General features: G+C 31.6%; 9 protein-coding genes across 9 annotated transcripts; all 9 read left to right on the top strand.

The window, feature by feature from the left end:
* Window positions 1-19,541: 19,541 nt before the first annotated feature.
* Window positions 19,542-21,687, top strand: TRIADDRAFT_15248 (uncharacterized protein; the record flags this gene model as incomplete). Its single annotated transcript, XM_002112186.1, has 7 exons — window positions 19,542-19,755; window positions 20,182-20,259; window positions 20,407-20,599; window positions 20,880-20,991; window positions 21,228-21,330; window positions 21,420-21,478; window positions 21,649-21,687. Coding segments are annotated over 7 exons (798 nt in total), but the record flags the coding sequence as incomplete, so codon positions are not given.
* Window positions 21,688-24,427: 2,740 nt separating this feature from the next.
* TRIADDRAFT_56027 (uncharacterized protein) lies at window positions 24,428-27,345 on the top strand (the record flags this gene model as incomplete). The annotated part of the gene is made up of 7 exons (XM_002112185.1): window positions 24,428-24,761; window positions 24,992-25,069; window positions 25,225-25,423; window positions 25,680-25,800; window positions 26,598-26,628; window positions 26,882-26,940; window positions 27,301-27,345. 7 exons carry the CDS (start codon window positions 24,428-24,430, stop codon window positions 27,343-27,345), a joined length of 867 nt encoding a protein of 288 aa, XP_002112221.1.
* A 2,177-nt stretch (window positions 27,346-29,522) lies between these two features.
* On the top strand, window positions 29,523-31,163 carry TRIADDRAFT_56026 (uncharacterized protein; the record flags this gene model as incomplete). The annotated part of the gene is made up of 2 exons (XM_002112184.1): window positions 29,523-29,558; window positions 29,910-31,163. 2 exons carry the CDS (start codon window positions 29,523-29,525, stop codon window positions 31,161-31,163), a joined length of 1,290 nt encoding a protein of 429 aa, XP_002112220.1.
* Window positions 31,164-35,662: 4,499 nt separating this feature from the next.
* On the top strand, window positions 35,663-38,312 carry TRIADDRAFT_63917 (uncharacterized protein; the record flags this gene model as incomplete). The annotated part of the gene is made up of 6 exons (XM_002112183.1): window positions 35,663-35,905; window positions 36,148-36,207; window positions 36,388-36,478; window positions 36,521-36,588; window positions 37,027-37,078; window positions 37,609-38,312. 6 exons carry the CDS (start codon window positions 35,663-35,665, stop codon window positions 37,845-37,847), a joined length of 753 nt encoding a protein of 250 aa, XP_002112219.1. The 3' UTR covers window positions 37,848-38,312.
* A 1,349-nt stretch (window positions 38,313-39,661) lies between these two features.
* TRIADDRAFT_56024 (uncharacterized protein) lies at window positions 39,662-41,457 on the top strand (the record flags this gene model as incomplete). Its single annotated transcript, XM_002112182.1, has 5 exons — window positions 39,662-39,916; window positions 40,220-40,279; window positions 40,473-40,676; window positions 41,048-41,096; window positions 41,225-41,457. The coding sequence occupies 5 exons, from the start codon at window positions 39,662-39,664 to the stop codon at window positions 41,455-41,457; spliced, it is 801 nt and encodes a 266-aa protein (XP_002112218.1).
* A 5,203-nt stretch (window positions 41,458-46,660) lies between these two features.
* TRIADDRAFT_56023 (uncharacterized protein) lies at window positions 46,661-48,498 on the top strand (the record flags this gene model as incomplete). The annotated part of the gene is made up of 4 exons (XM_002112181.1): window positions 46,661-46,915; window positions 47,212-47,271; window positions 47,533-47,642; window positions 48,150-48,498. 4 exons carry the CDS (start codon window positions 46,661-46,663, stop codon window positions 48,496-48,498), a joined length of 774 nt encoding a protein of 257 aa, XP_002112217.1.
* A 3,679-nt stretch (window positions 48,499-52,177) lies between these two features.
* TRIADDRAFT_56022 (uncharacterized protein) lies at window positions 52,178-55,791 on the top strand (the record flags this gene model as incomplete). The annotated part of the gene is made up of 5 exons (XM_002112180.1): window positions 52,178-52,417; window positions 54,447-54,506; window positions 54,616-54,807; window positions 55,213-55,261; window positions 55,634-55,791. 5 exons carry the CDS (start codon window positions 52,178-52,180, stop codon window positions 55,789-55,791), a joined length of 699 nt encoding a protein of 232 aa, XP_002112216.1.
* A 6,548-nt stretch (window positions 55,792-62,339) lies between these two features.
* Window positions 62,340-65,012, top strand: TRIADDRAFT_56021 (uncharacterized protein; the record flags this gene model as incomplete). The annotated part of the gene is made up of 3 exons (XM_002112179.1): window positions 62,340-62,603; window positions 64,431-64,482; window positions 64,807-65,012. The coding sequence occupies 3 exons, from the start codon at window positions 62,340-62,342 to the stop codon at window positions 65,010-65,012; spliced, it is 522 nt and encodes a 173-aa protein (XP_002112215.1).
* A 2,332-nt stretch (window positions 65,013-67,344) lies between these two features.
* Window positions 67,345-70,132, top strand: TRIADDRAFT_56020 (uncharacterized protein; the record flags this gene model as incomplete). Its single annotated transcript, XM_002112178.1, has 6 exons — window positions 67,345-67,623; window positions 68,725-68,784; window positions 68,940-69,140; window positions 69,351-69,411; window positions 69,774-69,919; window positions 70,103-70,132. 6 exons carry the CDS (start codon window positions 67,345-67,347, stop codon window positions 70,130-70,132), a joined length of 777 nt encoding a protein of 258 aa, XP_002112214.1.
* Window positions 70,133-72,089: the final 1,957 nt, after the last annotated feature.

Here is a 72,089-nt window from a genome sequence, read left to right as displayed (position 1 = left end):
AAAATACTACTATGTAAAAATTTTAAGAGCCAGTAAACAAATTTAACTAGGTCAATTATTAAAAACTTAAAAATTTACTTGAGCAAAGGCAACAAATCGAATGTCTCGCTATAGAAGCTAATACTACGAGTCTACTGTCTGATTTGTCTTTCCGACATCTAGCTATAATACCACTCTAACTGTGGATGATCACCTATCGGCAAGGAGAGCAGTTGTTGAAATTTGGTTTACTAATCGTCTGCCGTTGGGAATTATTGGTACTCCTATTATATTAGAGCGGCAGTTCACGATACATTATTAATCAACGTGCGATGATGCTCAAACATTAAAATTACCTATATTTTACTAATGGGTATTCAGACGTTATTCGACTGCATACTTATGATCAGTGCTATTTCCAATCCTACAGTATCTAGTCACACAAGGGAATTTTAGCCCTTAACGTATGCTACTCCTTATTCTAGTTGATTTTTAATATGGTTCTTGCGAATGCAAGACCCCAAGCTACGTATGATCGTCATCCATTACCTTGGGCCAATCATAGGTGATTTACTGAAACGTGCTGGTGCTGCTTATCGAGGCACCATGCAGTCCCACTTAACTGTACGACTAACATCCCTAGCACTATCCACTAATAATCTGCTCGGCTTATAACACCTAATAGAGTGCCTCTAACTCCGCCAATCTACTATCTTATTTACCCGGGGCTTAACGTAATCTAGTTTTCCTACAACACTATATATATCTTCGGATATAATCAGTGATTTAAATTGCAGCCTGATGACTGACTAAGACAAGCTCTTCCTTACTCGAGAATTAGATTGAATGAAAACCTCCATAACGTCAGTTGTTACAGAATATATATGCATTGACCATGCGTATAATATATAACCAATATCAACATATTAGCATTATTTAGCACAATAGCATTTCAGTTTTATAAGCCAGAGCCAATTTAAGACGTACCGTAGATAGTACACGAGTTACAGAATATCTAAGGTACTAGTATGCCAGTACAATATATAACAACGCATAACAAAATCACGACTACCATAATACTACTAGTCTCTCACAGATAAAACTGAGCCCTAATTTTATTGAAAAATGAGTTCCTTCTTAGAAAATCCATATAAATATTAGTTACTGATAACTACAGCACTACATTAAGTTCACATTTTCTGGAGTAATGTCGTTAATTAGTAAATGAAAAGGGAAATATGAAAGTCCCAAAAACTTCCCGCTCTGTAAACTAGAGATTCTATTATTAACCACAATTACATGAATGCTTTATATCCTGAACATGATTGCAAAGTAACGACGTTATCTCGTTATATTTTGCTAACCATGAATATTAAGATATAGCAAAACAGAACAGCTTTTATGGCTTATTTCTATGTTTACATGCAAATTTCCTCAGTAACGTATTTGAAATAAAGACTTTCTTGAGTCAGCAATATTCGTTTTCAGAATGAAGGAATGCATGTAAATAGATAGCTAATTAAAGGCTGACATAAAGAGCTATAGTCATCAAATAATTTAAATAAGCCCCATCTGCTAATGCTTTTTACTTTCAGGTCTCATGTTGAATCAAATTACATTAGTACAGTATTACTAAATTTCACTAAATATCAACTACCAAGAGCAAAATTCACTAGATATAAATAGAAAGAGCATCTAGAATATCTAAATTCAGATTTACTTTCTGTAACTGAACTTTGTTGTTCGCTTCTCTTTCATTTAAAGGTGCCGCAAAAAGTCTGTAGAAAACTTTAGACAAACTATGCCTTTAGCAAGTGTTTGATCAAGACTAGTAAATTTATCTTAAACAAAATGTATTGGCAACTAATAATAATGATATCATCATTTAAGATCACGAAACGGAAGTACAGAATTAAATAACTATATTAATGAATTGATTTGAATTAAAATTTCCAAGCAGTACTACTAGCTAATATCTATAGTACTTTTTCTACGCCCTTAGGATAGGTAATCGTAATAGGTAAACTGTAATCTAGATCAAAGCTCTTAAAAATGCTGATATCTGTAATACTGAATTTTATTCGATCTATTACCGTAGCATATAGCATTCCGATCACATAGAGCATAATATGCTTAATCTATGTTAATTTAAACTTCAGTCCATTCACCTACACAATCTTTTTGACAAAAAAATTTATCCCGATTACAATGAATACATTCAACCAATATCCAATTCCTGAATAATCATGACTTGTCTTAATTTTAAATAAGAAGTATTTTATAGAATTAAAAAATACTAGAATTACTTAAATATCTAAATGCAATAAAACATAAAAATACCGTTAATTTCATGAATATCAGATATGGTAGAAATGTTATTTTTATAATATTAAAGATATGGACCATTTACTCCCAATAAATATAATCTATGAGATTACAATGCCTAAGGACTTTTAATTATTACTGTCGTGACATTAATTGATTTCACTCCACTGAACAATATTTGAATAAAAAATATCCTATTACTTCAACATAGCTTATGCTGTATAATAAATATCATATCGATAGCAGTTAATTATTTTTAATTTTTTCAAATTTAAAGCATCATAATGTCATTAAATTTGATATTGTGATACCTATAATTAAATTTAAAAATGGCAGGTGTTCTAAGTGTAAACAATCTCAATTAAGTTATTATGGCGGTAATTGGCTTCAAATCTTTAACTTAAACTCTAGTTGTATTTAAAAACGTTGCAAGAGAACGAGAACATAATTTAAATGCATATAATGTTTCGTGTACCGTAGCATTTTTAATTGCAAACTGCATTAAAGTAAGCACCCAAAAATAAACTCAAACTTGGAATATTTTCACAAATTGCAGAATGGCGGATAAAAATTTAGTGCAAGTTAACAACACTGCTACAAGGCTCCCTTTAAATCTAACGCAATTAATCACTGGATCGGTAGTTACTCCCGCTATTTTAGGCTCGATTCATATATTTGGAATTATCATCAATATTCAATTGATTATTCCTATCTATAGAACAAAGAAGTTTCATACACCGTCGTATATTTTATCGGTAAATATGGCAATCTCAGATATCATGATCTTAATTTTCGCATTTATTTACACCATATTTAATGCGATTCAATTAAGAAATGCTAGTTTTAATTTATCTAGCTTCCAAATTATTTGTCAAGGAAATTTATACGGCTTTGTAGCATCACTTACAATATCCTCTTTATCATTTAGGACCATAAGTATTGATAGACATTTGACAATTACTGGAAAGAAAAGTTCGGGCTCGCCATTTCAAAAAGTAAAAATATTATCTGCGACTATAGCTGTCTTTTGGATCATTGGACTTTGCTTTAGTATTCCTGTTATTTCTATGATTCAATCTAGTAAAGAAATTTACTTCTTATGCAGTTTCTAAAATATTAATAATGTTTCTCAAGCAGCTGCAATTGCTCTATATATTCATAACATAATATCATTTCCTATTCCATTAGTAATTGCAATATATTGTTACTATCATGTCATTAAACGAATAAATTCTTCAACGATGCTTCAGCATACTAATGCACAAGGCGAGTCAAATCATCATCCTCAAATCCGAGCTACCAAAATGATGATCCTGGCTACCATAATATACATGTTATGTACGCTACCATTTTATATTCTATCTTTATTGCTTGGCACATCAAATATACCAATCCTGGAGGTAGCCTCTAGAAATTCACTTGTTATAGCCTTCCTTATGACAATAAATATACTCGTAACATCGACATCTTTCCAAAACCCTCTTCTATTTTTCGTTTACAATCGTAGCTTTCGTCAACATTTCTTACGGATTTGCAAGAGACCTTAATACTGATTTGTGATTTATTTTTCACAAATTTCTTGATTGTTTAAATGCAATATGATAGTATTATATTACGTTAGTAGATAGGAAAATGCACGTTTTGGTATGTATTAAAGCATCCTATTAGATAGCCAGACAAATACTCTAGCAAATACAGATCGTTGAATACATCCGTAATCAAGAAATGAGAAGATATTCCTCTTCTTAAATTTTTCTAAGAGATCATCTTAATCTTGTAATCCTCAAACGCGAATTATAGTTTATTAGAAAATTTATTCGATATTAACTGATCCATTAGTAAAGAAAAGCAGGGTTTGTCACACGCTAAAGATACGTGCTACCACTGTGTATAATAAACGTTAGCTAAGGTATCACAAGTTTTCCATTGAGACAATAATACGTTAGCTAATGGAATATTGAATTAAACATAAATTACAATTTATAAGCTGGAATACATCCCATTGAGTAAGGTGGTATAATAAATGATGTATAGCGTAAAATTATACTCGTATAATATTTTTACCCAAAGAAATATTCATAGTGCTAAAATCAATTCTCGACTGAATGTGAACTTATTCTAAATAACTTTTATTGAGATAAACGGTATGTAATTACTAGCTGCTAAAACGCTAACCTCATAAATGTTCATTATGGGCTGCCGTCAATAACTGAGAAACAAATAAAATTGATGTCAAGAAATTTTTTATTAATAAAATATTAGCATATGCTATACTTAAATTTATGAATTAGATACTTCGCTGTAAAATATGTAAACGTGCTTAAAGGAACACTCATACCCAACGCAGATTTATTTACCGCATAATAATTATCATGTAAGTCTGATAATATCTTGTATGATTGTAAATTTAAGTTTCAGTTTGATGAAATGTAGATATGTACACGAAAATGTATAATAAATATGAGTACCATATGTAGAAAATTAAATTGCCAATAGCGAAGGAAATTAGGCTTAATTACTTAATAGAAAACTTCGACAGTTGCCCAAATATCACGTAAACTAAATTCTTTTATGCTCCTAATTAATTTCAGAATCTTAATTAATGAAACGATTTCAATTCTTCATATCTTGAATAAACTTGACAATGCTCTGCTTGTGATTAACTTCCTGGGAAATGTTGGCAGTTATTTGTTTGAAATTATAGCTATAACAGTTGTTATAAGTCAATGAGTTGATTCTCTTGTTATCTTTATTGGTAAAATTTTCACCAATCAAACAAGAATATTTAAACAACCATTATAAAAGGCTCAAAAAGATTTAGGAATTATAGTTCGAGAATTGCTACCCAAAGACTCACATAGTCATTAAATCGGTAAATAGATTGAGATGAAGCCCAGCTATTACATGCGTAGAAGTGAACTGGAAGCTGCCTTCGACCCTATTAATAATATAACCAGGAATGGTAGACACTTTGCGTCCTGAATATTGTAAATAATTCCTAAAAGCTTTGCAGTTAAATGTGCATAGTTTATTCGATATGAATCAAAGCAGATCACCAAATTTTTCGTCGACATATTTAGGAAATATTGCTATCATCCCGATATCTTTAGCAGGAATATTTGCTAATTGTGTTCTTTTAGCGACCATATACAACACTAAGAATTTTCATACACCTTCATATATCTTATCTGCTAATATGGCTGTTTCTGATATCTTAGGACAGTTATTTACTGCTTTTTACAGCATGTTTAACGTTTTACAACTGCAGATGTCATTACTTACTGAATCGGATTATACAATTTTATGTCAATGGAACTATTACGGATATAATTGCTCCTCTTTAATTTCAGCACTTTCATTTACAGTAATCAGTATCGACCGCTACATTACTATTATGGCTGAACATAACAAGAAATCATCATTGCAGAAACCTACATTTCTAATTATGGTTATTATTGCTATTTGGATTGTTAGCTGTACGTCAGCGATTCCTGTGATTTTCTTGATAAAGGCTAATCTAAGCTATAACTACGCTTGTGATTTAATATTATTCCGTAATACGGATACCACACTCCTAATTTTTCGCTACTTCGCAGTGATATTAACATATCCGCTGCCCTTAATTACAGTCACATACTTATATTATCACGTTATTCGGAAGATTAGGCTAATAGCAAAATCACAGGCCACGAATTTAAATCGTTCATCACATACTAATCGTCAAATTCATGCAACCAAAATGATGATCATAGCTACTCTAATCTTTATGATCAATAATACCATAATGACTACTAACCTGCTAATCTTTGGCAGTTTAAAAATCCATTTAACAGAACTACTTATTAAAAATCCGGCCATTGCTGTCTGGATAACTATGAGTGCAATCATTCTCAATCTATCATTGATTCAAAATCCGATAATATACATGCTATACAATAAAACTTTTCGAGCGGCCGCGATATCTTTATTTAAACACCAGCAAATCATACCTGATTGAAAGCATTCCTTTAAAAATTAGTCAACAAAGAAGCGAGACTGAAGATTTTATGACTTAATAGATTCTTGGATAATATTAGGAATTGATCAATTTGTTATATTTTTTAGATGGTAAAGATTTTTGTTATAATATAGAGTAGGGTATAACTGTAATAGCTAAATTTTAGTGTTTAATGTTCCTTAAGGTACTAGCTTTTCTATAGTTGAATAGATCAGAATAACAAGCATTCTTAACAGTGGTTTTATTAGTTTTAGATCCTTTTTTTGAGAAACATTTAGAGCATTAGTGGCATAAGTTTGTAAATACTGTTGTTCCGATAATAAGATCGCTGGAATAAATTTAACAGATGATCAGTAATTAATGTAATTACTGTTGGTTCCACCAGCTCTACGAAGCTTATAAAATGATATTTCGTAAAATATTGATATTTTTAGATTAGTCAGGTTTTAATTAGTTACTTTATTTATACAGTAAGGCTGTGAGATAAGTTATTGTTATCAAAATTTGTGCTGGAGTAAATTAGATATAGCTCAAAAATAATAAGAAATCCATGTTGATTTCATCCTGTTTGAAGGTTACGCTAATCCGAGATTCTTTTTCGTATACTGTATCTAGTAAGTTCAACTGACGTAAACTTAAGAATCGTGTTCACGATCTTTGTGTAGTAAGAATTTTAGATTTAGTTCTTAGTTCTCGATTTTTAAGATCTGACGTTATTGTTATAAGAAATTGTACCTTTCTACCAGAACCTTGTATGCTATTACCGTGCGCGGTATCTCAAATTGATGAAAAATTAGTAATAAATTCTGTTGCCACAATGTTTTTGTTCAATTCAATCAAAAAGAGTTTACAAGACAGGTTTGTTACAATTCGAATTCCAATATCTTTCCAGTAGGTCTACTAGACAGAAGGTTATCCGATCATAAGACATTCAACGGTAGTCAAGTAACACTAGATAGAGCCAGATGTTGGAGACAATTACTGCAAATTTCTAATAGGAAAAGTCCCTGATTATTAAATGAAAATTGAATTTTCTCCGATTCCCATTTTCGCTAATTTCTATAGAAATTACTAACAAACGCGTATGCTAATCTTATAATATATCATTGGTTAATGATAAATATATTCATAATCGCCCAAAACGATCAATAATAGAATGAACTAAATTGTTTACAACGATGTTAGGTAGTATGGTAGCATTATACGTCGTATATATCGTTTAAAAGTTTTTATTTTTCAAATAAAGTTGTATTGTTGAATTATGATAGCTTTTGAATTCCTTGCAAGAACGATAAATCATGACATTTCCTATACTTGTAACACTGAATACTGTGAGCATCAACATCTCTAAAAACAGACCATAACTTTTTTAGGATCTTAGTTCTTGAGCTTTATATGATAAATAAAATGCTCCAGCTATTTTGTGCTAACATATTTTGAAGATAGTAGAAATTTAATGCTATTTTAATAGTAATCTATTCTTATCGTGTTATTAAAATACTAAAAATAACGATACTGACTGCACGTCAAAATCAGCTACAGTATTAACTTAAGTGGGAATATCGCTATAAAGACTATGATATTGACTTGCTTAGTAAAAATCGTTAAAATAATATGTTATATTATCAGATTGTACAAGTTTCTATTCATAGACGGGACCGATGAGTATAATAAGTATAGTAGTATTTCTATAACGATGTACATGCGGCATTCTTAATAAAACTTGATATATTAATAGATTACATTAAGTTACTCAATATTGCGAAAAAATGATTGTAATACTTCAAATGAAAGCGTTAGTTATTAATAGTTAGTACAATAGTAAATTTAGATATGACAGTGCGGCCTGATTGGAATAATAATACATCTAAATCAATTTGTAGCATTTACTGCTTGAGTTGCAGATTTTGCTCTAATAAATTTGACATTAGGCTAAAGATAGACAGTTCTTTGCAGCTGTAAGGTTGATCAATCAAGAATCTTCAAGACTTTCGAAAATTAAGACTTATTGAACAAAATCTCGTTTACAATAGTACTACGTAATCGATCAGCTGAGGACCTCTAACGAGAAATAACTATGTTACCATACTAAACTACTCGCTTATATACTTTTCCGCGTTAACAATCTTAGTACCTTACTTACTACACACTTCAGTATTAACATCTCAAATACATGATAGTTTATACCTTAGATGTGAAGTTCTAGTGTGAGCACTGTAGCACTCTTCTTCAAAATTCAGTTACTAAGCTAGCTATATTTAATACTTAAGCAACTAATAGAATATCTATCACACGTTGAACACAATAACTACAGTAGATATTACTAAATATATCATCAACTTAGAATACAGTATTACACTGTCTTACAGCAGCCTAGTAGATATTCCAACTTATTTAATACAGTGAAACTTACTGGAAAATTACAGTTCATTTTGCACTTTGATGCACTTTAAAATACAACCATAATATTGTGTATTTATTTATGATTAAATTAGCTGGATCGTAATGCGCACGACATTTCATTTTGAACAAAATTACTCTTTTTAATTCAACATGTATTTATTTCAACTAATATAATTCTTTTTTAATACAATCTAAATAGCTTAAATTCTAGTTTTGCTTCTGATTATGTTAAAAATTTAGCGATATTATTAGAAGACAGTTTACTAGGGAATTTATGCAGATACGTTACTCTGTCTTTTCTTCTCGCAATTAATTTAGACATTTAACATATTTAAATTTCCGTACCTACCTTTATATACCGTTTCTATACTTCGAGTGAACAATTATAACTGTGCACTTTCGCAAACTCTGGGGTCTTACTAGACTAAACTCATAATCTAGAGTCCTAACCAAGATCTCCCCTTTATACATGGTTCATAATCCTGTAATACTATCGATATACAGTATTGTACGATATGCATAATCGTATATCATATATCGGTGCAACATAGTGCAAACAAACAAGTCTAACTTTAACTTGCGAAATGAAATAATACTATGTTATATAGACTGTACGAGTATTACTAATACTATACTTTATGAGTGTACAGTACTGTTCAGTAAGCTCATAACAGGTAATTCTGTAAACTCATTATTAAATATAACAGGCTGTTATAATTGTAGCCCTTGATGTATATCTATGTAAATGTGACTTGACGTCGAGGTACTCCGGTAAAGACTCAGGGATGAAGTAATACTTGTGTAATCTTCACAAGTTACGTTTATTAACTTCTATCCAAATAGAATTAGAACTACTTTTAGCAATGTATGAGGTTATATACCACTAATGCACTCCACAATCGAAATCTCGCGAACTTCGCTACATAGAGAGTCTCTCATCACTAGAAACCTTGGAGAGCTTCTTTGCATAATAAGCACAGTTATAGATATGTAGTCTTTCGGCTATTGGTTGAATACAGATAAACCAGATCACCTTACTGGATATAGTTCTCTTATGATAACAAGTACCAATACGGTTATCCTATCTTATGTTGCACAGCAGGATGATATCCGTACGTATTCGTAACAGAACTAAGTTAAAGTATACTGCATATACAGTAGTTAATACCAAATTACAACCGAGGCACCAAACGCTTGAAATAAAGTAAACCTTGGTATTACTTAATAACTTTAACTTTAGTTTTAGGTAAAATTAAATATTGATAACGTGGCGAGTATTATCAAGCAACGGAGGACAACGCCCTCATATTTTGATTGAAGATTTAAAATTTTTATTAAAATAATTTAATACGGCATAAACATTTAGATTAAAATTAAAAATTATAAGTTTGTATATTAACAGTTCAAGAGAACCTTCGATTGTAAGATTTTCATAAATTCTTTTATTTGCGATGCTTACGCTATGGTTTTGTAGCTTTTAATAGCAACGAAAATATTAAGACCTTGAGATGCTAATCGATATTACTTTATAGTTTGGTATAATGAAGAATTTTTTGTCATACTGTCATTAGAAGTGATGATTATATTATAAATCAATCATGCGTTGGTAATTTTAGCTTATTCTTACAATACATTGATGAGATGTGATAGTATTACTAAAAATAAGCTTTTAACTACGTTATATCTAAATCTTAGGTAGATGATTGAAAGGAGATAGTCCTGTCATTTTTTACTGAATTAATAAGATATCATGTCAGATGTTTTACATATTCAGATCGCTAGCATTTAAATCAGCTACAAGCTTCGCTGCAATAATAGTCTCAATTTTCGCAGGCGATATAAGTAAAAGTGAAAATCAAAGCACTGAATGGCGAATTATGACACGTATTCCGGATGCAAATATGGCAGGTATTAATATAGCATTCCAGATTCCGAGAGTAGTACCCTTGAGTATTAAATCATCGCTGAAAATCTCATCATTTAATGAAGCATTGTTCAGACGTATGTGCTAGCTAAATTTGTATATGGTATCACCAGCACTTACAATCTCTTCCTCATCTTTCGTGGCAATCATTATAGAACGATATTTCACCATAGTTGGCGCTCCTGGAACTAAATCTATTTTTAATCAATAATTGGCCTTGATGATAACTATAATAGTAATTAGATTGGCTTGTAGATCCTTAAATATCTACATGATTTATATGATTCACAAATACAAATACAAAATTTCCTCTCTTTTGCGATTTGCGACTATATAATGACAATGTTAATTATGCTGTATTTTTCATGCACATATTTATGTTTATGATGAGCTATTCAATAATTTTATTTATTGTATTTTCCAAGTATTATATGGTTATCAAAAAGATAAATATAACCTCACAAAATAGTATCAGTCGCAGCATCAGAAGAGTCAAATGTATTTGATTAAAACAATTATAATTGCGACAGTTGCTTATGTAGTGGTATCTACACCAATATTTTTCGCCTGAATCGTTAGGGTATCTTCAAGAATATCACTGATTCAGCTAATATTATTACCTCAAAGTCATAGCATTTTCGTCATCTTTTCAATTATATTACTTTTAAGTTCAATACAGTCTAAGTAAAATCTTATACTGTTTATAATATTTCATAAAAGCTTACACCACGGAATTTTACATAATTTTAGAAAGAAAGCACCAATTACGATATCAGTCAGCATAATGAAATAAATCAATTATTAGGCTAGAATAGAACAGAAAATATCCTTCTAAATGTTTGCGAGTATTATAACATTTATGCGTTCATAGTATGCTTCTAAATACGTTATAACTTCGATTGATAAACTTAAATCAGATTAATGAAATTTATAAATAAGTTCAAATTTAATAAAATTAATCAAGTTTACTAGTTGTACTATTCTGTGATTGAATTATATCGTATACTTGTAATATAATTACAAAAGCGATGACAAAGAAATGAAAAGTTTAGTATTTCCAAAGAGATATTTTATAAGAATTTGTTTGATATTAGCTCAGATTGAACTTACTTCTAAAAATTAGACCACCGAATTAAATTTAAATTCATAATAGTGTGATCCTCGAAGCGTTTACTTGTAATAGAGCATCGCTTTTATTTTCAAGGGATCAAGTACGTACTGTCTCCCAATTTATTGCCACAATAATCTACACACTGAAATAAATAATGCTTCTGATCACCATAAATAAATTATATCATATATAATACCAGATAATAGCAGTCATATATCAAATTATATTAATTATCCGATTGACGTAACTCAAGTAAAAATTCAAAGATGCTAAGTTACCGGCGCTCTTTATTTAAAATTTATTGATCGAGATCTAACTTACAGTTTGCAATAGATAACAATGTAAGGAGACGAAAATTCTACAACCCTATCATAGTTTATGCCTTCTGGATTGAATTGACATCTACGCGGTATCATTGTTGTGACTCAGCCTGAAATTCTTATTGAAGCGTGCTGAATCTCGCTGAGCCTCCAACAGATAATCTTTAATGCTTCTTAAGGTGGTCAAAAATAATAATCCTTTATTTAATTTTTCCTCCTCCTTATATACTCTACCATTGGTATGAGTACGTGTATCTTATCTAACATTGTGATAACATTCTTGAGATGCCCTTCTGCAGTGTAACGTAGTTAGCTGATAACACGTCTGTACCATACAATATAAATCTATCAAATACCGGAGCAACGTTACGAGATAGTTGTCCCAAATTATGAATAGCTGTAGATATTAATACTTAAGAATAATATTATCTAGCGATGCTAGTCTAGCAGTCGCGACAATCATCGTCATTGCAGGTAAACATTTTAGTTCTACTCTGCGAATCAAGACGAATAATTTATACCACGAATTTTTTCTCAAAATTTCATATATCTGTAACTAAATTAATACCAAAATTTACTTTACAGTAACTTATCGTCCAGGCTTACTATGTTTCAAATGTAGTCTTTAATATGGTCATATGTGCACATCAAAGCAGTAATTATTATACTCATAGTTGCTTCTTTATATGGCTTTTTGACCTTATTGCGTGTCATTACAAAGCCATAAGAAACTAATAAACAAATAAAAATGCTCCTAATTTCAATTTGAATACTGCTTATGAAATAAGAGAGGATGAGTTTCCATAAGAGTTATACCTGTATTCATTTATAAATAATTTTAGTTACATAACATTGTTCTAGAATTGATGACAGTAAAGCAAAGTAACAGAGTTATACATTGCAATTGAACAAATATATACTCAATAGTATTGTGTACCTATACTAAAATTAAACTTTACTAAGTAGAATCAACAGCTACCATCATGATTTTCTCGAAAGTAATGATGCAATTAAACAGAAGTCAAACGAATTGCTTTTTTACTTCCATTCAGTTTAAGAAATAATCTTAGTTCGATACTTTCACTATTAAAAAGTTTATTTCAATTTAGATTTTAATTGATTTATATTTATCTACTATAAAATTATAGTATTGGAAGAATACCACACACAGAATATGATAATTTGTTAAATAGAAATTTTTGTAGGATATTGAATGATGTACTATTTTAATTTTTGATAATAATTAGTCCCTTCCGAAACCTATCCGATACCAATTATCGCTACCAGCCAGCAAATTACTAATAATATAATTAAATACAATAGACTTTAAAGCATTTACCGGTACCGGCACTTAATAATGCGCAATAAAGCGATAGTTTCAAATTTAAAATTGATGTGGCCGAAAAAAGTTCAGCAGCCACTGAAGATTATTAATAAAATGTTTGAATTACAATGATGAATAATCTTATGTAAAAGAAGGACCAATTTACATCTTAACAAGCCTGGCTGTTTTACTTCTATAAATAGGCCTTAGAATAACTCAAGCCAACTTCAGACGCAAAATATATTATCTAATGACTAGTATTAAAAATTTATTAAAACCACTACAAACCGTAAATAATTAGTTCCTATGCTATTAAATATATTTGAATACGGGATACAAAGCATTAAAAAATATATTAATAGAAAGGTATAGCCTAAATCTTTACTTTTCTTATTTACATCTGTAAAGGAACTTACAGGAAATAGTAATACTAATACACTTAAAAATAGAAACGATATAAAAGGTTAGGCCTGGCGAGAACTTCTAGCGAGGAAATTTTTCCATGCATTTTCAGGATTAATTCTTAGAATACGTATCTAGAAGATTTACGATTACATCATGTTCAAAGAAATACAAAACTTCAACTCAATTAGAATCTTCCATAACCAATCAAACAAGAGCATCCGAATGGAAGGCATATACCCTTCTCTTTACGCTTATGGAGCAGTTTTACTTTTATATCTATTCGGGCTTATTGCTAATATAACTCTCATCTATACTATTTATGTCAACAAAAAATTTCACACTCCCTCTTATATTTTATCTGTCAGTATGGCAATATCAGATATGATGTTAATGATATCATCCGGTTTATTTACTATCCTTTCTATTATCCAGAATACAGGATCACCTATTGATAGCCTGAGTTACTTCGTAATTTGCCAATGTAATAGTTTAAGTTTCGTTTCTTCTTATACCGTTTCTGCCCTTTCATTCATGACCATTAGTATCGATCGATACTTCACTATTAACCTCCAGCCCAATTCTAAATCACTATTAATCAAACCTTTCATTCTTTATACAGTAATAATTTCTATATGGTTAATCGGTATATCTACCTCGATTCCAGTCGTTTTAATGGTTAAGCCAATTCAAAATAGTAATAATATTTGTTCTCTTGAAAACTTTCGGGATACTAATTTGGCACTACTACTGGCACATATTTTCAATATCATTATAACATTCCCTATACCGCTTACAACAATCTGCGTGCTTTATTATCGTATAACTCAAAAACTTAAATCTCTACCAGTTCCACTCAATCATTGCAGCAATGGTATTGGGAGCAGTAATCGTCGTCGAATTCAAGCTACCAAGATGATGATGATTGCAACAATCTCTTTCATGATTAATACTTCGATTTTATATACAGTATCCATTGTCTTAGGTTCATTAGATCCGTTTGCCGTTGCCACCTTATTCCAGAGCCCAACCGGCATACTATCTGCTCTTACTATTACTTCTTTACTGACTGCTTCAGAAACGATTCAAAACCCAATCTTATTTTACTGTTATAATAAAACATTCCGTCAAGCTGTATTGTCGATACGATGTTGTCGGAAAATATAATAAGATCTAAATATTTCCAAACCAACACATAACAAAATTTTAAATACACGTACCTGTGCTGTTGCTTAAAACCTATTAATAATCATATTTCTATTTGTTTCCCTATGTTAATAAAATATAGACCTAATTTTTCATTATCAATAGGACGTATTAGCAATGATTTAGATCTTTAAAGAATGAATTAAATCGACTTAGTTTCAGCTGCGAGAATATAGTTGTACTTTTAAGACCTATCAGATTGAAAGCATGACTTAATAAGGTCGACTAAATGTTTTCATAATTATTTCTTCCATGTTGTAGATATGATATTGGTTTAGCAATCCAGGTTATGATATCTTAATTCAATCAAATATTAAATCATAAAGGAAGTCATATAACACCTTATACCTATTACCAGTTGGAAAATTGAAGAATAAATCATTTATTCCTGATAAGGACGCTATAATTTATTGATTTAAAATAAAATCTTAAAGTTCATTTGTATCAGGCTACCATACTTTAAACAAGATATCCGTAGGAGAATCTCACCAATCGGCGAGAAGATAGTTAAAATAGTGGCATCGGAAATTAAGCGTATTTTTTGAAATTCTAGTTAATAACACATAAATAAAAATATCTCAGATAATTCTCAAAATTTATTAGAGGCCATTAAAATCACCATCACGTATAATTGCATTAATGCAAGTTTAAATGAATTTAATGTTTTACTTAGCAAGAGCTTTTAAGTAAGAAAATAATTTAAACATACTACTCCTGAAAAATTTAAGAAACAGTTCAAGTTAAGCTTTCATTTCCATTTTAATACCTTGTCATACATAATATTCACAAATATGACCGTATTAGGTATTATGTTGTTGTTTTCTGCAATTTTATTAATCGATGCAGAATCGTCGTTAGATTATTTTTCGCTTAATCCATCTGCATTGAAGTTTACTTGCCAGGTTAGCTTTTTTACTATTACAGTATCTTAACCAATGTTCTCCGTTCGTTTACTGCTCAAAGTATAAAGTGCTATCTCGCAATAAATCATTCGGCGAGAATAGAATCCGTTTTAGCAAACACAAATGTAAGCTATCACTATCACGACTATTAGACTAACTGGAGTTTGTCTTAATATATCTATCACTGATACAGCTCAAATAATCTAAAATACCCTTATATATGCGATATTAAATCATTCAATGCATACAATAGCTTCGTATGACCCATAATACAAATCCCTGGCAAGATAATATCTAATCCTCTACTTACAGTTATGTCATCATGCTTTTGAAATCAAAAGGAAAATCAGATCATCACCTCTCCCAAAATCTGATATTGGCAATTCTCGTACCATTATTCACCAAGTTATTGCAATTAAAATGATTAAAATTGTAACTATGACCTTTACAGTTTCATCATAGCAAATTTTTTTGTCTTGGATTTTCATTATTTCATCTAATATTTCTAAACCCGATTTACTACTGCTAAATAATAACCTGACATAATGCATTGCTTTTACTTTCTTGTCAGTATTGGAAGCTAATACTTCTGTGTAGAATCCTGTCTTGTTCATAATTTACTATAGTAGTATTCGTCAAGTAATGCTGAAAAGCATTAGCTGGAATACCCCGAATTGATCATACCACTTGAGTAAAACTCCACATATAGATTTTAGTACTTCATACACGGAATAATTAATAAATTATCATTGTACTCGTTCAACTTTCTATAACCTGTACTTCCATATCGAACTAATTAATCATTAATGTAGCAAAATAGGTACAATATATGGATCAATTACCGGATAATTGCCATTTAGTAAATTAGCTTTCTCAGAGAGTTAGTTGTTTAATAGAACGTAATTATCCATTTATGGCTCAGATGTTTTTCAGGCGCTATTGCTAATTTGAGTTATGAAAATAATAAATACTGAAGTAGTTAACTGGCTTGTATTCTAGCTTGAATACTCTCGCTTGAATACAAGCGGTTCACATAATAACTAAAATACAATAAAATAAATTTATGATATTTGACCTAAGAAAATAATCAATTTCCAAAAGTCGCTCATCAATATGGACTTGATTAAAAGAATTTACTGAGTTCACCCTATTAGCGTGATTTAATGTACAGAGTATATAAAAAATTTCGCAAAGTTGCTCATATTTTTAATATCATAACAGCCTTTCCACTATCATTGCTAATAGCTTCAATTTCATATTTTCATATAATTAAAAAAATCAACAATATGCTCATGACTGGAAAGAATAGCATAAGAACGATGAACAATCATCACCAGATTAAAGCTTCTAAAATGATATTTACCGCAACCTTGGTATTTATGACTGTTACCATACCATTATACTGTAGCGTTATTCTGATCGGAACCTTCCATATAATATAGTTATGGCAGTAGCAAACAGCAATGCACTAAAAGCTTGGATAACTTTCTTTTCTCTTTTATCACTTATTAAATTGGTGCAAAATCCATTCTTGTTCGTTAGTTACAACAAAACCTTTCGAAATATCGTAATAGTACTCTTTAAATAATCCGTAAAGCTAGACATTTATAACACAAGTGATCGAAGTCAGAAATCTACGTTAACATTATAGCAGAGTATTTTATTAGCGATCGCGTATTTAGTAATGTAAAATAATTAGCATCCTTATTACATTGGCACATCTAAGATGTAACATAATGTAACACATTTCTACCATGTATGCAAGTAATAATTAGTACAGAAATTATTGTGGAACTTCATCAGTGCAATTATCTGTAGAATTTACACATGAATGGGATAAAAAAATTAATATGCATGCTATAATATAAAACTAACTTGGTTAAAATAACTTTGAAATCGAAAATTAGATATGCTATGAAGATTAATTACAAATCTCATCATGTATCAATCATGAGCATGATACGTAAAGATATATATGGGGCAAAAAAGTTAAAATAAGGATCGAAAATACTGATCAGATATGAATTTAATAACATCGTATATTATTTCTTCCAGGTTCGCATAAAGTATTATATAATGAATGTTAATTTTTAGAATTCTACTTCAAGTTTTTATATTGTACTTATTCTAGTTTGGTTTTTGTATCGTGATAAGTATTCTAGCTTTAAAAATATGACTTATTTGATTGATTATAACAGCATATTTTACTAAGTATCTTAGAATATTATAATGTAAATCCGACTGCTTTATTTAGGCTAGAATTCAAGATAATTAGTAGCATAACTTTTTCGTTAAAAATGGGATATTGTGAGATTGTAATTCTAACGTTGTAATAGAATATATATGTGGCTAATTTTGATTATTAATCATGGTAGAAGTTAATGTCATCTTATGATTTCATGCAAAATGAACCCGAATATTCGATCTGGGTTTCAATTTAAGACTGTTATTTTTTCTTAGTAGATACTGTAGAAATCTACAATATTAAGCTAAACTACGATTATAATAATTTAGTAATTTCCGTAATCTAGGGTAGAATTTATCTTTAATGTGTGTGTTTGATTTCTGGCTTTATTTGGAGTACTTTAGAATTATTCTTGGATAGTCTAACAGCATCAAGTACTCTGCGTAGCATATAAAAGGTGGCGCAGTTCGATAGTTTAGTGCAGTTGAAGACAGAGAAGACAAGAAAATTCTAGAATAACCGTGAATCCTATCATTAATTGATAATTTGTTTGGTTAAGGAAGTAGATTTGCCCGTATTTTGTTACTCATTTTAGAAATTTCGCTAAGATTATTATTGAGGTAATAATAAACTGGTGTTTCCCCCTAATTTAGTTTTTTCTGGACTTCAATTGTTGATAGTTTAATTTAACTTAGTTTTTTCGTCCAATATAGCATTACACTGTAGAATTATAGTAAAACAACACTTAAGTAATACTATGATATCATCCATTTATTGCAAGTTTAGCGCTATCAATTCTGTGATATTATGCAAATGATGTAGCATAGCTGCAACACTGATTTGATAAACGATAATCCTATATATAGGCATCAGCATGTCCTAAACCCTGTTGCTATGGCAATCGATTAGCGGACCCGCAGAAAGAATGTGTATTCGAAGGGCCCTACAGTATTCATTGAATAATTTGATTTCTCTCCGAACCTTTATAATTCACAATCAGAATGACGTCACAAGCATGGATAGTGTTGTTAGCAACATAATTTATTGATTTAAAGTACAGTATTTATGCATTTACAGTACAATAATTGTAATAGACAGTCATTGAGTAACTCTTTAATGATCCATCTGTCCTTGATACTATTGCAACTTGTTATTAGAACCGAAAATTATCACATACTAGTTCCAGTTGTAAGGCAGAGAAATTTAAATTAAAATTATAGTAGACTGATAATTACCGTCATTGAAAGACTATTTCGATTTATTAGGACAATTTTTGATCTTCATTGATTGTTATGGCCCAAGTTTATCCACAATCTCAACCTGGGTATGCTCCTCAAACTGGTTACGCCACTCAACCAGGTTATGGATCTCAACAGCCCGGCTACGGACAAGTCCCAAAACCAGGCTATGCGCCACAAAATACTTATCCGGCATCACCACAGCAACAAATTCAACAAGCGGGTTATCCTCCAGTTCAACCAGGTTATGGTCTACCACCAGGCGGTGTAGCCCAACAGCCAGGTTATGGAGGGCCATCATTACAGCAACGGCCAAGAGGACGACAGTCAGTTCAGTGGATGCCTCCACCGCAAGGACCACCGGGTTGTCCTCCTGGGTTAGAATATCTAACCCAAATTGATCAGTTGCTCATTCATCAACAAGTTGAAATTTTAGAACGTAGGTCATATCTAACTAATATCTTAACAAAACAAGACACTAAACGTTATAAATTCTCATCATCTTCATTTAATTGAGTTTGATTTAAAATTTAATTAAAGACGTACATATACACTCGCATATTATACACGACGATAAAATGCGTTTATGTAGTTACTAAAAGACCACATTACTAAGAAAGCTAAATTATTGTAAACGTTTTTAAAATTAATGAATAAGAAATATCGTGTTATTTTTGCATAATGTATTAGATCATGGATGAAAAAATTTTAAATTAATTCCAAATCAGTAATCTGCTATGGAAAATGTTAGTTTATTGTAAAAGATTATTAAACTTATTAGTTTGAAACCGAAGCTATGATAGCGCAAAATTTTCTAATATCTTCCCTTTAATCTCATAAACCTCATTACTTTCATTCATGATAGTTTTTACAAATATCGAAACCGCAAACAAGTACGCTGTCAAAAATACATTGGGACAACAAGTTTACTTTGCTGCTGAAGGTATGCCTTCGTTAGCATTAAATTTGTGGTATAAATCCGAAATTATCACCAATCTAACTTTTTCTACGCCTTTAAGACCTCAAGAGATAACTCTTCACTTGATATGGAAGCAGTAACAATATCTATATGATTATAATTGTTCCTTAGATAATGACTGTTGTACACTACAATGTTGTGGTCCTGCTCGCCCATTTGAATTAAGAATATTGGACAACTCTCAAAGGGAAGTAATTCATTTAAGTAGACCGTACAGATGTTCTAGCTGTTGCTGCCCATGTTTCTTACAAGAATTAACGGTGGAATCACCACCAGGAAATACCGTTGGCTTCGTTAAACAATCGTTAGTATTTCATTCATTCAAAATTCCGGCAAAACTTTAAAATAATTTTTTTCTGTTCAAAAGCAATTTAAGCATAGTATTCGTCATTACTGGGATCAGTCTATAGCGATCTGATCTGTTTTCTAAGTTTTCATTCAGTATCATGCATTGTAAAGGATAGACGTATATAGCACATATCTGCGATAATACCGTACAATTTGACCATTAGGTATCAGAATTTATAGCTGGTGGTAATACAACCTACATAATAAAAACAACTATTATAATTATTATTTATCAGGTGGTCACTTTTCACACCCGCATTCGACATTACCGATGCTGCAGGAAACACTGTCTTAACGATTGAAGGTCCTTGTTGTCCATGTTCATGTATGGGAGATGTTGAATTTGAGGTAGTGTACGCTAAGTTGTATGATAGCTTAATCAATAGCATGAATACAGTGATTTCGATTAATAGTACCTAACATATCTGAAAATAATTTACATCCGTCTCATAAGATAACTACTTAATCAAAAGGCATGAGTTGAGACCATAGAGTTAAGAAAAAAAAATAAATAAGTTACCAGCCCAGATATATAAATTAACTTAACGATCTATTCCTTACACCATTGCTATCACATTGTGCAGGTTAAGAGTAAAGATGGAGCAACAAAAGTAGGAAAAATTACAAAGCAGTGGTCAGGCCTTTTGAAAGAGGCATTTACTGATGCAGATAACTTCGGAATAACATGTAAGCTAAGATGTGCTTTTAGTATCATTATTGATCAGAATGAAGCTGATATATTTAAACATTTCTTATTAAATATTACACCCATTCAGTTCCTATGGATCTCGATGTTAAAGTTAAAGCAACGCTTCTAGGAGCCGTATTCTTAATCGTAAGTATTGTAATTGAGTCATCATAGTGTAGTTTATTCACAATGGCAGAAAATTTCGTATCTGTAAGCAACGATAGCATGCATTTTGATAATTAGTAACTAAATAAATAAAATTTGTAAACAAGCCAGAGTAATAATATTTTAACGTTAACTATTTTCGTTTTTAATAGGATTTCATGTATTTTGAGGAAGCTAATAATAATAACAAAGATCATCATGGAGCCCGTTTGCATGTTCATCATGATGTCTAAAAGTTGTAGATAAAATTATTTCGCTTCAGAATCATCAGATAAGATCCACTTAAAATGAAATTACACCTGGGCTATCTCTAATTAATTACTAATGTAGAAACTCAAACATTACTGATTTAGAATATTCTTAGTTAGCTTCTTATAAGGCTTAAAATTGTTACTCATCATAACATATCCATAGCTAGTAAAATTTAACAGTATATATAAAATATAACGAACGATGACCCTCTGGTCAAACGCTAGAAAACGAATTTCTATACATTTTTAGCACTATCTCAAGGCAATGTAGATAATTGCTTATTACTTATAAGAATATTTTTAGAGTTGCATATAGCGCTAAAATTTATGAGAAATTGAAATTTATCGATGAAAGAAAGTTGACTTTGCTTTCATTGAACTACACCAGCAAGAGCTTAATTAATTCTAAATTTGCAGCGATTGTCATCTTTATTAAGTTTAATGGGTGAAGCTTTTTATTGAACATTTAAAAACTACGAAAATGAGAGTATTTTTGCAAGTAAAAGTAGCATAATTAATATTTTTTAAAATCTAAGATAGTTTATTAATTTAATGCACAAGTTTGAGAAAACTGATATGTTGTCTATTTTTAATCAACAGAATCAACATCAGTTTTGAAAAATCATTACTTTTATAATCAAGTAACTTCGCGCTTTACAAATAATAATATATTATTCGTCTGCTAAATCGTGTGTAAACTTTCTTTCTCTCCATAAATCTTGCAGTGCTTCGTCAATCTTTCACTGTCATTCATTTAGCTTTAATTTTTGCTTAACGTTTTCCAACTAGTAAGGATTACTACTGTATAATTCTGATATTTCTACTTGCTCATGGAGGTATACTTAAAGTATTGAACAATTATAGATGGTGTAACACCTACTTTCCTTAAAAAATTCTCTAATTGTAGAATCATTTATATGCCACAATTTACTATTTCTCATTAAAAAACGCTACCTTTCCATATCATGCTGGGAATCTAAGTGTTGATCATATCAAATTGAAACGTAGAACACCTGTAAGATTTTGACATCAAAACATTGAGTCGTAATTATTGGGATTAGTAAGAAATATTCGCTCTTTACTTGCAGCTAATTTTCTTGTATGACTTCAATAAGACAATACGAGCATAGAGCATGTCAAGAATGGTACACATTTAGATATTAGTAAAACAAATGACTATGAAGTCTGCCAGCATATAGCATGTATGTGCAATAAGTTTCAAAATTAATATACAGAAATTTTATCGTTGGGCTTCATCAAATTTTATAAATTAATTCATCTGCCAAGAATCATTTAAATAGTGAAAAAAGATGCCTGTATTATTCTACAAACTTGCCCGTAAATACGATCTGTTAGGATTACTCTGCAGTATAGCGTGCATATTATATTACTCAATATAATTTAAAGTATTTTCAAATACTCTCTGAAATATTCCAATCATTTTCTCAAATTTATTACGACAGCTCTACCATACATTTTTATTAAGGCAAATTTTCAAAGTTTAGCAAAAGCAATCTTAAATACATAATCTAAATAAAGATATCTTTTACTTAAATGAGCGCTAATAAGTTAAAGTACTCTAAAGTTGCCCCAAGATTGCACTAATTAATATTATTATCCTTATTTGGCTGCGATCTTACGTTACGGTTTAAACTTGTAACGATGCCTTGCTAGACCTTTTTCAATTTTTCTAGTTCAATTTTAAAATTTACTGCCGCAATGCACAGCTATCATTCAAGCATTGAAATAAGACAATATATTATTACTTAGATAAATCCATTCCACGACACCGTTTCTTACAATGAATTCTTTTTCTCTGATTTCTGTAAAACCTTCTACCGTACTGTAAGACTGCTACCAAGCGACACTACTTTCACTACCTATGCAAATTAAGTAGAAATGCGCTTCCTGATATATTTGTGCCAAACTCCACCTGTGCAATCTGTTGATTATTTTCTTTCGATTTTATACATTTAGTCTAATACGATATTATAACAAGCTGCCACCGATTAATATCATTATACATCAATGTAGAAATACTATTTTCTACGAGAAATACATCCAGATACTGTACTCCTATTTTCAGTGATCGGAAGCTATATTAGCTACAGCTTTCATCATCTCACTAAATGATCAACTCTAATTTCGACCTCCTACAACAAGATCTAGATATCGAGAGTCTCGACGAAGACGGTTTCGAATCTGTATTGAAACACCATACAATATAGAACTCTTCATGGCCGACATTATGCACTACACTCAGGAGTAATATTGATTATAGCATCGACACAATATCGCTGCAGTATTCGTGTAGCAACCCTACAGTAGCCGCATAGTAGCCGTACAGTATCATTAAAAACGTATCGGTAACGGTAATTATGAATTTGATTAGGTAATCAACATCAGCATATGGGATAATTAATTAGCTCATTAGTTGATGACGTACAAAAAGACTGGCGGACGTTGAGAAGTCTAATCCAATTAATCTAGGGAACCTGATAGTGAAGCCTCTTTATTGCATCGAGCTTTTCCTGGAGAGGCTATAAACTAAAGTTACAAATAGGTAGTGTGCATGAATAGGGATTCTTAACTATAATCATAATAGGAGTAATAAAAAGAAATAAAAAAGATTTTGAGAAAGACAGCAATCGATTCTAATGAAGACGAGTGCTTGGTAACGATGCTCAAGTCGAATGAAAGCAAGGGATACAGCCGATTTAGTGATGTAGCAGTTAGAACTGGTAGCCATGGCAGAGCTGGAGAGCAAAGTCTTCATGATGCTGCCGCAGCGATAGTTCAAGAACCGCAAAATAATTTGCCTTTATCTTCTGGTAATTCGGATCCCGGTTTTTCTCCTGTTTTACCTTTCATTAATCAACAGCCAGGCGAAAGACCACAGCATGTAGAATGGATGCCTATGCCTGCAGCTACGATTGGTAATTGCTCGCCAGGATTGTCATATTTGCAGCCACTTCATCAATGGCTTGTTCATTATCAAGTCGAGCTATTTGAATGTTAGTGTAAATCGATAATTATATTTTAATTGATAAGTTCATTACTGTGGAAAGTAAGACCATAAATTTTAAATCCTTGTCCCATGGCATGAGCTTACTAACTTAATCAATCCGGTCTAAATTAATCAATGCCGATCAATTCTTACTGTATACATCCTTCAGTATTTGATTCTTGCATTACGTTAAAAATTCTTAATTCTAGAAAACTCTAAAGTTTGCCCTTTCATAAGTTTCTAGAAATTTTGGCGTGGCTCATAAATTCTCGGTTAAGAATCCATCCGGACAAGCGGTATACATGGCTGGTGTAGGTAAAAGATAAAAATACTACAGTTAAATTATTACACTATATTTAATTTAGCTAATTAATGTAATTAAAAACCGTTTAAATGAAAGCATTATTACATCATAGCAAAAAAGTTATAAAAATAACTGGAGCTTAAATATTTATTCCTTCACATTTCAGTTGAAGACTTTGTCGCTCGCTGTAATAGTCCAAGCCATTTGCATGAAGGGAGAATTTATGATGTAATTGAAGCAGAAATTATCCACTTTTCTTGGTCAGATCAATGTAAATGTTGCTGTTGTTGTCGCATGCCGGGTTACTTAAATGAAATCAAGGTCGAATCACCGCCCGGCAAACACTTAGCTACAATTAAGCAAACGTAATTTAATTCTACTTAGCAACTTATAATAACTTATCTAGGCTGTTTATTAGCTTTTCTAATTTCACTTCACTTGTTTTCTTTTATCGCCATTTATTCGGGCACGGTAAGATATCATTTAATTTTTCATCCGAAAGCAACATTTCAACTTTGCATTAGCTTCATTATCGCTACTGTTATTTAATGCAACTCATGTACCAACTTTGTAGTTTGCATCTTATCCATAATTAATTTATAACGTTATTTTCCATTTTAGCGCTTCGATGGCGTGTCCTTGTTTTGAAATTATGGATAATGCTGGTTACACACAGCTGATGATTCAAGGAAATAATGATATTCGTAATGGACTGAAAGATCCCAGAGACTTCATATTTGAGGTATTAAATTAAAGTAAATAATAAATAACCGAATCAAGCGAATTAGTAAATTCAAAAGTAAGAAAAATCAAGATAGTAAGAAAGTAATACAGTTTCCAAATAGCATTCTGATGAGTTACTACAATTGCAAAAGTATTTTTCATTTCACGCGACATATATAATAATTCTCAACCTTGCTAGGCCAATTTCCAAGCTGAAATGAGTATCTACAAGTAATTTTCGTTAAATGCTTAAATTTATTGCGAAAGGCTGGTTTTCAATTCATAGGCAGCTAAATAAAAGTGAGCATTCTTTAACAGGATTGACATTTCAAGCAGCAATAGAATGTAATATCCAGTTAAAGCAAAATATGCCTGAAGGATCAATAATTATGAATTACACAATTAGTTAAATAATAAAGTATAGTAAAACTAGCTCGTGAATTCAAGGGCTTGAAGCAGTAGTATTATTAGGCTGTTCTATTTTGAAGACCCTTCCCTTTGAGTAATGATGCAATTTATATCTTGTTCTTAACGAATATAATCCGATTGCATAGTTCATTTTGCATCAATATGACTTGTGATATTTAGTAAGCAATCTATACAGTAGAGATGTGTTATACTTTACACTGCTTTAATTTATTTTATTTTCCTCTGCATTTCGCTATAAAACTTAAAGCCAAGGCCTAATGGCTACTTAATTTTTAATAACGAAATCCGAATATTGTCGTATTAACAGACCATAATACGCTATACCGTAATCGTGAAATCTAGTAATTAAATAATAAATTTTCTATTACTATTTGACAATTATAATAGATTCAGTTGGCGAATAAAGATCAGTCGATTGGTTAGTTAGTTAAGCACTGGTCTGGTAAGAATGGCGATGCCTACCAAGATTTTTTTGATACACACGGTAATTGAATAATTTCTATATATCTAAAATATTACTTAGTTCGAGATAATATATGCTACCCTAGTTTTACAGCTAGATTTGGGTTAAAAGCCTTTATACTAACGATATAACTCAATTAATTCAAAGCGTGCATTTATCATGATACCTGATTTTTTAACTCATTGCCTATATGTAACTTATACTCTAGTTTCGGTCGATTTGGACATAAACTTGAAGGCAGCACTCCTTAGTTTGGTTTTATTTACAGTAAGTCAAGCCTATATCTTAAACTACCTTTACTAATAAAACTTTTATAATCAGACAGATAGAATATATCTAAATTATTATAACTACAGATTTGCGATTAGTTACAATAAACTACATTACATTAGTTTTATTTATGTTGACTGCTATATGATTTGTTTAACTTAGGATATAACAATGTTCAGAAGAAAAATTACAACCGTATTTCGTCATTAATATGAGGTTGATATTCACAAAATGCGTATTAATTTTAGCCAAAAATCCATGAAAAATCGCATAAGAGACCTTTAGAATATGTATGATTTATGCAATTAATTAATGTTGAAAGATTTATCATTTTTGCATTACTATCGCTGCTTTAAGGCGATCTTAATTTTTGAGGATAAGAAATCATTAGCATCAAAGTAGTTACTTTTTACAGTCACATAAATTTCAGTATAATTGCAGTGAATTGTTCCTAAACAATTCGTAAATAGCTTCTTTTTATTCTTATTTCTGATCATTTAAAACTTTCATGTTTTCGCATGAAGCTATAAACTTTCTATATTCCAAGTTAATAAATTATGAAACTATGTTAATATGGAGCTTCCAGGTCGATATTTTCAGATAATTTCATTTCCTGAAAAACTGAACAAATCATTTTACTGGTTTAAAGTATATCTGGCACTAGAACTTATCTAATAGTATTTCCGGAAAATATTGATTTTTACAGAAATATTACCATTGAAGTAAACAGTGCAGTCTCATGTACTGTACTTTAACGATATTTTTATTATAAAGAAAATGGACGAATATAATTCTACCTTCGATTTTATTGCAGCTCTTCGATATAACTTCCCAGAATTAATTCTTAAGTAGTCTGGTTATGCCTCTTATCTTATACGTTAACAACACTGCAAAATCTTCGCACTAAACTCAGAATTAGAACAGATGCACCTCCTATCAAAACTTCCCCGCAGTTTAGCAGAACACTACACTTAGGTTACCATAACCAATTATTTCAACTACTCAATCATTTCTTGAACAGCAGTTAATAGCCTGAGATTGAATCCCAACAATTTTACTATATATTACTTCTTCAATTGTACTTAAAAGCAAATCTTAGTACAAACATTTATCTAACAGTAAGATACAGTATACGCCAAATGCAAGTAAACTGCAATGTTAGGAAGAAATTGATATAGCAAATGTGGCTTTTGCTCCATATAAATCCCTACTGAGCATATTTGTATAACGAAGGTTAAATCATTTCTGCAGTCATGGTAGAGTCTAAGTTGGTAAGCTTTTAGACCCAAAATCAATTCTTCGTCAAACTGTGCTATATACTGTACTGTAATTTAAAATCATTCTTTTTATTTTATTACCTAAAAGCTAAAATTTCACCTATAAAGATTACATAATAAAGTTAATGCAATTGATTTCATATTAGCAGCTTCTCGGAGTAAAAATAGCATGCTTAGTCATGGTATGGTATCAACCAATATCTGATATAAATTACATTCCTTATCCATCTTATTTTATGAACAAAACAGTTTCGTAAAAGTCAGTACCATCTAATCTACTAATTATACAGTTTTCCAACCTTCATCAAAGCTTAAGGATTCCGTTACATACAGTAAATTCTGATCTGTCGATCCTGCAAATGCGATATACTTTTCTTCATATATTATTCTGCTACCACTACCGTTGATGAGCCATATACAATTATGTAGATCTCAGGAAACGTATTCGTAGAGTAAAGGGGAAAGTTTCTCCATTCCCTCTGTAAGACACAAAACTCCCTGTCGGCATATGACCTTATAATGTATTTGTAAGAGCTGAAATCGTAGGCCCTCTAAAGTTACAATAACTTAGTCCTTCCCTACATACTGTGTATTTTTGCTTACGTTATGTATGCAATTTGCATCATTGAAAGGTCTGATTTATCTATTAGCTAGACGAAAGAACGCACAGAATAGTTGTTAGAGAAAATCTCTAAAACGGCTGCATAAGAAGGTAAGATTAGAAGGGTGTGCTTCAGTATCTCAAGTGAGCAATTGACCAATCTACAATATCTTTATTTCAGGGTAAGCCATATACCATGTTTAAATGAGCATAAATTTTAATGCTCGACCATCCAGGAACAAATTTTTCATAAGCTAAGCTACAATTTTTAGATTTGATTGGCAAATATTGGATTCTATAGCTTAAGGTTAAACTTAAACTCCAAGACTGAACCATATCACTAATGCGTTAAGTTCATCATGCAACACGTAACATTGTTAAATATATTTACTGAATCCGATAAACTAAACATTAAACCCTATTCGCCTAACAAGGGTTTTCTTACTGTCTACCATTTCCTTCACATAGCACACAGTCGAAATCAGTTAGCACTAATTGCCATAAAATCCATGCATCCAATATTTACGACAAAAAATCTAAATTGTAACTGTACTTCGAAAGTTTCTGAATATAATGTTATTAATGCTTTGCACTCACAGCTTGCTATAAAGCTATTACTTTGGTAGCTCTAAAGGATCGATCTGCATCACAACCTATTCATTAAGATAGAGGCCACAAGGGCCTATTTCGAGCCTGGAAAAATGATTCAAAATTCTAACACAACCAGTTTGAAGAAGGTTAGTCAATTACTGAGCTACCACTCACCCAGGAGAAATCGCAATAACGTAATTTTGCTTTTTGACTCTAAGATCAAATTCTCTTTGTTAAAAAACGTCTTACTAAGCTTAACACTATCATCGGACTTCAAGTTTAATCGCATATTTTTTCTTATCTTTATTGCAATAGAAATCTTAAACGATTAATATATTATCATCTACAACATACTATCATGTCTGAACTACTACACATACTGACTTTTCTTCTACATCCGCATTTAATATTTCAGATAATCTGCATAAATGAAGCAAGTGTTGAATTTGCGATAGGTGATGTATTGCTAACCTAACAACATTTTCTTATATTTACAGCTAAATAATGAAGCTTTGATTCGTAAAAAAAGTATAGAGATTTCGCGGTCTAAACCAGTTGTAACAGTTAAACATAACAGACGCTATACCACAGACCAGCTACAAAAAGCTTTAACAGCAATTAAATTTGGCATGCCTATAGCTAAAGCTTCAAGAGCCTATAATATACCGGCAAGTACGATTCGAGATCATATGAAAGGCAATAAAAGGAGAGTCGGTAGACCATCAGAACTAACTCGTGCTGAGCAAAATGTAATCTCGGATACATTTAGTCAAATATTATCCTGGGGTTACGAGTTGGACTATTTTGAAATTCGAAAAATAATTAAAAATTATCTTGATATGAACGGAAAAACTGTTGAGCGTTTTCGAAACAATTATCCAGGCCGAGACTTCGTTACTTCATTTATGACAAGGAATAACTTACGGAATAGACAAGCAAAGAACACCTTGCCGAGTAGACCTACAAGGAAAATGAAAGCGATTAAACTTGCCATCGATAAGGAATGCGAGTATATATCAGATTTTTATCTGAGGCTGGAAGCGGTGGGCGATATTGAACGTGAAAACTTATTCAATTTTGGCGAAATCATTATCCCAATTGACCCGAATATGAGAGAAGTCATCTATTATAGAGGTACACGTAAAATTGAGTTAGTTAGGGACCATATTAAAAATAGCACCCATGTATCAGTAATGGTTTGTGGATCAGCGACTGGAGAATGGCTACCACCTTTCGTTTGTTATAAGTCCCCCCATTTATGTCCTTCATGGACACTTGGTGGACCACTAGGCACTATCTATTCAAACACTGAATTAGGCTGGTTTAACATGAACACTTTCCAGCAGTGGTTTGAATGTATTCTACTAGCATACACTAAGGATCGTCCTGGGAAAAAGCTTGTTATTGGTGATAGCATCAGCAGTCATTTCTCACCACACCTAGTCCAGTTGGCTCGACAAAATAGTGTATGCTTTGCATATCTGTCCAGGAAGGCATTTAATCTAAAGCAGCCCCTAGATCATATTTTTAAATCATGCGAAACAGCATGGAAAGCTATATTGTCTAAATATCTGAAAGAAACGCATCAGGGAAATAGCACAATCATGGTTCACTTTCCCAAGTTGTTGAACGACTTATGGAACCAATTAAACCCAGATATGGCCAATTTTTTGATTAATGGCTTTAAAGCTACTGGGTTATATCCTCGAAATTCAAATGCTCCTTTACAGCTCTTGCATTCTGAAATTTAATTGGTTATTTCTTCTAATGCAATTAGAAAAGGTTTAGATTATACCTCAACCGAAATTATTGACAAAAAAGAAAATCAGAGCCAGAATCACCATTAGCCAGTGATTTCTGAAAGAAGACGATTTTAAATGAATGAATTAATTTATCCAAAGACATCATAACTAATTAACAAGGCAAAGGTGTATCAAATAGCAATTGAAAAGATCCAAATTGAAATCTTAAACAGATTTTTGATTTGCTCACTTTGACAGAATGGTCTATAATAGCCCTAACGAGGTAAAAGTTCTCCCACATGTTTTCCAATTGCACCGGCTTACGCTGGATCCATTAGAAACTATATGAATCATGCTTGAATACTTAACTATAAAAGTGGCCGACAGAATTAGAATCTTTAAACGCTTGCCTGTACTTCTCTGATTCTAAGCATAAATGTCTTTTAAACCTTCCTACTTGTTAAAGACGAACGTGCTACAAAAAATCTCGTAAAATTCGTGACACTGTGTTATTTATCCACCGCAAATATTGGTATACCAATACCCACTTTGCCTCTACATATAATTTAATTTTTCGCGTCTATTTCCAGTACTGAGTAACGATTGCTATAAGCAGACACAGCTAGGATCAGGCATTGTACCGTAGTTTCATAATCTTTAGCAACTTCTATCTTTACATCGATTAATGAAAAAACAAAGTACCTTAAAATGAAATCATACACGATAAACACTATTAACCACATCTGATTCTTACTAGCAAATATTCGTGTAACTATATTAACTGAATGAATATTATGTAAGGAGAATCAGACTTATATGTAAAACTACGAAAGTAAAGCATCTTAACGCATTAACAGAATCTGTAAAAATTACCACGGAATTTAAATATAGAGATCTGTTTACCACAGTAACAATGCAGGCATTTGAATTATAACATTAATAAGGTGTGCTATTAAAATAATATTAAAAACGTTACATTTTGATGTTTCGATTTTTGATTTGTTCACGTTGATGTGGTGATTTATAATAACCATAGCAACACAAACATTTTCCGACATGTTTTCTAATTGAACGGGCTTTCGCTAGATCGATTATTAACTTTATCAATCATGAATATCCCAAAACTTGGTTAAAACAACGGCCAACAGAATTTGAACTTGTAGTACTTATCATCACTTCTCTGTCACTGGTTACATCGAATAATTACTAATTGAATATCCGTATAACCACATCAACTCAGTGAAGATTACCCAGGGAGAATCAATCATTAATGCCAAGCTACGAAAGAAAAGCATTTAAACACGAAAATAGAATCAGTAAAAGTTACTACGCAGTTATAAATATAAAGATCTAATTACTACAGTTACATTGCAAGTACCTGTTTTATCATAGTATGTGGAACACTAGTAGTAAGGTGCTTTATTCATTGAAATAATATTAAGAACGTTACATTTCGGTGTTTGCGTTAAAATTCTTTGCGAATAGTTGCCAACTAGTATTTATTAATAAAAATTTATAAGAATCATGATCACTAATATTCGTACGAAATTTAGAGTGCATTCAATTATGTACTTGAACGCTAATCTTAAAAAGGCCAATTACAATAAGCTCAACTACAGGAATTCGATAGTTTTATTTATTAATTGTGCCAAAGGTAAAAATAAAAGCGGTTAACACGTATTTGTTTAAGATGTATTGCTAATGCAGTTAAGTAATAGAAAGATGAGATAAAATTTTGCTAATGTGTTACAAATTACCTTTCTATATTATAGTGACTACCATATAGTAAGACTTGTTAGGTAAGAAGAAATTCTTACTAGACTCTTTTGATATTAGGTTCGTTAATTAGTGTCCAGATATCATATCACATTTTAATACAGACTATTCAAACAAGGATATTGTCGATATACTATCACAAGTGTATAATTACATAAATGTTAGCGTAGATAATTATTTGCTCCCGAATGTAGCATAGCTCTGCAGTGCAGCGAAATATATAACTAAGATACAAATATGGAAAAATAGCATGATAGTCTGATATTAGAAATCATTGGTTTCATTCTAAATTAAAATAATACTTGAAGAATTTTTATCAATTTCGTGATATCGTTTATCTATGCAGATACATACTTACTTTACGTTCACTATTATAAGCCTGAGAGTTTCATGATTAATGGACTCGTATAGCAGAGGGGATTGGTTGATAGGTCAGTTTTTATAAGTTTGTACCATCGTCTCGAATAAATTTAGCTTTTAATATTACATTATCCCTAATTTTTTTACTGTCCTTAGTGCTTGTTTAGTGAACACTGTAATAATTTCTGTGGTCGTAATATGAGTCATGCTTTTCCTTAAAAAGACAATTATTAGCGACAATTGCTAAATCAGACATTTTGTATAATATCTCATTTAGTAAATTGCCATTAAATTGCATGTGTAATGTACATGCTGTCACACATTGAATTAATGCTTCGCCATGTATTAGCTTGTGCACTTGTGCAGTTTTGCAACTTATTTTATGAAGTCGTAGAGCAATGGAATTTTACTAGAGTATTATAGCAGTTCTCATTTGATATATTTCTATGATTAACAGTCATAGAGTACCTATATTCGGTAGTCCATCTAAATTTCGAAGCCAGAACAGCATCTGTAACAGTATTCTTAAGATTAAGCATATTACATTAAGACTATGACTAAATATTATTAGTATGAAATCTCTTATCGCAAATCTAAAATGAGTTGCTATAACAGTTAATCCTAGCATAAATCTTATCTAGTAGTAAAATATTCACCTTAAGTAAAGTTCTTGCTAGTAAACAGCAATTTTATGATCTAACAGATATCGTAAAGACTGCTATTAGTCGATATTAATCTTCCTGTACAGACCCGTATTCGCATGGCTTTTGTGTGATCTATTACTGGACTTTTGGTATAGTATGAGTTGGCAAGTTTTTAACCCTGATTTTAACTAATCGTTAAACTGTATGTATATGGTACTTTAAAGTCCTTCTTTTCATCCTTAATGTTTTAAAGTTACACTGCTTATGCTAGAAAGGTTAAATAATGAAGTTAGTGCAATTAATTTTGTATTAGAAGCTTCTCTGAGAAAATATACGACGCTTAGTCGTGACCTCATCTTGCATCGATCATTCTTATTTTGTAAACTATCGCCAAAGTGGCCGCTTTAATCTAATAGTTCAGAGATTAGGAAATTACGTATATTACAGAGAGAGCACAAGTAATTCTGCACCGAAATAAATGTACAATTTGGTTTTATTGTACTCCTTATAGTTAATTATAATTACCAAAATACTACTGACGTCCAACAAAAAGTATCTTAAATGTTATGAAAGGAGCAATATCTAATTTAATGTTTACCTTGTTCCGTATTTTAGAAATGGCTAACAAAATCTCGCAAAGCTCATAGTATGCTATCATAAAGGAGCTTTACTCGGGCGACAAAAGCTATTTGAATCGTTTTGCAGTTGACATTTTCAAAACAAATTTCAAAATTTACACTAATTTCACAGGTAAAGTAAAAAGTGCAAGTACAGTACCTATACTACGCAAAGTACAGTACTAGGTAACGAGTGCGGTTTTATTAATTTCCAATAGTAATGATCTACAGCTAGATATTATAAAACAAGATCAATAGCGGATGCAAGATCTCACTTGAGTTAGCAAAATCGCTTCTTCCTTCTCCTTTAATTCAGTTAAATTAGTAGCTAATTAGTAGCGAATGAACGAAACAACACGAATTGTTCTTTTGTTTGCAATTTATTTCCTTTATCAAACTTAGTAGATGGATACATTTTACATCCAGTTTTAGATAAGCAGATGCTGCTCTATTCGCAAAGCATTATGTCAATATTATTACCTAATAAAGTAAATAAATGCATTGCTGCTTATGCATGCATCATAACAAAGGCCTACAATCCTAATAGGTTAAATTAGGAAAGCATTACGTCATTATAAATGTGAGACTATGTGAGACTATAAACAGTAATACGTAGGATAACTACCGTTTGAAACTATATCTTCAGTGCATTACTTATAGTTAAATTTACATACACATGCGTAGTTAATGTAATAGCTTCTTAATAACATAGTTCTCCTTTGAACTGACAAGTTCACGAAATTACTCTAGCCTAGCACATTTTACGTAGACAACTTTGGTAAGTACGGTAACTTTGGTCGGCACTTAAATATACGCTCTATATTAGCATTGATCATATAATTAGATCGATAGTTTTAAAGTTGAAAGATATAGAAGCTGCCAAATAATTTATCAATTTTAGTAAATCGTAACTGAACATATCAAAATACTAGGAATAGGTTTTAAAATTACTAAGTACAAGAGCTTAAAATTTTCTTATTAGTCTATGTTGTTGCAGAAAATAAATGAACTTCTTGTATTTCACGATCAGATGATTTCATGATCTTTTTCTAATTCAGAATTATCTTAAAATCAAAAGTTTTGATCTAGTTAGAAGACAAGTTTTAAAATCATGCAGGCAACAACTCAATTGCCAGTTGATCCGCCCCAGTATGTTAGTAATCCAAATGCATTGCAGCCGACAGCTAAAGTATACAGATTGCCTGAAGAAGTGCGCCACAAATCTTACTCCCTCGGGGTCATTCTAAGCGTCTTTGGCTCAGTAACAATGATCATCAGTATCCTCGGTTTCGCTCTTACCTCCAGATACACAATCCTATACGCTAGCGGTGTAAATCTATGGACAGGATTATTTGTAAGTATTTACAGAAGCTATTGACAATGTACCTTGTTTCTATACAGTACTTACTCCAATAATCTCAAGCAAATGATCGTTGTTAACCACATGTATATTGCATAACAGAGTTTACCTCATGCAATTCCAATATTGTCACATTGAAAGTTGCATCTCGATTAATTACCAGAAACTCATCATGTTAATTTCAAATAAATGGCTTCTCTAATTAACTTTTGCAATTTATGCATGCACATTTTTAGTATTTGCTATCTGGAGTGTTTGGGATCCTAACCTACAAGATTCCAATTAATCCTCACTTGGTAAGAACACACTAAGAACGTTTGCTTCTACTTAGTAGACAATCCTATATTAAAGTAACCAATTTCATAACTTAAATTTACTTTAACTTGATTTGATACATATTATGTACGGCATATCTTTTGCCCTTTCATCTTCTCCCATCGGTTACTCAGAATGATCTTTCCTCATATTTTTTACAGATGCATAATTATTATGCCTTTTCGTTTTTGGCCTTTTTATCCTCCTTTATTCAGCTCCTATTCGCTATTCTTACCATTACAGGATACTACGGTAATTCTTTATGGATGATTATCATCACATTCTCTTTGTCAGGACTCGGAATAGCTCTATCAATGGCTGCCATTATCATACTATCACATAACATCTATTGCAAAGGCTGTGTAAGTAACCATTTTACTTCAAATTTCATCATTAATGATTTCGAAATATTTAAATCAAATCTTGCTTGAGAAATACATTCCCGTAGTTATTTTTTCAGAAACTTCTATTCTAACAAATTTTAAGATTTTAAACCAGTCTCAGAAAATATTATTGTTTACAATTAGATATAAAAAAATTAAGATCATCAAAAATGCTACCAATTACATTATCCAACAATTTGATGTATTTTAAAAGTTATTCAATATGTTTCTTTCTGTACTCAAATATCCACATTCTCCAACTGATATTTAGACATAAAGCATTTAGAAAGATTATATGATTTAAATAATTGATTCCCTGAAGGATATAAATAAATGCAATTCCTCTTTAATATAGAATAATAGTGATTCAAATGAAATTCATTACCCTCATTTTTGAAATCTTACTTGAACTTATAGTGTTATATAACCGGCGATTCTACCTCACATCTTCCTGTACAGGGTCAAACAGGTTCGTAGACAATATTAAAAATAAGTAACCTAACCCTTTTATAGATGCAACTTTCATAATCTAAAAGCATAACTCGTAGAATTAAGTGTTTATTATATTAATATAATCGTTCGAGTCCTGCATATTAATAAATTTAATGTAACCATATCGTAGTTTAATATTTTATATTTTAAAGTATAAATACGATACAACCTGCATCATTCATGACTTAGTCAAAATTGGTTCATTCTACCCTTACTAGCTTCATTATACTTATACTAATACTTGTATATTATATTTCAAAATTTTAAAATTGATATTCGTTATGAAAATGTAATGAATGGTAAAAATAGTTTATTTCGACAAGAAAGCAATTGATAATTTCCTTCAAAGCAAAGATAATAGTGAATAATACCTAACGTAGATTTTTACGCGTGCAAACAGGATGCTTATTAGTTAAGATTTGAGATCAGTTCTCAAAATAAAGTAAGAACGCGGCCGTAAGTTAAATTCGCAAAAGATATTCACCATTAATTCATTGACTTTTCTAGTTCACGTCGTACAACCGACCGTACAGCCTGCTACGCAAAATCAAGCCGTCGTTCAGTCTCCTAGCTTGCCTACTTATGGTGCTATTCAATATACTGCAGGCATTATGCAACAGCCCGCTATCGCTAATAATAATACTGGTACAGAGGGCCAACAACAATACCAGCCATCATCTAGTAAAGAAGAAGAGGCTTTAAATAATGATAGCTCCATTAAGACATTGCCAGCATCCAAGTCATAGACTACCAGCAAACGATTTACTCGGAAGTAATAAAATTTGGTACTAGTATACCCGTTATAAATAGGCTTACAAGATATGATATTGCAATTTAAATCTAATGTAACGTACTAGATCGTCGATTCGATCAGACAGTATAATAGTTTGCGACGGCATAAAAGCAAACTATTCTACTTGGACTAATTGTATTTAAAAGTTGGCTAATGAAATTATGAATAATATCAGCGTAAATTATATTATTATTTCGTGCAAACTTATTAATGTAATGAAATCCTTCATGATTGCGTTCCTTTGATCAAGAAAGATTTTAGAATTAATATTTTCATAATAATTACAAACATATCCTGATGCGAAGTCGATCATTTTGCAAAATGACCGCAACAAGTTCTCTCCTGTACATTTCGAAAATAAAATGATGGATATCACTATACTTCGAACCTTTTATTAATCTCATCTGCTAATCCATTCTATACTGCTACTGAATGTGAGAAATTAGAAAAGAAGTCAATAAGATTAACGTTAAGATTAGATCAGTACGATACTGTCTTACAATGGGGAAAAAATTGTCTTTCCAAACAATTAGCACGTTAATACAATTACGTGTCACATTATGTTGCCTAATTTGTATCATGGGTGCATTATTTAGATGAAATAAAAGGATAAAAAAATATGATAAAGTAATGCCCAATTGATGGTATTTAACATGTGTCCTATTGTACAATGTACAGTCCCTACATTACATAGAATTAAATTGGGTAGCATTATGATTAATAATGTAGCTGTCATTGAGCTTACTGTAGAAAGCTAGTGAAATCATTCGATCTTAAACGGCATTATCACGTATAATAGGAACACTATGAGAATGATAGCTTGAAAAATAGGCACCATTTTTAGAGACCCTTAGAGCGTCTCTAGGCATCATCATAAGTACACTATTTACATAATTTTTTAGGTGAAGACAAACGCGCAGATGTAGTAAATTTGTCTGTACGGTTCTAATGACGTAATTCGTTCATGGTCCGTATTGTACAGGTTTTATAGAGACTGACTCAATCGCTGCTGTTATATATGTTATATATATATATACACGTTCATATATACAACTCGTGCTTCACCTGTTTTTGACTAATATCTACATATGAATTTTAGTATGCTGTATGCGTATTATAGTGTACCGTTATAACGTTATAACGGTAGTTAAAATCATGATATGGAATGTCACCGACGTCAATTATAGCTGTTGCATAGTGGATTGGAATTGCTTCGGAAAACATAAGTTCGAAGCTGGGCAGATACTTAGATTCGCAAGTTTAAGCGATTGAAGTTCAGTGAAATTAACCTGCTTGACTGCAACCATCTCCTAATGTCACCATTGGTGAGAGACCAAGTAACATGATCAGCAGGCAAATCCCGATAAAACTTGCAACACTATGAGCATTAATGTGCATATATAATGATTATAAGTTTTAAAAATACTTCGTTGCTAAGGCCATGTGTACTTTAAATACAGGATAGGCTACCATTCACGTGCCGAAATTAGCTATGTAAATTGATTATTAATGTTTGAACAGTCCAGCTTGGTATCACAATCTGCTTCTAGAGAGCATAGCAATCAAGACTTCTATACGATAATCATCATTCTATCCCTCCACGACTACATAGAATTAAAGGGACCACTTTCAGTAATTCTGGAATACTAATTCAAAATTAATTGATATCGAATAGATTAAGTGTTACCTGCTAAATTTAACTATTCTCAGTGAGAATCTAAATACCTTGTTCATTACTAGATAAAGAGTATATCTAAAGCGAGTATCATGCTAGCAGCGACAACTGTCCGACCAAATGTTCAAGTAAACACTCAACAATATGTCTCTAACACGAACGTACCGCAAAAACGTCGTAAGGAATTTAAACTGCCTGAACAGCTTCGCTATAAGTCTTACGTTCTCGGAATAATACTAACTGTATATGGCTCTATTACTATGATCATCGGTATCCTTGGTCTTATTTTGGTCTATAGATACACCTTCATATACGCTACTGCTGTTAATCTTTGGGCAGGCTTATTTGTAAGTAATTTGTAATTTGTAATTTATTTACTACGTTTTCGTACTCTTACAATTATGAAATTTCTCGTTTTGATATTATCATCGATATTGCTAATTGACGGAAAAGCCTCTAAGAAATTAAAATTCACATGCGATTAAATTCTATACGACTTCGTAATAGTTCGCTAAATACTGTTATTAAATAACGTACTTAGCTTACATACAACTAGTTTAGTTTTCTCCTTAGTAACTATTATTGATTGTCTGCATATCTACTATGCGACTAGTTTGAACAAGATTGTGCTTTTATCACGTTTGTTACAGCCTCTTTTAGCAGGAATATTCGGCATTCTATCATTCAAGATTCCAGTCAATCCTCATTTGGTAAGAAAAAACTAAATGTCTAGTAGTACATCTAACAGCTAAAATCGAACAGCTAATGTTACTAATACTGATATCGTTTCCTTCCGTGATAACTTGATAAGAATCTCTAGCATATTCTTATATCTGCAGCGATCACATTACCTAAGTAACAACGCAAAACTTATTATTTACACTTTATCTTTAACTGTCATAGATGCACAACTATTACGCCTTTTCACTTCTATCCATTTTATCTACTGGCCTGCAAGTAATATTTGGCGGTGTTGGCTTTACAGCCGACTACTTTCGTAGATCGATATGGTATCTTATTGTAACAATTTCTCTTGGAGTAATTGGTCTCATCCCATCATTTGCAGCAATGATTATACTCTCTCATAATATATACTGCAAGGGCTGCGTGAGTACCGTCATTTAAGAAATTATATAATTAAAATAAATATCGATAATTAAATACATTCGCCAGTTTTTCCATGGCTATGTTGTCAGATATTATTATCTCATATCCGAAAACATAATATCTCTGATTATCATCTGTTCTTCAACTTTACTGTAAGCTAGATATTTCAGTAATTGCTAGCAAGCATATCTGCTTCTCCGTATAACAATTATGAAACGATACAACAGTAAAAGATAGTCTCTAAACTATACAGTGTATATTTGCCACCTCAATTTAGATGATTATGGTAACTTTAAATGATTATCCTTAGTCTTTTTATTTTTATCTTGTAATATTTCTTTTTCCAATATACTGCAAACAACTACACATAGTGCTACATAACTGGTGAATCGTCTTCTCATCCCGCACAACCAGCAAGCGGTTAGTATATTATCTGTCATAAATACAATTCTATCATCTCAACAGACAGTCTAATATGGGTATACATGTAAGCCAGTGTCATAACGAAGTGAAGTCATCGCCTTTTATTTAAATCATTTATATTCTAGTTCAAGTCTTTCAGCCATCCGTGCAACCAATGGGCCAAAATCAAGTAATAGTTCAATCTTCAAACTTACCACCTTATGAAGTAGCTCAATATACACCAGCAGGGCCACAACCTGTAACGATTGGTATGGTTCAATCTTTGCCTCAACAACAGCAGCCTTCAACCCAACCTAATCCTAACAACTACCCCAATGACAAGGAGTTCGTAAAAGTATCGCCAAATCCTACATTCTAAATAACTGATTTCAAAATTTCCATCGTGGGCGACAAGAACAGCCTGTAACAGAATACCGTAATGCAGTACTAGAAATTTACTCAACGATTTATTTAGGCAATCAGTTTCCAAGCCTTCTTTGTAAGACTTGTATCTTGATTACCTTGGCTTAGAAAGACTTCCTATAAATTTCAGCTTCGGCTCGAAAATAAATTATAATTAGTTTATTATTCTTGTATTTCTAATGTCGACAGGTACATTAATGATTGTCATTTTTAGAATACATATATTTCAGTGAATATAGACATAAAATAGAAAGTATTTAATTTAATCAAAACGTGAAAGCTGACTATTATTCACACTAGTATACATGTAATTCGTTCGTAACATTAGGATTTAGTAACTAAACTTTCGTGGCAGTTTTGTAAAATTCTAAATCTCCGCAAATGAAAAGATCATTAATAAAGAGTAAATTCTGATATAGAATTAATGATAATTATTATATTTACCATTGGTATCTAATTCGAAAGTTTACAGTATCACTGTGAAGAAATAGCTTTAATTAATGAAGCTTAGCCAACTCCTTGACATTATAAAATTTGAAAATACGCTGTATAGCAAGTTATTTAGTTAGGTCTCGTGGAATCATCTATAACAAAACAGGCCGAAAGTTTTGACAGGCAAACTGAAGTATTGCATGCTTAGTCATTTGGAAACTTGATTCTTAGGTGCAGTCTTTTATTACCGTAATTTGACTGTCTCAGTAATTAACAGTTTGTCCATTTTATCAGTTCAAAATTGTAGTATTTGTAACAGATCCATTCGTTTAAATTCTTAGATTACGTAACGTATATTCCGACTTCGGCTAGCAAACAGAACATGATCTAATTTTATTTCTTACTTTTTCTATATCCGCATGTTGCTGTAATTCAATAATAAATTTTTATTGTTCCCTAGCATTCGATTAAATATAATTTTAAACTATTTCCCCTAAGTTTAAGCCATGCTGACTTGGTAGCTTTAGAAGCATCCATTCTCAAAATAATGTTCTTCATGGCCTACATTTTATAGATTTTATTATAGGTTTTTAACTAAAATGCATACCTTTATTACTGTAGTCAAGATCTATAGCATAGAATAATACTGATATCAAATTGTAACCATTATACAATCAGTTCTAAAGGCATAAGTCCTGAAAGGCTGACAGTTAGATAGGTAAATTCAACAGATTGAAGTTAAATGTAACGGAGCACTCCTAATCTAAGCTATCTTCGAGCGTTGCCGTCTCTAATAAAGCAAGGAATATTATCTAGAGTGCCTCTATTAACTAGGCAGTTAAAATAAGGAAATTGCAGTGAAATTGCAGCAGTGTTTGCATTAATTGGTATCTTAGCTACAAATTTTAACAAAAATTTGTTGCTAAGACCCGCTATACTTCAAACATTAAATAGGTTGCCATCCACATGCCAAAAATAGCTATATAAATTAATTATAAATTATTAATGCTAAAATAGTCCAGCCCAGTATTGCAATCAGCCTCTAGAGAGGATAGCAATCAAGATTTCTATAATCATCATTTCACTGCCCCGCAAATGCAAGATATTACCGAGATCACTTACGTGTACATTAATTTCGTAATACTTGTCCAAAATTAGTTGTTATCGAATAGCTTAGGTGTTACCTGCTAAGTTTAACTATTCTCAGTGAGAATTTAAATACGTTGCTTATTAATATAAGAAGAGTATATCTAAAGCCAGTATCTTGCTAGCAGCGACAACTGTCCGACCAAATGCTCAAGCAAACACTTATCAATATGTCTCTAACACGAACGTACCGCCAAAACGTCGCAAGGAATTTAAACTGCCTAAACAGCTTCGCTTTAAATCTTACGTTCTAGGAAAAATACTAACTGTATATGGCTCGATTACTATGATCATCGGTATCCTTGGTCTCATTATGGTCTATAGATACACCTTCATATACCCTACTGCCATTAAGATACATTTACTATGCGACTAGTTTGGACAAGATTTTGCTTTTATCCCGTTTGTTACAGCATCTTTTAGCAGGAATATTCGGCATTCTAACATTCAAGATTCCAATCAATCCTCATTAAGTAAGAAAAAACTAAATATTTTTAGTACACCTAACATTAAAAAACGAATAGCTAATATCATTAATTCTAATGTCATTCCTACCGGGATAATTTGATATGAATCTTTAGCATATCCTTTCGTCAGTAACTAGCACACTACCAAAGTAACAACGCAAAATTTATTATTCATACTTGCATTTAAACTATCACAGATGCACAACTATTACGCCTTTTCATTTTTATCCATCGTATCTGCTGTTATGCAAGTAATATTTGGTATTATCGGTATTGCATCCCACCGCGGTTATTAGTTCTGGTTTCCTGTTGTAACAGTTTCTTTGGGGGCAATTGGTCTTATTCCATCTTTTGCAGCAATGATCGTACTCTCTCATAATATATATTGTAAGGCTACGTAAGTACCGTAATTTAAGTAATTATGTAATCAAAATAATTATCAATAATTTACATTCGCCAGTTTTTCGATGGTTGTAATGTCAGATATTATCTCATATTCGAGAACATAATGTCTATGATTATCATCTGTTCTTCGATGCTACAGTATAGACAAACTAGCGATTTCAGTAATTGCTAGTTAGCATATCTGCTTCTCTATATCGTAATAATGAAACGATAAAATTGAGGATAATTTCCAAACTGTACAGGGTATATTAGTCACCTCAATTTAGTTGATTATAGCAGCTTTAAATGATCAGCGTTAGATTTGTATATTTATCTTGACCATTTCTGTTTCGAATATACCGCAAACAACTACACGTAGTGCTACATAACTAGTGAATCGTCTTCTCGTCCCACACAAGCAACAAATGGTTAGTATATTATTTGTCATAACTTTAATTTAATCTACATACACCTAGTAGATTCACATAGATGACATTGCTGAGTCTATGGAGATATTAAAAACTGCGATAAAATTAGTTACAGTTATCAGATCAGAAGGCTGTCTAATATTGATAAAAATATAAGCTAGTATAATGACGAAGTAAAATCATTACCTTTTATTTAAATAAATTTATATGCATATACTAGTTCAAGTCCTTCAGCCACCCATACAAGCCTTAGGCCAAACCAAGTATTTATTCAATCTTCAAGTCTACCACCTTATGGAGTAGCTCAATATACACCAGCGGGTCCGCAACCTGCTCCAATTGGCATACCTCAACCATTGCATCAATCATGGCCTCAACAGGAACCATTAATAAATTCCAAATCTGATGGTAATTCAAACGAAAAGGCCTTCTAAATGGCCAATTTAGAATTATAAAATTAGCAATAGAACAATACTAGCACTATACTTAACGTTATATTTAGGTCATTACTTCCCAAGCTCGCACTGTAGAACTCGTATCATGACTTATTTTGGCTAAGAAAGAGGTGATAAAAATTCTATCTATGGTTTAAAAACAAATGATAATTAGGTTATTACTCTTGTTGCTCTTTTATTGACAGTTCATTAAGGTGAGCCATACTTAGAAATGCATACAGAAAATATGAAATCAACACTTGAATATTTACGCCGTTATGCATGTAATTCAGTAATAACATTGAAATTTTGGAATTTAATTTTTTGCAGCAGTTTTGCTAAACTCTTAATTACTGCAAAAGAAAAGATGATTAATAAAGAATGAAATCTGTTCTAGAATTATGATAATTATTACATTGAGCATTAGATACTAAATCCAAATGAATGTCACCCTAAAGGAAATTAGGTTCAGTGTGACAAATATTGCAATAAATGAAGCTTAGTTAGTTCCTTGATAATGTAAAATCAAAAAGACGCCGCATCACAAGTTTTACAGTTAGCATTTGTGGAATCAATTATAGTAATTGAAAATTTTGACACTTAAATTGAACTACTTCAGGCATGGTCATTAGAAATAGCGTAACTCTTACGTCATATTTTTTTATTGACGTAGTTTGATCATCTCAGAAATATAATTTTTGACTACATTTAGCATTCAAAACTTTCCATATTTTCAATACACTAATCGCACTAAATCCGAAGAAAGCGTAAAAATATAATCCAACGATGATCTGCGAATCGCTTATGATGTATAATTATCATTTTCATTTTTCTACATCTACAGATTGCTGAAACTCATAACAAATTATCCACTAATTTTCGATTAGACGTAATTTTCAACTACTCCCCCTAAATTCGAATCATAATGATTTGGTAGCTTCAGAAGCATCCATTTTCAACAAGATTTTTTATCGTATCATTCGTACTAGCTACTTATGCAACAAACGTCTCACCAGCATAATGATGCTATAAAACTCAGACATATCTTTGAATAACTGGTCAACTTCAGCATTCATACATTTAAAAAATTTCCATTTTCCCTCTAATAAACTCAATTAAGGAACACTGCAAGTTACAATTAGTTTACTACTTTGATTCAAATTAGTAGCTGTTACTATGACAACATTATTCTTCTATATTGTTTTACGTAATAATTTAGAACTTGAGATGAGATTGATGATTATAATAAATTACTTTGATGCATACTTACAGTCTAAAACATCGCTTTTTCCCATTTAATAAAACAAAGCATAAGAATTCCCTTATAACGCCTACTAGGTTGGGCATTTGTGCAGCATCCGTGCCAATCACACCGGCGTAGTGTTATTATTTGTGATTTTTCCCTATTGCAAATTTTTTATAGATTTTTCTGATGGTTTGATGAAAGAAAACAGTAACAATAAAATTAGCGTGAAACGTTCTAAAAGGTAATCTTAAATCAATTTTGGCATATTTAACGACTAAAATCTTAATAATATGTTTCCTTTTAAATTTATAAGTAGTAGGACTATTTTTTTCCTATAATAAGCAACTTTACAATATCTTCAAAGTCAAACTTTAGCATTGTTAACTGTGTAAAGAAATTTACTTCAATCGCTATAAACTACCGATATAACTATCAAAACTTACAATTTTTGTTGCTATTTTATTTACTTCATTAGTATTAATTACGCTGTTTAGCTTTATAATACTGCTGTTCTGTTAATACTGAACAAAACTTTCTACGTTTTCTTTCATGTAATGAAAATAATTAGATCAAATTTTTGCCTTTGAGGATCTGTTGCACAAGTAATAAATAAAGTATAATAATGGCCAACACTACACAAGTTGTCACTTATATGCAGCAACCACCTCAACAAGTAGTACCACGTCAAATGCAGCCTAGATCACCTCCCAAGATATATCAATTACCCGAACGAATGAAAAAGGGTTCTTTTTACTTAGGTATTATTATGCTTGTCTACGGCATAACTTCCTTAGCTTGGGGGTGTATTGGCTATGCACTTGTTGATTATCGTTTCTTCATCCTAAGTACTGGCATAAACATAGTTAGCGGAGTCTTTGTAAGTAACAGAATTTTTAAGCCAAATCCATGAAAGTAATAGTCCAAAATAATGTTATTTAATAAATATAATACTAGGATATCGATTCAAGTTGCGATTAAAATACACATTTTCAATCAGACTTGCGTTAAGTATAAAAAAATAGAATTATACCAATATCGGGCTGAAGTATGATTTCAGAATCTGAAATATTCAGTAGACTAGTAAATGGACGCAATATTACTGCAATTGCCACTGCAGTCAGTGCATAGCTTCTAAATGATCTGTAAGTAAGATTTACATGTTATATCTAATAGTTTGTTATGGCCGGCACATTTGGGATTCTGACATACAAAATCACCATTAACCCTCATTTGGTAAGATTTACAGTATAGCTATATTAGTTAACTCTTAGCCATCAGCTTAATCAGACACTAGGTTAGATATATTGATAAACTCTCTACTTCATCATGATTTACTCCTTCAAATCATTTTAGGAAATCTAATTTTTTCTGTATCATTACTGTATTTAGTTTATGAAGTCATAGATTACATTGATAGTTTTTTCTTTATGCAAAAAATCTGTGGGATTAAATTTCGATTTGATAATAATCTATTATTGACTATTTCTTCTCCAGATGCATACTTATTATGCTTTTACCCTGCTTTCGTTTGCGGCAGCAATCTTTCAGCTTACGTTCAGTTGCATTTCATATGCCTACATACATTACTTTTCCAATAGCTTAAGGTATGTTATCGTTTCAACCGTTCTATCAGCTTGTGCACTTCCTCTATCCTTGGCTGGCGTTATCATTCTATCACACCAAATATATTGCAATGGTGATGTAAGTAGTCCATATCTGATACTTCGCTTTCTCACAAACTTCAAGACTATATTTAATCATAATTTCTTATACGGTAAACGTATATCTCGAATTGTAATCTTTCTTCTATACAATTATTGGTCAAAATTTTCCTCTATCACGAATATGATTTTATTTTTCTCCCTCAGTGTTGCTTAACAAGTGAATCAACTGTTCATCCTGCACAACAACAAAATGGTGCGTTTTAATCCTTTAAACTCTTTGCAATAGTAATAATCAATTCATATTGCAATGATATCGCGTACAACCGATTAGTGTGCAAATATATTATAAATATTTCATTTGCGTTTATATGCGAATTAGAGCACGATGTAAGTCCAACAAAACCGAACTACGGACAATAAATGTAGTGAACCTATCTATATCTATAGTATTCAAGCTAATTCAGTTTTTTGCTTTCTAGTACAAGTCATGAACCCTGCTGGATATCATCAACCAGTAATGATGACACCAATAAATATGCCTGTATCTGGAGTTGTTTATTATAACACAGGAGTAGCACCGGGCGTTGGTAGCCCTGGCATTCAAATGATATCCCAGCAACAAATATTGCAACAACAAATAGCACCACAGCCACCACAACAGCCACCACAACAGCCACCACAACAGCCACCACAACCGCCACCACAACCGCCACCACAACAGCAACCGCAAGGGCAATCACTGCTAGGAGAGCCACCAAAACATAAACTACAACCTTTGCCAGACATAAGAAAATAAAAAGATATTCCCCAAAATTTATACCTCAGCTTATAGCTATATTTAATTTAAATTGTACTTTATTCATGTTGCCTTATTATGATGGAGAGTTCGAAGAGTCAGCGGATGCGGACTTAGCAGCCATTTACAGAAACTGTATAAGGGGTTTTAATAAAGAGAAAACTTAATTTTAGATAGTAACAGATGTAGAATGCGGTAGTTATGCAAGATCACCGTGTAAGCTGTCGTGAAGTAACGTGAGGAAGTACTACTAGTGTGACTATTACATAGCAAAGTTTACTGCTCATCATCTGTAAGTAAAACGTTTAATCGCATTAGTTTGCATTTGAGAATTCTGGTGTCACTATAGATACAGTTTTATACCTAAGAACTAAGCTCATAGCTAATTTCAAATAGCTCATGAAGATAATGCTAAAGATACTAACAAAATTCTGATGCTATTTATGTTTTTACAGTATATAATTGAGAATACACAAAATGTTCCTATAATACAAGACTAATAATTAATTAGGCAAGTATTAAAAGCTGTTTATGTTTGGCAGCTCTTTTCGTACAAATCATCAGCCTATCATGCTGATTCAGTCCAACGACTTTGGAAAACTGTAATAGCAAAATGCAACGTTTCAGTTTACTTTTAAATTTTAAGTACTTATTAAATGTATCAAAAAATGAACTGGTAAATTTACTATCAAACCCAATCTTATACTTATTCCAGGAACTGCCTTAAATGAACAGCTGTAGTCGCAATCTGCTTGCGCCTATTTTCCTTTCATGGCTCTAAAGCAGCCCTCTCTCAGTGTAAAAAAGCCTGTTTAAATAGTGTCCTCTAACATTGATTGATTTACACAAGGCAAACGAATTACAGACATTTGAATCTCTCATTTCCTTCAAGTTTTACGCTGCTAGCCTACTCAGCATGATAAAGATTAGAAATTGCCAATTTAGCTGCCAGTACAGAACAGAATCTTACTAATATTTTAGCCTAATTTCGAATTTGCCTCCAAAGCATCAAAGATCCAAACGTAGATTTTATTTTCACACATAATGTGTACTGGATATGCATCTCATATATTGTTACTTCGTGAAATAACAGACCGTGATAAGGATATCTCTCTAGCACTTCCTTCTCAAAATACCTTTCTCTCTATGCAATATAGGGGTATTTTAAGCATCAAACAGCCGATTTTAATGGTACGTTTACCCGTACAAGGCGGGAAAGATTGTACTCTTTACATGAGATATATGGAATGGATAATTTTTTCCATCAAATAGTTCTAAATTAGTTATATAAGTTTACATTATTAGTGTTGACAAAACTCTAATAAAACTGATCTCCAAGGTCGCTTTTAACATTTAATTTCAGTCTATAATGAGCATCATTATTTATATATTCCTTATTATTACCTTACAATGACTATTAATAATACGCTTCAAGTTAACTATGAAAGGAATTGCAAAATTTCAGATAGGAGGAAAAAGTTCATTGGACGCAGTTTAATTTAATTTTGTACCTTCATTTGGGTTTCCTTTTTCGTTAACCTATGTAAGTTACATCAGATAAAACAATTCAAATTAAATTTTTTTGAGTAACTCCATTGCCATTGTTAATCTGGTGAATTTAGGTCCTTGCTTTTTTATACTAAATCTGCATTATGAATGCTAGCGTATTAAACCAATCTATGCCCTCTAGATCAATTCATAATAAATTAGTCAACATCCCACAGAAGGAATGATAAACTATCAACGTAGCATTACTATCTTTAACCAGCGCTAAAAATACTTAATCAGAACGATATCGCAAAAAAAGCTCTCTGAGTATGAATGAGTTACTTCTTTTGTGCAAAACAGGCTCAAGCTCAAGATCATGAGGCATCGCTAATATAAATTATGTTTGTCAATTAGATCTGATAGGCTACAAACATAGACTAAATGCATTTACAATGGGTATTACGAAGCTAGTTAGCGTAATTTCTGAATCTACGATGAATATCAGCAAACTACAAGTGTGGAAGCATGCTCAGCTGAGCCATTAAAAATGTGGGTCGAATGCTTTATACAGACCTATCCTCACGTACATATTTCTATGCTGATTAAATACAATAGAATGGCTAAAGTCAAAAATCCTCAATTACTAAATTCAATACTTAAAATAGGATCACTTTACACGTAGGTGCATGAGTTATACAGTAGCTCTTCCTAAATCGGAATTTTCTTCTACTACTCCAGCGAGGCATGCTACGAGCTTTTTTTTCCTTATTAGATACTAAAGAGCTGCTAATGTCCTTAACTGTCATTACATTATTAAATTATTGTATTCCATAATAATCTAGGCTATCACGTTATCGAAATAGTATTTTTTGCAAATCTGAGGCTGCATACACAGCAAAATTTCCTTAAAGAGAAAAAGTACAAACAGAATCTGCTTAAGGATGCTTATTACAACTGTTCTAGCACGGTTGAAAATCCAGTAATTGATCTTCAAGCACTAAAATTCGGCGATTAGAACAATATTTTCGACAATATAATCATAACCTGCCACTTTAAAATCACAATGGATAATATTCCTCATCGTGGATAGTTCTAAAGTCTTATTACAATTTCCAGTCTTAACTCTAGTAATGCAACTTTTTCTCTTACCTAGCATTCAGCACTATAACTGCTGCATATCATGTCTGTGATTCTGAAAGTAGGCCAGAATCGCAATAAAGGATATCCAGCAACAATTATATTTTCTACCATTCACTTATGCAGAATACCCAAAACAAAGCAATTAACAGATTACGGCTTCAAAAATATATGCATGTTCTGCCTTTCCTAATTGTTTACGATGGATCTATAGCAGATTCGTAGTTTGCATTAGCAGTACAGTCTACGATCGAAATTCAAACCTCCATACATCAACCATAATCTTGTCTAAATGAGGTTGCAAGTATAAAAATTTTACTCCAATTTTGATTGCGAAGTTATCTTATTTTTTGAAGCAAACAATATTCTATCTATGAAGTACATATCAAAGTCTGTTTCAAGGATAGAATATCATTTGTTATGTATTGCTAATAATTCATTATCAAGACTAGCTACTTCGTTCATCACCATATTATTAAATGCATTATTGACCAATGACAGCCTCTAAAATGTTTCTTAATAAAGTTTTTTCAAGTTTCTTCAATTAGCAATTGTCATCTCTAACCAGTAGCAGGACGGTGCTGAATGTCAACATTACTTAATTTGCGTAGAATAGAATAAAGAACTTAATGACCGTAAAGCTCCGTACTATACCATACCATATTTAAATAGCGATGAATAAATAGGCGTAGACTGATTACACGCTGCCCTTAATACGTATATGAAGCGTTTTTAAAGTAACTTTCTAATCCTGCTATTACTCTATAAATCTGACGATTATCAACATATCATCTAGCACATAGTCACCAAGAAGTAAAAACTATTGTAGCATTAGTAAGTTCTAATCTAAATGAATAAGAATATCCAATTTAAAAATAAAATGTTATTTGCAGTCACTTTCTTTCTTTATATCAATGACACTACAAGCGGAATTTATGCTACCTAGACTACTTCAAGATCGACTTTTAAGATTCTAGTACTTTACTTTGAATAATGCTAGCTATTCTATTTGCTTCTTATATATAGATTAAACTGATTGGAAGTTGTAATCAAAATGGCAGCTACCCCATACACATCGCAACAACCCAGAGTGCAGGGTATACCACAGTATACACCACAACAGCAAATTATGCCAATAACTGTACCACCAAGTCTTCAGAGACCTACCTTTGGCATATCTGTAACATTAACTATTCTTGGCTCGTGCTGTTTCATCTTTGGTATAATTATTATCATTGTCTCGAACTTTCCCCTAATTTCCATCACTGGAGTGAACATATGGGCCGGATTATTTGTAAGAATAAACCCGTTTGTTTAATATGTTGAGAATGAGCTTGTTAAAAGTCTTGGTGCCAAACTAATTAATCTGTAAACTAGAAATTGAATATTAAATTAAAAAAATATTCAAAAAGGTTACCCTGTGAATAGTTTGAAATGCCTACAGAATACTATAATATTCATATATATCTACTACATATAAAGATTAATCGAGAAACGATAAAATCTATTCGAATGATCAATAATCTAAACGGTATGAGCAGATGAAATAAGCTAAATTCGATCCAGCATTAAAAGTAAGATACTTTTGATTATAGTACTTTAGTGTACTACTTAAGTAAACTTTTTCTATCACGAAGATGAAATAATTAAGATCTAAAATAGCTTTGGATAGAACTGAATAACAAAATTTGGATTAAATTACAACATACCAATATAAGAAAAGATTTAGTTTTTTGACATTTTTTTAACGTTTTTTCATACTAGCATATTTTGCTACCTTTCATTATAGCAAATGAATGCTACCATAAAATATCAGCATATTCTATAAATACTATATACGTTCATTATTAAGTTTTCGTAATTACAATCTAGATATGTATAATAGGGCACAATTCTATCTGTATCCGGTTATTGATGAAAGAGTAAATCAAAGTTTGTAACTACTATCGTATATCGAGACTATTACAATATGCCGTTATCAGGAATTATTTAATAGCTCAGGCAACTTATCAAAATTAAATTAAGAAACTTCTATCTTTGCTTCAAAAATACAATACATATCTTTGTTATTTAAAATTGCAGTCCAAAGGATTCCTGCGAATTCTATTACTAGCTAGGGTTTTACTTTACTTTATCATAAATTCACAATCAAACTTATTAGCGTGAAGTTATAGCATTTAATTGTACAAAAGGAGTTTATTTTACTGGACATTGATATATCGCATCGCACGTTGTCCCCGACTGCCTCCTGACACGTTGACTAGTCTGACATGAAGTGCTTTCTTTTAGTTGCTTCTTCAGATTACTACTTTAATCTATCGTAAGATTTAGCAAGAATATAGTTCTGCTACTATAATGCCTAAGAACTAACCTTCTAGAAAGCACAAGACCAAGAGACACACAGGACTATAATCGGCAAAACAGTTTTATTCAGTGAGCTATAATACTGAAACACTGAGAGCAACAATACTTTCAAAAAATTCAATAATTTAGGCAACGTAGTACCTTCATGAATTTGAAGAGAAACCGCTACCATCGAATAAAGTGTAATGTAAGTCATATGTAATTTACGTAAAATAGTAGTATATGATAGCAATATTTAAGGAGCCATTTATTAATTAATCCGTTATAATAAAGTTTAGAAATTGCAATTTCATTCAGTTCATAATAATTCAATCACTTCATTTTACATTATGCACTTGATAATAAATAAAGGTGACATAACACATTTATCATCGTAACTATACAGCGCTCACACTCATTAAAGTAGTACTGCCAAGAATTTTCTCTTACATGATTTTCTTGTAGTACAGCTGGAAGAGCTCTATAGAGATTGAATACTGAAATCAGTATGCATAGATATTAGTAATGTTATAAGTAGTAAACAACGCTTCCAACATTATATAACGAAATACCACGAATACTAGTAAATATTTTATCACATCAATGAAAGAGATAATCAGGTTAACGATGAACAGCATAAAATAAGAAGGGATTCTATTAGCGGCGTTATTTAACTCTAATCTTCAAAATTACAATTTTAAAACAAAAATATATATCTACATTTAGTCATTAAACAAGCAGAAGCTTTTATGAATTAGAGCTAATGGTTGAGCATATTAAACGGATCGCTAAATTTCTATTTCGTAACAATACTTATGATTTATATTGCATGAATACGTCACTTCTCAAAAACATAGTCTAGTGAGTCTGATTAGACATTCAATGTCTTAACAGCATTATAATTAAAAATTATTGTTTGCTTTGACTAAGTAATATTCAAGTAGGGTTATATTTACTTTTATTCCTCAAATAATTTCTAGTACCTCATTGCTGGAATTCTCGGTATATCCCACACAAAATCTCCCACGAATATTTCCATAGTAAGCAGAGTATATCTGCACCTGTTATTTACTTACTAGCTAACTTTTTTTTGTCTTATGTTTCATTTTTATCTAACATATTTCATCGTTGATATATCAATACCAACAGACGCATGCCTTTTATGCATTCAATATTATTGGATTTATTTTCTCGTTTCCGCATTTGGGCTTAGCAATTGCAAGTTTAGCTACCTATGGTGCACTTTTTGGAGCGATTTCTCTGGTCTTTTCACTACTTGCGCTTTCTTTGACTTTAGCATTTATCATCATCTTATCACAACATATTTACTGCAGATCAAGCGTAAGTAATTCCATAGCTTTTACTTCTTAATAACATCCACTCATCCAAATTATGACACTGTCTGACACCTATATATTTTATTATAAAAATTTACCGTCTAATAAATAAAAGTGCTACCAAAATCATTATCATCGAAAATCTATTCTAGAGATATTTTAAATGCTATAATTTCAGTTTATCACTAATTCATTTCGTGTGAACCAGCCAATCTTTCGGTTTCATGGCACATATTTTTAAATTTGTTCAGTGCGTGATACAGGACGTTTGACTATATAATCAAATAACAGCGATAAGTGCTACTACTAATATTTGCAGCTCAGACTTCAATTCATTAAATTAATTATGCAAGATATAACCTACTAAGCTCATTCGGCTACTTATATCTAAAAAATATAATTTATTTAGGGTCAATTTAGTCAAGGCCAGTACTCCAACTTTACCGGAACTCAACCAGGTCAGTATATCGATTTATCAAGATCTTATTTTCTTCCAGACGAATATATCGATTTAAATCGAAACAAATTTCAATATTGTATGGATGTATTTATAAAGGCAAATTTAGTTTAATAGACTTTAAATTATTTCACAGTGCTTCATGTTATCTATACATGATGTAATGTTGTAGCTACTAATAAAACTCTCATGATGCATATTAACATTCAAAATGATATCCCTTCGTGCTATAAATAATTAATCAAAAGAGTCAGATCAATTCATACATGGCTTAGTAAACGGCAAATATTTGAATATTAATTATTATACGAACGTAATTTCCTAATGCATCAATAGATTCAACTTAATTAATGAAAAAACCTTTACTTAACAGTAACGTATCAAGTAAATCAACCCATACAACAACCACCAATCATAGCTAATCCAAATATGCCAGCTGGAGCCCCTTTGCAGCCGCCACCAATGATGAACCCTCAACCAACCGATACGAGTAACGAAAAATCTCCATCTGGATTACCTCCTCCTTATTAATACTTACATACTTTTAGAAACTACAAAAGCTGATGGTTTCTGCCTTAGTTTTTAATACTGACATAATATGAAGGCAGTAATGCAGCTTCATGTCTGATCTTCGTTACCTAGAAAGCAAAATATTCTATCAAAGCTATAAGCACTCGTAACTGTTGAAGTTCTAATTGATTTTATTATATCTTAAAATAGTTGTAAAGTCGTATACTGCATCAATATAACATACTAATGCAGAATGTTATTAAATAAAGCAAGCAATTTCTCTTCATTCATTCAATGGTTTCTCTACTAAATTCCTTGGATAGTGTTAAAGTATGATTCAATAATGATATCTGAATCGGACATTATGTGAAATTATTCATTATTTTTTATTAGATCAGTTCCAGTGACCAAATACTAAAGGATAGTTAAAGGCCTCACTGATAGTATAGACGAGGTATTCAGAGAATTACTACTATTTATTGCTGTAGAAATCTTGATAATGAAGATTATAGTCTTGGCAATTCAATAGCAATTGACAAATTATTTGACTAACTAATCGACTAATTAACCGACTAACTAACTAAAAAGTAGTATTCAGGCACTAGCCTTTTATGGTCTTGTCACAAACTCCTGGTGCACACAAATTAAAACTATTCTTCTAAAGTTATATTGATGTCACACACCACTAGTGACAAAGTAGTCTACACACGCCAATCCTTGCAGAGAACGCCACTTACTAACTTAAAGAGGCGAGATTAGCTATATCACCAAATAATTCAGTTCCAACGGCCGAATACTATGGTATAATTATAGCGTCACAGATGATGTAGACGAGATAGTTAGAGATTTACTATCATTTAATAGAATAGGCGATTAGTTACTTCGCATGATTCATCAAAACAATGACACTATAGCATATTTTGTAAGGATAGTCATCAGTACATTATCACTTTAAGTAAATACTGTAATTAAATTTAATTCTAAATGATTATTACTACTACAAATAAAAAATTATGACCAGGAAATGGCATTACTACGAAGAATTCAAACACTATAACTGGATAAGTCTACAGCACGGCTGTAAAAATGGACTATCTCCCTGGCATCTACTAGTCTTTCTTCAACAAAATTATGATGCGAAATTTTATTGAAAGCCAGCCAATTAATATCAAAGTTAAATCAATGCCAATTATACAATTATATATATAATTACCAATAATTCACAGCATGACCACTTGGTATAAGTTTCTGCTTTTTATCCCTTTATTGTAAAGGGGTATCTCAACTAATATATAAAACTATAAAGTATGCAATTCTATGTTTAAAATATGCAAAAGGTCTAGTATGTATTGTTATTAGTCCATTCCTAGAAGGTCGTCTTATGATAAAAAGATGCTATGTAAAAGTCATTCTGGAGACATTCCATCACCATCTATTAGTTAAAATTATCAATGCACAACAATTATGATGATTAATCAGCTACTCATCCTGATTCACCAAGGTAAGCAAAACTAAAGTCTACATAGCAAGATGTATTCGCCATCATACAAGCAACAAATTGCTGGGCACTATTCCTATTGGCAGTCGCCATGTTAACTGTGACAATAATGATAGACATTTTAAATATCCAGAATCAATCAAGGGATCAAGTGTAAAATTACCAACCCTAGAGATAAAAGAAAAACCTACGCGTATGTTGCCAACAAAGAAATCTAATTTCCTTGCTACCATACATTGTACTGTATCCAAAAGATATAAAATAGCATATAGGAAAGAAAAATAAACCTTTCTAAATACCTATATATCGTCAAAGAAGAGTCCTAATTGTGTGTCAACTATTATTTTATCTACAGTATTTTAATTAAATCCATCAAGCGAAAAAGACTTTATATAATTAAAGTCATTGTTATCTAGCAAATAGAATAATAAAAATAAACGGAAACAGATTTTCTTTTATTATAAACACTTTTTATCCCTTAGAAGAGTTGAGGACTTTGGACGGTGTTAACGGATAGAAGTGCAATAACAAAGTATTATTAACTTACTGCCTCGAAATTGACGGTTTGAATCGATATGTTGGATAAATTTCTTTAGTATTAATTACAAGTTAGAAGACATCACTTTTAACACCATCTTTATGTTTGTGTGACGCAATTAAACTACCATATTATTGCATAACGACCTAGTTATTTTTCAATCTTTTTGACTGATTCCATTCAGCATTAGTAGAAATTATTAAGACGATTTCAAGCGATTTTCAAGAGTGATGTAAAAAATGGCAGCAGTGAATTCTCAGCAGCAACATCCACGACAAGTTGTATCTCAATGTCATCCACAAATTCAACAGCCAGTTGTACATATACCCTTCTATCCGCAATACCTTCAACAGCAAGTTGTACAAATTCCCACGGTGCCATCCAACTTTCGTCGACCTTTATATTACATGTCCATTTCTCTACTCACTCTCGGTATTCTTTGTCTGATCTTTGGCGGCATTTGCTGGGAGCCATGCCTTATGGCCCGTCGACAATCAGCGGTAGTAATATTTGGAGCGGATTTTTTGTAAGTATGGTAGTAAATTAATAGCGGCCAGCATTTGAGCTGGCGTTTTGGACTTAGACAAATAGTCTACCTAAATTGTCGTCACTATTAGGCATAATGATAGAAATTTCAAGTAGTGTTGAACAAACTGCAATATTATAAAGGTACATGCAGTACGCGATGTATAACGAGCAGGGGTTCTACTAGTTAATCAATCAATATACCCTCTGCAATAAACTGGTATGTGCACTACCATACTTTACTGTAGACGTTCATTATAACATTAGAGATAAAATTTTTGCTCTATCACTGTCAATATTAATGTCTTCAGATAAATAAATATATGACAAAAGGTTAATATATCCCTGCTAGCTTAAGCTTTCTTCACCTGCTTGTATCACTAAATCTTTCAAATGCTTTTTTCAATTTGAAGTGGAAAATCTGATCTGTTCACACAAGTAATTTGCAATTTAGAACTTTATTATCTGTAGGAGTCCCTAATTGTAGCCATGTATTAATTGTTCGTCGATATAATCCTGGTTACGGTACTATTTTGTAACTCGATGCTTATGGTTTTACCATGATAATTAATACTGTAGAAAAGAATTACTGTATACCGGTACTGGTTTCTCGAAATTTCCATTCTACAGACGGTTTCAAGTCAAAACTCAAAGTATTTTAATTTTTTACAAACATATCTACGAATATATAATGACTTACAGAAAAGAAATCTAGGGTAACAGCAACAGTAAATTTTATGATAAAATTATTTCAATTTGATGCATAAGTATCACAAATCGATATTGGTAATAATAAAAGCTCAATACTTCCCCTAGAAATTATTGGAGACGAGAAGTATGGCTCAGTCAAAATAACGGAGCTTATCATTTCTTTGTTCATTCTACTATGCCCTATCTCTTAAATCGCATGCCATACAGCACAAAATCATCGTTGCAGCTCACTTGGATATCGATCATACACAGTACCCTACACTATTGTAAAAGCTAAATTTGTAATAAATAAAACGAATAAAATTGCTTTGAAAGTGTTGACATAGCCCAGATTACAATTATCGATACAGCAGTCGACAAGCATAAATATGGAATGCTCATGACGTCTTATTCGACTTTCTGCGACCTAATAATTCTTGAATTAGTACCGTACCTTTTTAAAAATTTGTACATGCGTTTAAATCTAGTACCATTACAAAAAAGTCTAAGGTGCCTTTAGAGTACTCATGACTCCAAATTTAATAATATTTAGTAAATAGCGCGATATCTATGCAGCCAGCACTTGATCGATTGTTTAATTTAAAACGTTAGTGAATCATACCTTGAAATACTTTCGAATTGAAGCCAAATAGTCTACACCTACTTCAGTTAGGTCAAACATTGCATATGTGCAGCATAGAGTGCATGATATTCATTTATATTCGTAAACGTTACTTTAAATGAAATGACCATGTGTTCCATAATAAAAAATGACTCACGAAAACGATTACTGATCATAATATTTGAAATTGTTATTTCAAATTTCACTATGTAGTTAAGTGTTGGGATAATCTGGATTACTTATACTAAAACTGAATGCAAATGGTTATTCCTAAATTTTAGTACTTAATATGCGGTGCCCTTGGTATCACCCAAAATCAAAATCCAAGTAATCCTTCCACGGTAAGTTCAATGTGCGACCACACTAAGAACTTTTAATAAAACTGTGTGATATCCGTCTTTACTTAATTCCTCAAAATCAGTTATTTTTCTTCTCAATTCTTCACAGATAAATGCCTTTTATGCCTTCAGTATTATTACATTTATATTTTCGTTACCACATCTGGCTTTATCGATTGCAAGTTTCATCTACGGAGCAATAATATCAGCTTCGATTTCACTCCCTTTATCTCTCATTGGACTTTCGCTATCGCTGGCGTTACTCATTATTCTATCTCACAACGTCTATTGTTCACAAAATGTAAGTCGTCGTAGATTTATTTGCTCTATACATGTAGACGTAATTTTTTTTACCATCTTTCCTTTCTTTTTTATATGATGACTGGTAAAATTATTTAATAGAATATTCTTCACAAACTTATGATAGGAAAGTACCGTATATCATGAATTAATTCACCATGTACTACGTGATGACTATATAAGCATAAAATATGATAGTTAAGTTAAGTTAAGACTTTGCATCAGACGGCATATTTAATACCCAATTTATTTCATAAATTGCTACGAACCGGTAAAATTTTAAAATTATTTCATGACTCTGTGTTGTAAATAGGGAGCACAGTTTGCATCATACGGCATATTTAATACCTAGTTTATTTCATAAATTAATACGCATAATTTATTTCATTGCTTCAACTGGTAAAATTTTAAAACATTTTATGACTCTGCGTTATAAATAGAGAGCACTTATTCAAAATCCATATAACACTTTAACCATGGCTCAACCAGAGGGTAAGTTGATCGCTACTTATCATTAATCAAGGCTAGAAATGCCGTTTGAGTGACCATAAGAAACTTTGATCGCACTCCAAAATTGAACCTCTAAGTGCATTAGATGATATTCACATGTGTTCAAAATTTAACTAATCTTACTGTTATTTAGCAAATGATTGGAAAAGATTTACCTTAAGGGCTATGCATACAGCAATTATATATACTAGACTAATAGCTTATAAACTTAAATTTATGCTATTCTTTCCCGATTCTACTATAGTTTAACGACGATATATAATAATGATATCAGTATGAAATAGTTATTTTAACTCCATTACGTCTTCTTAAACAAAATAGCTGTAACGTATCAACGTACAGTTCCTTTGCAACAACAATCTATTAACCCTAATTCTCAACTTCTCTCTGAAATTCCAATGGCATATCCATCAGGAAGAATAATACTGACTCCTACAACAGCACATCCTCAATCAATGAATATAGCGACAAGATCTCTAACGGAAGCACCTCCGGATTATAACAATACAATCGATTCTAACCATTTTAACTAAAATTTTCAAAATTCGTAAATTTTACCAAAAAATGTGATGAATTATATTCTAAATGCTTTGAAGTGTCACTTATTGTTCGTTTGTAACCGCATGTAATTTTAAAATGTTGCAAATAAATCTTACTGACAGCACAATATATTACATAGTTGATGCAAGAGTAATGCCTTAAATTTTTCTATCCATTTAAAGTCCATTTAGTAGATTCATAGAATCTACTGCATTATGCTAGTCTCTATTACTTTTACTTATACGTGAAGAGATACTTAGACATTATCACACCAAACTCACCAAATAGATGTAAACTTAAGGAAATGTACAAATGAGGTACAGAAAAAGACTGCTGCCCTTCCCTTCTTGCTAGTGCCATCCACAATTACAGAAAATTACATTAATTACCACAACTGTCAAGATTACACGATAGTATTTAAAGTTGTTTCGTTTATCTAATAATGTGCCATGATGCTGGTATTTAAATTGTATATTCAATGAGACGCTAATATTTCATCCCTTTCTAATCATCACGGCGGCATGAGTAAACGAATGATTTGCAATTCTTTTGACCATACAGGCAATAGGGCAGAGGCTTATTCTCTTAGCGATACAGTTTCAAAAATATCATACTGGTAGCATTGTTACCATCGCATCTTTCATCATGAATAATTCATTAATAAGTTAATTAATACAAAACGGCCATCTCATTAAGATTTACTATATACTGTATGAAGTATTGGCCATTCTTTCTACTTGGACTTCTTTCAGAGTCAACACAGCATCTTGGACATCGAAAGTACAAGATAAAAACCGGGTCTGAAGGAGGGTTACCATTAGTGCTCTCCTTATTCACTTATTATTTCTTAACGGTACGTAAATTAATCAAATACCGTGTCCTTATCGCAATAATTGCTATATTGGCATACAGTTTTTGCAGATAGTAGTATCAAAATTTTACAATTACAGGCCTATATACAGCAATCTCACTATTATTGTATCGACGAAATAAATAATATCTATCAACATGGCAACGATCACTTTCCAACAGCAATCTCAACCAGTTCCAATTCAAATTCAACAACAAGGCGTACAGCTGTATCCTCAATATATTCGACAACCAATACCGCTATTATCGGTGCCAGTAAAACTACGCCAATCAGTATACTCCTTGTCTCTTATATTACTTGTTCTTGGCTTGATCTGTATCATCTTTGGTGGAATTTGCTTTGAAGTTCTACGGTATGGTATTGCTATTGTTACTGGTGTTAACATCTGGGCAGGATTAATAGTAAGTTACAATGTCGTTATATTTTCTTTAAGATTGGACGTTACTAAGAAATGGAAGATATAAATAGCGTTCAGAAACTAGATCTTAACTTTTATACCATTCGGTAATATCGATCACAAATTCGAGTCATTAAAGTTTTTACGCTATCATATTTATAAAAATGCATATACAATAAATACTTCTACAGTAATAAGTAACCATAAAGCTAGTCTTAAAGGCTAGAGTCAGGATATCAGGATCAATAAATTACTTATAGTATCTTTATCAACTTCGAAAAACTCCTACCATTAATAAATTCCGACTATTTTAACAGAGTTTAGAACCGCTGTAAGAAGCACTCGCATATTCAGTACGTTACCTATTGTATCATCAAGAAAAGTTACCGTAACACATTTCTTTTATTGAATAAATACACTCTAAAAAGAAATTACGAAATCATAATTGTAAAAGAAAAGCGGTCAACTAAACCAGAAATTATTCAGTTAAGGCCAAAATAATGCTACGCATGGAATTATTATTAATTATGAAATCAATTTTTAAAACTCATAGTCTTATAGTCAAACTTGATAATGACGTATCATTGAATATATCAGCCGTTATGTAGGAAAGGTCTAACTATATTTGATCACAATCATTGCATGGTTATTTGAAATCAAACACTCACTCTGTAAATATGTAATTTCGTCTATAAATAGAGAATTTTGGGGGTAATACATATTCATCAGAATGTTCAATCTTGTTCTGAAACCGATGTTTCCTGATATGTCTTAAAATCAAGGGTTAAAAACATATCCATAGATATCAATAGCTGACAATAAAAGCTGAGCTCTTTCGCTTACTCTCCACTCATTAATGATACTGGTGTTATGGAGCTAATTCTATGTAATATTACAGATTTAGGCGAGACATAACGTAAAACTTTTACTGCATATTACTCTTCTATAAATATTATCTTTGACAAGCGGTAGGCGAGTGATATCTCAACTAGATTGATCAGGCTTATTAGCAAGAGTAAAATTTTTCGATTCCGATAGTGTGTAAATATATAATGGTAAAACCGCAGCAATTGATCATGATATAGTATTTTTTTATTAATTCTTCCCTTTCCGTTGTAAATTGAACACTTCAGTACGTAATAGCCGGATCGCTTGGCACTGCCCAATATCATAATCAAATAAATCCTTCATTGGTGAGCTAACAAAGATTGAATTTTTATCAGTTATTTCTTAGTCTCTCATCTAATATTTATACTTTATTTTCTCAACTGTCAATAGATACATGCATTCTATTCATTTGGTATAATTGCATTAATCTTCTCAATACCACACCTGATCATTGGAATTCTTGCTGTATCAATTTATGCAGTAATAAGTGGTTCGATATCAATCATCTTTGCTTTACTTGGATTTTCTCTTTCAACGGCATATGTTACTATCCTTTCTCTACACCTTTACTGCGGACAACATGTTAGTATATTAATCATAACGAATTGCTTACGCTATAACGACATTATAGCGACAGCACCGAATATAAGTAGTAATCTATAGCAATAGCAGCAAAAATCAAATGTCTCATATTCTAGTTATCTAGCCTGTAAAACTGAAGTAATCCGCCTGTTCAGAAATATAAGTCAACGATACATGCAGTGATAAAATATCAAACACTTTTGAAATCAGTATCTAGTAAAATGCCATGATATACTACATTAATGTTACTTAAAAGAAATTAAAACCTCCTTGTATCTCCTACGTTAAGCTATTAATTAATTTCAAGTGCTATTAATTGTGTTATAGTCGTAATATTAAGGCACATTTATACCTGCTTTAGGGATATTTTAATCAAAGTCAAGTCGCCTCCGTAAACGTTAACCAGCCGAACAGTAAGACAATTACTAATAAACGTATCATTATTAGTAATTTAAATTTTACTTTTCTTGGTAATTTAAGGTATAGATCTTGCTCTAGTTAAAACATTGGCATACTGTTCTAAGCTAGAAGAACTATACATTATCATTAATCACTTATTCTAATATTTTATCAATATCCAAATATGAAGTGATTCTTTTCAATTAATCGTAAAACGTTACTTTATAGCTATTTCATACTGCATGTAATTTTATCTTACTATAATAAAGATAAAGTATTATTTTATTTTAGTTAAAAATGTTCTATTAATCAAATTTTTATAAAATTTTCTAATACAGTGGTAATGTATCAGACTAATGTTGCTATGCAGCAGTCACCAATAAGTGCTAATCCACAACCAGCATTCGATACTCAAATGGCCTACAATCCAGGAAGCTCTATGCCATCTACAGTAATCATGAATGCCCAGATTTCCAACACTACAAACCCAATGGAAAAGCATCTATTTACCGAGCCTCCTGTGTATAGTACTACTAGTTCGTAAATACGTACATACAGTGCAGCAAATGCCTTCGTGAAGAACTTTTACTGTTTGTATACGGAAAGAAATAGTAGAAAGATATTTTTAAGTATATGAGCTAATCTCCAATTTGTTATAGAATTTATTTATAATAACCAGTCGAAACTTTGATTAATATAATGAATCGTTTTTACTTGTCACTTGTATTCTTAGCATACTCCCGATATACTTGTATATATAGCAATATTTTATCGGTATAATGATTCAATCTGCTTTAAATTATCCTGTAGAAGCTTTATATATCAAGACTGGTAATTGGTTCATAATTTGCGAATGTATCAACGCTACTTCAATTATAACTTTGTGCATTAAATTAAGCATCAGTTTCTGCTTAATATAATACTGATATCTGAGTTGGCTTAGCTAACACTACATATATAAATATTAATTCTTTCCTTAATTTCTTAAATAAGACAATTTAAGATGAATGAACAGATCTATAAGAAATGATAAAATTATTTTCTTATTTAATCCTTCCCTCTTATTATAAATAAATTGCCCAAGTAATTATACGACTTTGCAAATTATAGTAATGAAAGCAGTTATCGTAGTAAACTTCGATTCTAATTTCTTCGTCATGTAATTCAATCATGTCACACGAACAAATGTATCAAAATTAAAATCATTCAAAACTAAGATACGATCTATTTAACCTATTTTCCAACTTCTTACGGTATGGATTCTGCCATTTTTAATTAGTTCGTATATAAAAAATTCATCATCTTAATTAACTAGACTAACTTAAACTATGGAAACTTATCACATTCAAGTAAGCTGCTAAGTTCCTCCCCTATCCTACACATTTCAATTTCGTCGCGTGAAGATATTATCTTCAATCAAATCAATCATGATCTAGATTCTGCAATATTTTAACAGATTTCCGCATTTTACCAATCTCATCTATGTCTTATAAATTACTTTAGCATCTTCTGTAAAGTACAGATGCTAAATTAAACCATTTATGAATTAGAAACTCTAATCATTCCCGTACATTGTATTTAAATCACAGGATAATGTTTATCTCCTAGCCTTACTCGTTTATTTTATTTACATGATTCTAAATCAGAATTATTTATATTCCGGATACTTCCTTGTTTAAGCGATATTCCAACATCTTAATTACGCATAGCTTAGCGATTTCGATCAAATCAATGCATACAAAAAAATTTTTTCTCCTTTAAAGTAATCCAATAAAACTCGTTTTTTATAACCTAAAAATTCCACTATCTCTAAGCCAGTGACAATTAAGGAGGAACCTTTGCTCTTTAGTAATCGCTATCTCAGTAATCTATCTAGCACATTTCTATCACTTTCTATCAAAAGCTTCATCTTCTTTGATTAAAATCATTCATGATCCAAATTCTAAGCATTCATGCAGCCTTCTAAATGTGAATTGTTTGCAATCTATCTGTCATATCATATGCAAAAAAATTTCATCTAAGAAAATGAAATAGAACTAAAATTGAACCATTTATGATTAGAAAACTTCACAATATTCAATCCATCGTAACTATCAAACCATCCACATCTATCTTAAGCCTATCCTGTAAAATTGCTCATCATCTCCTTCCAACCCAATGAGTTAAATCTACCACATTCAATACAACTGCCACGTCCTAACGCTTTCTCCTATCGATCTTAATTATTTCACATGATCAAGGCGTCAAACTCATCTCCTTTATTAAATATTCACCGGTTGAAAACTCCACTAGCAAGAATATTCAAATATTATTATCCAACGTAGAAACTGAACTCTACACTCAATAGTAATAAACCAAAATGTTCATTAAATTGACTTTCATATTAATTTATTCAGCAGGAATAGCTAACTAGTCGATCTGAAACAACAGAGCAATATAATGAACAACTTTATTTATTCAACGATCAACAATAGCATGACACTGTTACAATATGGCGGTACCATAGAGCTTGGATGATGATTACACAATATGATGAAATAGAGAAAAACAATTTAGACCATACCATGTTAAGTACCGCAGCAATAGTTATTTTTTCAATACCACTTGGCCAGCCATATCGACTGCATCAACTACAAGGTGATTATTATCGATCCTGATTAATTAATCGATATAGTTAATATTGCGATATACAAGTACTGCCTATCAAATTGTAGTCACTAGTGATCATCGCTAGCTAGTAAGAATTTAATTTGTATTGGAAAGCAATGATTGTCCTTATCAACTAGAGAATGCACTGCCGATATAGTTTTAACGCTATTTTAATCAATTGTATATTAGGATTTAAATTAGATACGGTTATCCAAAAGAAATAAGCCATGTCCAATGTCAATTATCCAGTTCAATTACAACAGCAAATTCCACCACAATATCAGCAACCTATTCAACAGCCTGTTACCTCTGTCTATTCCCAAATTGATCAACACTATGTTACGCAAGCAATGACTATACCACCGCATGTTCGCCGGTCAGCATTTGGCTTAGCAATTGCTTTACTGATTTTAGGTATCATTTCTATCATCTTTGGAGGTATCAGCTTTATATTCAGTCGTAGCTTTGTTACCTTAATTGGAGCGAATATTTGGGTTGGACTGATTGTAAGTTTATCCATAAGTTGTAGACCAGCGATCAATATTTGAATTACCCTAAATGACTATTTTTCGTTTGTAATCGTCACAGCCAGTAATTTCAGAAAATAATTTTCACAATTAATTCACATACGATACTACTTAGACCTATTTTAGATATCTGTAACCTTACAGAGTTAGAGAGAATAATTACGCATAGTGAGACGTGAAATACTAGCCATTTGGCTAGAATAGACTCCCTTTTCGTAGATGTTATTTCATTGTTGTCCGTAAACGTTGCTAATAGCCCAATGGCATCAGTTTATTAGAATAAAGCTATTAGCAATACGATCCTACTCAGACCTATTTTGTATATTAATGATCTTACAGAATTGGAGTTAGTATCGTGTAATGGCATAGCAAATAAAAGCTATATAACTAGGACAGACTCCGTTTCCGCAGGTGTTACAACATTCGTTTCTCGTAAACATAGCTGAGAGCCCAATCTCATCAGTTTGATAGAAAAACTATCGGCAATGCGTTACTATTCTATTGTCTCTTGATTATAACTAGCACTTTACCTTGTCATACGAAGGGTATATTATACAACTTTACTCATAGCACGATAAATATACTGTACAATACTGCTCTACATTCGATTAATAGAATTCTGAGATTAACTAAACCGATCACTGGCGATATTTTAAACTCACGCCTAGATACGATACCCCGATTCGTATATTAATTATTGAAGGTAAAGGAATCTTTTATAACAGAATCTTTCACATCTACCTTAAGTGCTATAAACTTAATGTCACACTTGATTTAATTATGAGCGCTAGCAAATACACAGTAGCACACCTAATATGCCTAAAGATACTGATTAAAATCGATATTGCTGTATTTCGAAGCGAATTTTCAAAGTCTGCTACCTTCCTGCATTACTATCTACATCCAATCTTTCACTCTTCATAAAATCACATTGTTCCTGAATCTTCTTGCGAGTACTAACTGAAATTATTAACCTGTAGAGATTTGCTAAAAAATGCAATAATCGAAAATAATCATTCTACATTATATGAAATCTTATAATTCAATGTTATAACGCCGAAATGAATTGATTACATCTAGTACACAATCGCTGGTTCTTTAGCTATTGCACATCACCAAGTTCCAACCAATGTTAGCTTGGTAAGTGAAATGTTCTCTAAAACTATATTTCTTGATAGACTATGATATATATTTAGATGTATTTCCCTTTTATTTCGCTGTTATTCCTTTTCCGGAAAAATTTTGTCTTAATATTTATTTAGTATGCTGTACCTTATATATTTCTTTATCAACAGTTACACTCTTTCTACGCATTCTCCATCATTGCCTTTATCTTCTCCCTACCTCACTTTGGTATATCCGTTGCAAGCTTAGTATATAGCTACTACGTATTTATTCCATCAGGAATCATTTCCACTTGCTTGTCTATCTCTGGTTTCTCCCTTACATTGGCTTTCATTGTTATCCTCTCAAAGTACATTTATTGCGTCAATCCGGTAAGTTATTATTAAAAGTACGACAATCAATTAGGATAATTCAGATTATCGATTACTTTTAGCTTATTTGCCCGTAAATTACTTGCTAAAAGCTTTAAACCAGCAGTTACTTAATATTTCCTACTCGCCTTTAATTACTCGCTTTACTCGCATACTAAGATTATTGCAACATAGATTCTAATTCTAAATCGCGTTGATTCCCCTATACAGGGTGCTACCGTTCCAGGCAGAGTTTATACCAATTTCACTTCAGATCCAGTCCAACCTGCAGGTATTAGATCATTAAATTGAATTTTATGATTACCTTTCAATATGTATAAATATAAGTTCATACGATTGTATAGTAGTAGAAATAAAACCAAATACTTTACGATTTCTATATTAACTTAATACTTAAATCTTAGAAGCGAACTGTTCTAGTTTACTCGTATGGTAATTTTTAATTCTTAAGCTTAGATTCTCTATCGTTGCCTAGCACAATGTTATTAGTTATTGGCAGCCAGCTAGCCTTTAAAGGTTCTCCATAATCCTGCCGTTTAGTTGAAACTAGAATTAAATTCAATTAAGGCTGATATTCAAAGCCCATAATTATTTGCATAGTACTTCTAAATACTAAATTAACTGTTAATTTAGGGATGCCTTACGTAGCCTCACAACAAATACCAGCTAATCCTATTCAGCAAACGCAAGTTGGTAGTCCTGTCATTTATCCAGGAGGAACTACTATGCCATCTACCGCAATTATGAATCCTCAATCAACAACTATGACAAGTGAGAAGGTACCATTTGACCAGCCACCAAGATATTAATTTAATACAGCATCAAAGAGTCATAGCTCAGGGCTTAAAGTATCTTTAATTACGTATCTTTTTACAGTACCTTCTAATCTGAAGCCATCATTTTGAGTAAATTCGTTTCATACGTTACTTACTCTCTATGCATTTACTTATGGACGTATTTAGGGAAAAGCTTTAAATTACTTTCCTCGCTAACAAGAAATAGCCTGTAACTCAATTTTGTCTCCATTTTATAGCTAACTAGATCAATAATTTGAGAATACGATATTTACTTCTCTTTCAGTTTTATGATAAAATTTTTAATTCGTTACTATGTTCTGAATAAAGAATTACCTGAGTTCACTAAAACGTAAAAAAATATTCAACTCAGCGATCAAACTCTTTCTATTGTGAAAAGAAAATACTTTTATCAACTAAAAGCAAGGCTGCTGTTAACACAAATACAATTTTAAGAATAATGAAATGCTAGCGAACTACAGCATGAAATCTAAAGTAATTGTAAACTCCAATTTTAACTTTGATGGAATTTCGAGTACAAATATTAATCAACTCCCTTCAAAATATCATAAATGCTCAATTTAGTAACGAGTGCATAGTTATTATTATGCCTGTATAAGGATGCTTAAACTAAGCAAACGAGGAGTAGTTGTAAGTTAATTTATAAACAAAACTTATCTTTGCTAGTCTTTTACACTAACGACCCAGAAAGCTTCCACACAAATAATCAGTAGCGGATGTAGTATCTTAGATACGTAATATGTAACTTATACTGCAGTTTGTATGATGTTGGACAAGTAATATGTTATATCTTATAGAAAATACTAATACATACAGTATACATTATAACTTATTATTGTAATCACAGGACTAAGCATTGGTATAAATACTCGATCATGCTAAGAATATTATTCAATTTACTTTACCTCGCTTTATTTCATGTTACGTCCTGATACTAACTCTTACATGTTGGTCAAGCTTGTAACATGCGTACTATTGCTTAAATAAAACCCCTTTAAAACACACACTCAACTACGATCATTCTATCTATCTCCACGCTTTTCACTACTATTAACGTATCATGGCTGCCGTAGATCCGCCTACAGAGTTAGCCGATATCAAATAACCTACATCAGCACAACTGGCAACGAGGATGGGGTCTGTACTACCACTACCACTTTCAGAATGTGATTTGCAATCAAATGATTGGTGCAACTATTCAGGAAGATTTCGCGCAACAATGCCGGCAGTCGATGTATCGCTATCTAGGCACGTTTCTTATTTATTGGTAAGCATGGGCGCTGAATATTTTAAGATCTTAGCTAATCTAGCTAGCCAAAAAAATCCATTGGATCTCAAAGTAAAAGAAATTAATTCCATTCTACAAACATATTTTTAACCTGTACAAATGGTACAAGCTGAAAGACGTCACTTATATACGTATAGACAGAAAGAAGGTGAAACACTACAGACTTTTGTAGCAAACCTCCACCTTTTGGCTTCTACCTGCGAGTTCTCGCCATCTGAACTATCCTCAGTCCTACTATAAGCATTCATTACAGGACTCAGAAATCAATCAATTTCAAAGCGACTTCTACTCGAAAAGAACATAAATTTAGAAAGTGCTATTCACACAGCAAGTGAACTAATAAAATCGCATTTAAAACGAATTGGCTTGATTTTTCAACTAGATACCAATCATATAGTTGATTAACTGTTTACAGCAACAATTATTCCTCGAAAAAATTCTCTCCTAAGCTTACCTATTTGATATTTTACCTTACGTATATTTATATGCTTCAAAAGATTCCATTAACAGTTGTATTCGTAAAACATTTTAATTCCTTATTTGCAATTAAGGATTGGATCTACAGTAGCTCATAATTTGTTTCGCTATAATACATTTAAGTAAGTCATTTAAACTTAATTTCAATAGTTGTATAATATGATTTAAAATAACCGAAGTAATGGTAAATTTTAAAAATGATTTTAAAACCAAATACCTGTCGATATAAAATTGTTTGAATTAGAAGTAAATTGAATCAAAATTCAATTCATTATCAGAATAGAGTCGATGGGAATGGTATTTAGGGATATTAACTACGACATTGTTCTTAAAGTTGCGAGTACACTAAACTAATCCCATAAAATAGAT

This window comes from Trichoplax adhaerens, genomic scaffold, assembly GCF_000150275.1.
Source record: "Trichoplax adhaerens TRIADscaffold_4 genomic scaffold, whole genome shotgun sequence".
Classification (NCBI taxonomy): domain Eukaryota; kingdom Metazoa; phylum Placozoa; class Uniplacotomia; order Trichoplacea; family Trichoplacidae; genus Trichoplax; species Trichoplax adhaerens.
The sequence above is the reverse complement of the archived record's forward strand: the minus strand, read 5'-3'. Positions and strand labels throughout refer to the sequence as shown.